Raw genomic sequence first — 72,089 nt, forward strand, 5'->3', positions numbered from 1 at the left:
GAGTAGGGATCCAAATCAGTCATGCAGAAAAGCCAAAGGATCTTGGCAATGACATACGACTGAGCCAAACCTATGGGTCTCATTGTAAATCCAGAGAAGACTGAAATCTGCCTGTTCAATTTGACGCACCACGTGTCCTTAATAGAGCAATTTCGATATCGGACAAGGTCAAATACTTAGGTGTGATCTTCGGCAGGAAACTGAATCGGTAGTGCCACAATCGGGAGCGTACCGAGAAGGCTCACAGATGTTGGGCACTATGTAGACGGGCCATAGGCTCGAAATGGGGCCTGAATTCGAGTATAGTCAACTGGCTCTTCGGATTGCGATTAGGCCAATACTTACTTACGCCTCAGTAGTTTGGTGGACTACGATGGCGAAAAGGTGCAAAATAATGATATTACAACAGGTTCAGAGAACATGCCTTGGCATAGACTGAACGATGAAGGCCGCCACCACTATGGTACTGGAGATTATTCAAGATATCCGAGCCATAGACAACAGATTAAGTGTGAGATAGCTACTGCGGCTATGAGACTTAAGGCGATTAGAGATTGGATACAGGAAAGAAACAGGTCCCACGGGCTTAAGTATACACATGTCCATAGTGTCATGGGACGTTTTAATATTCGCGACCTGTTTTCAACCAGACCTTATTAACCTAAACAAAGAGTTTGACATTCAAATAGCGTTTTTCAGAGCCCTTAAATGCACTTTGACACATCACATTTTGCCTTACTCTTTCAAAACGGAACTTTGGATACACACCACCTCGGTTATATATTAACCAAATTCCAGGGAAAACTAGTAAGGAAAGGCATAAGTCGGGCGGAGCCGACTTTATAATACCCTACAACACCGAGTATACATAATACTTTTAACAGGTAACACTTATATCCAAATTTAGTCAGACTTTAATTTTGCATACGCATAACGCATAAAAGATATATATGGGAGTTTTACCCAAAATCGATTTTGATGAAATTTTGCACACGTATTGGGATGTTAATTAAACCATCTCATGAACAATTTTGTAGAGATCGGACCAAAATTGTGGCTTCTACAGCCTTAAAAGGCCATATCGGATGAAAAATATATTTGGGAGGTATATCTAAATCTGGACCGATTTTTATGGAACTTTGCACACATATGAGGACGTTAAATAAAATGCTCCATGCCAAATTTTGTAAGGATGGGACCAAAATAGTGGCTACTACAGCTTTAAAAGGGCATATCGGATGAAAGATATACATGGGAGCTATAAATAAATCTGATCCGATTATGAAGAAATTTTGCACATATAGTGGGACGTCACAAAAACCACTTCGTGCCAAATTTTGGAAAGATTGGACCAAAATTTTGCCTTCTACAGCCTTAATAGGTCAAATATACATCCTTAATAGGTCAAATCGGACGAAAGTTATATACGGGAATTATATCTAAATCTGAACCGATTTAGATTAAATTTTGCACACATATTGGGACGTCACACGAAGCATTTCATACCAAATTTGGTAGAGATCGCACCAAATTGTGGCTTCTACAGCTTTAAAAGGGCATATCGAATGAAAGATATATATGGGAGCTATATCTAAATCTAGACCGATTTCAATAAAATTTTGCAAGCATTTTGGGTCGTAGAAAAGAACACTTCGTGCCCAATTTTGTTAGGATCGGACCAAAATTCAAATATCAAAATCAATAGCTTTCGTCCTTGGACCAAAAAAGACACTAACGCAAAATTTTGTGAAAATCGGGCAAAAAATGCGACCTGTACCTTGATTACAAGAATACATGGACAGACGGACAAAGCTAAATCGAATCAGGAAATGATTCTAAGCTGATCCGTATACTTACCGATGTGTCTAGCTCTTCTCCTTCTTAGCGTTGTAAACAAATGCACAAATCTATAATGCCTGTACCATAGTGGTGGTGTAGGATATAATGAACAACTCGGGTAAATATTATCTGACCGCGACCATATCACAGACAGATGTCAAGAAGTCTAGCATTACGGACTATTCCAAAGTTTTGCATAGCATATATCGCTTGACATAAATTTTTACTTAAAATAATTGTAAATTTCACGTTTGAATTTATTAGCATTGCTTATGACTTGTATATATTGATGAAAGATAGTCTAATGCAACTAACTGACATAAATTTCAATAAAGTGGGGTAAAAAGTTCGATTTTAATAGCTGATGGACCTTCAATCGGGAGAGCTATTATGACATTTAAAGCCAAATATATTCCAATCTGGACCAAGCTCGGCACGAATGGCAAGCTATGGCCTATTTCAAATTTCAGCTATGACCAAGTATGGGTACAGCTTGGGCTAGAGCCAAGTATGGCTCAAATACGGTTATGGTGCCAATGGAACATGAATTCAAAAATAATCCGTGGATCAAATTTGGCGTGCATGTCGAAAGATCGAATACAACTCTGTGTACATAAATTGGGCTCAAGACCTTGAATCATCAGATCGGTGTATGGGGCTATCTTAAGATATAGTCAGACATAGCCCCTCTTCCAACTAAACCAGCCTCTAGTAGAACACAATTTCAATGCAAAGTTTCACCTCAAAATGATAATTGTTAAAGACTCTTGATTGATTTCTACAGACGGACGGACTCAGCTATATTATTTTATGTTTATATATATATATATATATATATATATTTAATAGAGTATTTCATATCCTTCCTGCAATATTAGGGTTTTTTATCTCATTTATTCTACTTTTTCCGATTTTTGTGTATATTTTACATTTACATTTTACATATATATTTACAGTGTACATTTTAAGAAAAAGTGTCGCGTCATTCTTTAATTTCATCAACACTAGATGAAATATTAATTTTTTTTTGAAAAATGAAGGCAAACGATAAAATTTAGTTAGATTTTAATCGATTAGAATCTCTCAAATCAGACATAACTAGCTTCCAAATGACCCACTAAAATATCGCAAAATGTGGCTATTTTTGTTTTATTCTTTTAAAATTTCAATATTGCTTCATTTACACACTCATCTTGAAAGTATAATTTAGTGAACCGATGCTGTAGAATACATTCGCTCATAAATTCATTCATACCTAGCGTCCATGTAGACAAATGTAGCTATAGTTGGGCCGAATATCGTGTACTATGGTAATTAGGGATGACTTTAATGAATCGAATTTCTCCCTGTTCCTGCTTTAGCAGGCTCAGGCCCAAATCTAGCCCATAATGCAGTCGTGTGCAATGGCCACGTGCCCTGATCGAACTCTTAAAAGCTTTCTGTTCTCTTATTGGTAAATTATGAACCCAAGGATACATAGTTTACAGGATGAATGCAAGCTGAATAGACGTCACGGAAACAGCAAGCATCAGCACAGGAAGTGCCAATAAGATGTTGTCAATATTGACTGATTATCTAACAGGCGGCAGACCTTCGTCCTGGCAACAATTCCTTAGTGTTGCACAGGGTATCGTTGGCAGCGCCAGCGTTCTGACCAACCTTTTTATTAGCGAATGAGTGTGTAGCGGCTTAACGACGCTACGAACGCTGGCGCACACATAACAAAATAATCCTCAGCAGAATGATGGGCTTCATCATCATCATCACCATCGTTTTTGTTGTTGACCGCCCTAATGAAAGCGGAAGAATAAACATTGCCACCGCTGTGATTTTGAGAAATTGTATTGATGTCGACAGGATGAAGCTATAAATTTTCCAATTCGATTCATGAGGCAAAATATGTCAGTGAGATAGTAACACTGCTTGGTAGGAGTAGTGCGAATGGCTTGGAGTAAATATCCTTGTGCTGCGACGATATCGCTCATCCGTTACTCTTTAATGTGCGGCTAGTTTCCGGCAATTTTTATTTTGTCGAAATAGCATTTCATCTTGATGCAAACGGAAATTGCAACTTCTCTAAAAGTTTGCGCTCAGGAAACGCTGAATGCAAAAATAACAGTGCTCTGTGGAACTAAAAACCCTAAGCAACGATGAAGAGGGTATTGATAGTTAATGATTTAAACAAGAAAGAAGAAGGAGTTTAACAGAAAAGATTTATTTGTGTGCTAAAATGTTTTAATTCTATTTCGGGTCATATTTTGCTTAATTCGAAGGGCTTTGTTTTCAAAAATTAAAATCTCGCACATTAAATGTTCGGAATAAATTTCCTCAACTTAATGGCAATTAACCTATTCTCTCTATATCCGACAGACACAAGCATGCATTGTTTCGTTGGATAATATTTATTAGGGTGATAGCAAAACAAGATTTCTACTTGAGTGAAACATGAAATTTTTTTTGAATTTTTTACGCCGATATCGAATACTTCTATGTAGTACCAACGCTACTTACACATCGTTGCGCAACGACTTTGCTCAACAGGATTTTGAGATTCCAAATGCTATAACGTTTTCTTCCTCACTGTCATAAAATTTTATTGTATGAGGCCAAATTCAGGATTGAAACACGTATTTTTAGACGTATTGCAAGCATAAGGAGGGGAAACCACCGCTGAAAATTTTTTCTGATGGTCTCGCCAGGATTCGAACCCAGGCGTTCAGCGTCATATGCGGACATGCTAACCACTGCGTTACGGTGGCCTCCAATGGTTGTTTTCTATATGTCATCCTTGATTCTGTTGAAATCAAGATCCAGGAACTCCGCGACGAAGGTGGCGTGCCTTCAGATGTGTTTGGGTCTGAGTCGAGTGGGTGTGACTGGGCAGTTAAACTGGTGACGGGTGACATGTGGTCCCAGGTCACATTCGAGACATAGATTCTGTACTTTGGCATCAATCCTTGCTATGTAGGATTTGATGCGGCTACATCTGCCGGATTGTAATGGAGCCAGAGCTACCATGGTTAGCCGGTGGATGTCAATTTCTTCAAGTGCAATGGCAGCCGGTTGCCATTCACGGCTTCGACTAGCTTGTCTGCTTTAATGTTGTCAAGACCCGCTAGATATGCCACTTGATCTATAGGTTCTTTCTTGTAGCGCTGAACCTCACGATCTAGATCATGTAGATCCACCACCTAGTAAAAGATGACGATTTGGATGGTCCTTGCGATAACAGCCCAGACGGTGTAGTCATGTTTTCGCACTCGTAGGATCATTGGGGTGGTTCACGTGAGAGCTCGGGAGACAGGCCGTCAAAGTTTGAATGACAGATTTGAATATTATTCCACTGCTTGTCACATAGCTGACGGGACCAAATTTGCGCTGTATAACTTACCACAGACTGGCCAATTGCTTTGTATGTGGTCAACAAGGTTTCCCAAACGCTGCCGACAAGAGTCTTGAGGACCTTGTTTCTACTTTTGAGCTTATCGCAAATTGTGTAAAAGCTTTCAAATGTGACACTGAACACTTGATGGTCAGAAACGTTTCAACATCGACTGTCACATTCAGCTCTTTATTCACCACACGCATATTTGTAATGAACAATGTGGCTGAAGATTTGGTGGTAGATATCTTCAAGTCTCAAGTGAAGCGAAATAAGCGGCAAGCTCGTTGAGGTAGTTGTTTAACCTATCACAGATGTGATCAATGAGTGGGCGCCGAATTCATATGATATTATGTCTATGCTGTCTGTGCCGCATATACCATCCCATGTTGGGGAACTCAATGTGTCACTCTATGGTGTTTTGACTTTTTATCCCTTATTTCCACAAATAACTGGCTTCCACACAGATTATTCGCGAACCAGCGTTTGGCATGGCTAACAGTGTCGAATGCCTTTGATAGGTCCAGTTCTACGAGGACCTTCCTATCACATGGACTGATATCAAGTTATAGACCGAATCGGTCTATAACTTGATATAGCTCGCATGTGATCATCTTTGTTCGATGCTTACAGAACAGACAGAAGTTTGGTATGTAGAATAAAATTACGCCTTTCAACTAAATTTATTTTCTACACATTTTTAGCAGAATCCATGGTGGTGGGTTCCCAAGGTTCGGCCCGGCCGAACTTAGCACACTTTTACTTGTTATTTAATCAACACCTGGGCTAGTAAAACTTAATTGAATTTTATTAACAAATGATCATCATAATAAACCAAAAGCAAATAATGGTTCCTTATTATACCCACCACCGGATGATAGGGGGTATATTCATTTAGTCATTCCGTTTGCAACACATTGAAATATCAATTTCCGACCCTACAAAGTATATATATTTCGGTTCGTCGTAAAATTTTAAGACGATTTAACGATGTCCGTGTGCCTGATGTAATCACTCTATAGGCTTCAAAAATTGAGATATTGAGCTGAAATTTGGCACAGATACGTCTTTTTGATGTACGCTGGTATATAGACCGATTTTCCGATAAAGGGTCTAATGCCCATAAAAACTTAATTTTTCATCCGATTTTGTTGAAATTTCTAACAGTGAGTAGTGACCCAAATATGGTTCAGATCGGACTATATTTAGATATAGCAGCCATATAGACCGATCTGCCGAAAAAGGGTCTTAAGCCAATAAAAGCTTTATTTATTGCCCAATTTCGCTGCAATTTGAAACAGTGGGTTATTTTCCTCCCTACATCTGACCTAAGTATAGTTCAGATCGGACTATTTTTAGATATAATTGCCACCAAGACCGATCTCCCGATAAAGGGTCTGAAGCCCATAAAAGCTTTATGTTTTAACCGTTTTCGCTGAAATTTGAAACAGTGAGTAGATTTGGGTCTCCCGACATCCGCCCAAACATGGTTTGGATCGGACTATATTCAGATATAGCTGCCATATAGACCGGTCTCCCGATAAAGGGTCTGAAGCCCATAAAACATTATTTTTTATCCAATTTTACTGAAACTTTTTGTTTGTGTAGGTCTGTGTAGGGCTGCCACATAAACCGATCTCGGGTTTTGACTTCTTGAGCCTCTAGAGGGCGCGATTCTCATCCGATTTGACTGAAATTTTGCACGTGGTGTTTTGGCATCACTTCCAATAACTGTGCTGAGTATGGCTCAAATCGGTCTATAACGGGCGTCTTAACTTCTTGAGCCACTAGAGGGCGCAATTTTATCCGATTTGGCTAAAATTGTTTTATTATGACTTCCAACAACTGTGCGGAGTATGGTTGAAATCGGTCCATAACCTGATATAGCTGCCATATAAACCGATCGCGGGTCTTGACTTCTTGACCCACTAGAGGGCGCCGTTCTTTTCCGATTTGGCTGAAATTTAGCATGAGATGTTTTACTATGACTTCTAAGAATTCTGCGGGGTATGGTTGAAATCGGTCCATAACCTTATATAGCTGTCATATAAACCGATCTCGGGTCTTGACTTCTTGAGCCACTAGAGGGCGCAGTTCTTTTCCGAATTGGCTGAAATTTAGCATGAGGTGTTTTATTATGACTTCCAAAAACTCTGCGGGGTATAGTTAAAATCGGTCCATAACCTGATATAGCTGTCATGTAAACCGATCTGGGGTCTTGACTTCTTGAGCCTCCAGAGGGCGTAATTTTTATCCGATTTGGACGAAATTTAGTACAACGGCTTCTCCCATGACTTTCAACATATGTCATCAAATATGGTCCGAATCGGTCCATAGCCTGATATAGCTCCCATATAAACTGATCTCTCTATATTACTTCTTGAGACCCTAAAGGGCACAAGTGTTACTAGAATTGGCTGAAATTTTACACAATAACTTCTACAATGGTCTCCAACATTCAGCTCAGACCGGAACTTAACTTGACATAGCTCCAATAATATAGCAATTCTTTTCTTTTATCCTTTGTTTTCCTAAAAAGAGATATCGGGAAAAGAGCTCGACAAATGCGATCTATGGTGGAGGGTATATAAGATTCGGCCCGGCCGAACTTAGCACGCTTTTACTTGTTTCATATTCTTTTTGTTATTCTTAAAAACAAGTAAAAGCGTGCTAAGTTCGGCCGGGCCGAATTTTATATACCTCCCACCATGGATCGTATCGAAGGATGCGGGTGTATTCATTTTGTCATTCCGTTTGCAATACATCGAAATATCCATTTTCGATCCTATAAAGTATATATATTCTTGATGGTCGTAAAAATATAACACGATCTAGCCAGGCCCGTTTGTCTGTTGAAATCACGCTACATTCTTAAAATAAAAAAGATATTGAGTCGAAACTTTGCCCAGATTCGTTTTTGTCCATAGGCAGGATAAGTTGGATGATGGGCTTTATCGGACTACATCTTGATAAAGCCCCTTTATAGACCGATCTCTCGGTTTAAGGTTTTTGGCCCATAAAAGCCGAATTTATTATCCGATGTCGTCGAAATTTTGGACAATGAGTTGTGTTAGAGACCTCGACATTCTTCTTCAATTTGGCTCAGATCGGTTCAGATTTGGATATAGCTGCCGTATTTACTCTAGATTTAAAGACTTGGCCTCATAAAGGCGCATTTATAATCCGATTTTATAGAAATTTGACGTGGTGACTATGTTAGGCTTTACGAAATCCGCGTCGTATATGGTTCAGATCGGTCTATATTTGGATGTAACTACCAAAAAGACCAATATTTTGTTCTACTAAATTGAGCAATGAGTTGTACTTATTAGAACACTCAATGTCCGTTCCGAATTTGGTCCAAATCAGACCATATTTCTATATAGCTGATATGAGGTGTAAATTATGCATATTACACCGGATTATGACGAAAGGTGGTTTAAATATATACCCGAGGTTATGGGTACCCAAAGTTCGAACCTGCTGATCTTAACGCCATTTTACTTGTTTCAAATATACATGTCCTATATGAAGTTATTGACTGATATGGACAGTATTTGCCATGGCTGTTAGAAGTCATAAAAAACTCCACCTCCAAAGTTTCAGACAAATCGAGTAATAACTGCGCCCTCTATTGGCTCAGAAATTCAAATTAAGAGTTCGATTTATAAGGCAGCTATATCACATTATCAACCGATTTAGACCATACTTGGAAAGTCAAAGTAAAACGAAATGTGCAAAATTTCAGCCAAAGCTGATAAGAATTGCTTCCTCCAGACGCTCAAGAAGTCTAATCGAAATATTGGTTTGTATGGCAGCTATATGAGGTAATTTCTGATTTAGACCATACTTGGCACAGTTGTTGGATGTAATATTAATACGATGTGAGCAAAATTTCAAATCGGATTGGAATTCCGCCCTCTAGAAGCTCAAAAAGTCAAGACCCAGATCAGTTTATATGACAGCTATATCAAACCATGGATCGATTTGGCCCAATTACAATCCCAACCGACCTACACTAATATGAAGTATTTGTGCAAAATTTAAAGCGCCTTCACCCTTCATCCTCCAGACGCTCAAGAAGTCTAATCGAAATATTGGTTTGTATGGCAGCTATATGAGGTAATTACTGATTTAAACCATACTTTGCGCAGTTGTTGGATGTCATATTAATACGATGTGAGCAAAATTTCAAATCGGATTGGAATTCTGCCCTTTAGAAGCTCAAGAAGTCAAGCCCAAATCAGTTTATATGACACCTATATCAAACCATGGATCGATTTGCCCCAATTACAATCCCAACCGACCTACACTAATATGAAGTATTTGTGCAAAATTTCAAGCACCTTCACCCAGAGAAAAGCTGATACTGACCGTGTTCATTTCAGTAGCAGCCGGTATTGATAGTAAAGCAACACCGTATGGTACGAAAACAATGCCGGGTGGTATGGATGAACAAAAACCAAACCGTTATTGGTTTTAGTACCAAAACGGTTTTGATTATTCCACCACCTAACGAACCAAAAAAACCATTGAAAATATTTTTCATCTAATTTTATTTCGATTATTTATGTCGGTTATTTCAAGAAGTAATGTAGCACCGTGACCAACTTCAATTCTTTGAATTCAGCAATTGATTCCATATCCACCTATTCCCAGAAGTGGTTTTCATATGAATATACCAACACAGCATCGTTTTCCACACAATGGACTATCATATTTTTATGTAGAATGACCTTAGAATTTAGATTTCTAGGAGGTTAGGAAATTAAAATGTAGATCGATTTGGGAGCGTTATCCAAATCTAACGGACTTGCACCGATACGTGTATAATAATAATGTTTGATTAGTGTGACACGATACATCTGTCATGTCGTAAAGTTGCATATGCTACCCAAAACTACATTGATTGATGTTCAATCGTCGATTGTGGATAACCAAATTGACAAATTGGTAACATCCGGAAGACACATGGAAAAGTATGAAGGCATCGTGTCTTGTGTTTTGATGTCTTTGTGAATTTCATAAGTAGGAGAGCTTAGCAAGGAAACATTTCGGAATTATAGAAAAAATAAGTAAATAGTTGAAAATATACCATATCAAAGAGTTGTGATGACACCTCAATTACCAAAGTATTTCTTAACATAGTTGGCATTGCCTGTTGCATAATTTACTTTAAACTCCAATACATGAAATTGTACATTTTATTTTTAAGTAGGCTATGACTTTTACCTTTAATTGTTTTCTTTTTATTCTGTTCTGTTCATGTTAATTTTGTTATTTTCTTTTGCTTATTGTAACCAAGGAGGCCTTGATTTTTTGTCTTATATATGTGACATCACATTTGAAATTTTTTCAGTCATCTTTTAAACTTCGTAAAATAAACATTAAAATAGTTCTTTTTTATAAAAAATAATTGTGGTGCGTTCTATTTTTGAGGGTTTCTCTGCTAGCCGCCACAAATTTGGTGACCCCCGACAACTGTTTGAATACGTATATCAACTTTTTGTGCCCAAAAACGCATTAAGGAATATGTCGACGTCAGAAGGCAGTTCTTCAACATCAATGGAAATTTCTCGCGTAGCGATTAAAGCCCCACCATTTTGGCATGCGGATCCCTTGCTCTGGTTTAAACAAATGGAATCGCAATTTTTAATGGCAGGCGTAACGCAAGATTCCACGAAATTCCATACGATTGTCGCATCAATTGAGAGCAGCATCCTTGAAAAGATTCATGACATCGTAATCAATCCCCCAGCTGTGAATATGTATGGAACATTAAAGGACAAATTGGTGAGCTGTTTTTCCGATTCCGAAGAAAAACGTTTGAAAAAACTCCTGACAACAATCGAACTTGGAGACAAGAAGCCATCCGAATTATTGAGCGGGATGCGAAATTTGACTCAAGGTAAGGTATCGGACGAGATTTTAAAGCAACTTTGGATGCAGCGTCTTCCCAGTCAGATGAAAGCAATTCTTTCCGTCAGCGATGACAACTTGGATAAGCTTGCCACAATGGCCGACAAAATTTCCGATTGCGCCGATTCAGAAGTGTGTGCGGTTACTCCTTCCAACAGCCGTCTTGAGGATATAGAGAGAAAGCTAGAGAATCTCTGTGCAAAGATGGATTCATTTGGAAAATCAAGAAGCCGCAGCAAATCAAAGTCTGGAAAACGAAGTCGATCCAAATCATCGAAGAGAGACAAACCGCTTTGCTGGTACCATTTTAAGTTCGGAGACAAAGCGAAAAAGTGTGTGTCTCCGTGCAATTACAACGCTTCGGAAAACTAAATGGCGCACCGTCATTGGTGACAGACGGTTGCAGCCAAGAGATTTGTCGCCTGTTTGTTCGAGACATAAAATCGAAAATCAGGTTTTTGGTGGACACGGGAGCCGATTTGACTGTTTATCCTGTTTCAAAATCTCAACGCAAGCAACCTCCAGACAGTCTCGTATTATATGCGGCTAATAAAACACCTATTCAAACATTTGGAACAAAAACGCTAACCGTAGATTTGGGTTTAAATCGTTCATTCAAATGGAACTTCGTTATTGCTGACATTGAGAAGCCAATTATTGGATCAGATTTTCTTGGTAGATATGGATTACTGATTGACATTAAGAACAATAGCTTGATAGATCCGAACTCGAAACTATGCTGTAAAGGTTCTATTGCCTCTGTGAGTGACTTGTTTGTAGCGGATGTGTCGTTTCCGTCAGAGTTCTCACCAATTATCCAGGAATTTATGGATTTGACCAAAATCAACTTCAATTCAAAGGCTAAACATTCAATTCAGCATTACATTGAAACAACGAACGGACCACCGGTTTCATGCAGGCCAAGACGTCTTTCACCTGAAAAGCTTTTAATAGTGAAAAAAGAATTCGAGGAAATGGTGAAACTGGGAATTTGTAGACCGTCAAATAGCAGTTGGTCTAGTCCGCTTCATATGGTTAAGAAATCTAACGGTGAGTGGCGCCCATGTGGAGACTACCGAGGTCTGAATGCTCGAACTATTCCAGATCGGTACGCCGTACCGCACATCCACGATTTCGGCGCTCTCCTCGATGGAAAAAAAGTATTCAGCACAATCGATTTGGTGAAAGCATATCATCATATTCCTCTGGCAGAAGACGATATCAAGAAGACCACAATAACTACCCCAATAGGTAATTATGAATTTACCAGAATGACATTTGGTTTGTGCAACGCTGCACAAACTTTTCAACGTTTTATGCACGAAGTGACGAGAGACCTAGATTTTGTATATGTCTACATTGATGATATTCTGGTAGCTTCCACGAGCATCGACGAACACAAACAACATATCCGCAAATTATTTGAAAGGTTACGAGAGTTTGGACTCACCATCAATCTTAAAAAGTGTACTTTTGGAGTGCCCGAATTGCAATTTCTGGGATATTTGGTAACTTCAAATGGGATTAAACCATTACCCAGCAAAGTCGAAGTCATTCAAAACTACAAGCTTCCAGAAACCGTTAAAGATTTACGACGATTCTTGGGTATGGTGAATTTTTATCGCCGATTTTTGCCTGATGTTGCCAAAGCTCAAGCCATTCTTCATTCTATATACAAAGGGAATAAGAAGAATGACAAGTCAACAATCAAATGGACCGGAGAGAGGGAGCAAGCTTTCGAATTATGTAAGAAGCAACTAGCTGATGCAGTTCTTTTAAGTTACCCTAGTGAGAATGCCCCCACTTCAATATGTGTTGATGCTTCAGATTACGCTATGGGTGGCGTACTGCAGCAATTTATAAATGGTGAGTGGAAACCGCTTGGTTTTTATTCCAAGAAGCTTACATCGACTCAAACCAAATATAGTGCATACGACCGCGAGCTCCTAGCTGCTTATTCCACATTGAAGCATTTTCAATATTTTCTAGAAGGTCGTAAATTTTGCATTTTTTCGGACCACAAGCCGCTAATTTTTGCATTTAAGCAGAGGCCGGAAAAAGCATCTCCCAGGCAGCTACGACAATTGGACTATATTGGGCAATTCACTACCGATATTCGCCATATACACGGAAAAGACAACGTTGTAGCCGACACCATGTCCCGCATACAAGCCATTAATACTCCACAATGTTTGGACTATGCAGTTTTAGCCAAGGAGCAAATTTCCGATGAAGAATTGAAATCTTTATTAGACAACAAAACCTCCGGCGTAGACTTAAGGCTGATCAAGATGGATGGTCACAAGATTTACTGTGATACTTCTGGCACTACAACGAGACGCTATATTACGCAGTCCTTCAGAAGATTGGTGTTTGATACTCTTCATAACCTTTCGCATCCAGGTATTAGAGGCACGGTAGACTTAATTCGTTCGCGTTTCATATGGAAGTCTTTGAAAAAGGATGTGACAGAATGGTGCAGAAGTTGCATGGAATGTCAGCGCTCAGCGTCATACCAAAAGTCCATTTGGAGAATTCAAGCCACCATCGCAGCGATTCAAACACATACATATAGATATCGTTGGTCCATTGACTCCATGCCAAGGTTACAGGTATATTTTAACCTGTATTGACAGATTCACAAAGTGGACAGAAGCCATACCACTTCTAGATATCAAGGCAGAAACTGTTGCTTCAGCATTTGTGAGTGCATGGATTTCCCGATTTGGCGTACCAAAAGAAATAGTTACGGACCAAGGAAAGCAATTTGAAAGCAGACTTTTTCGTAAATTAGCTATATTACTTGGATCAAGGGTAAAGCACACAACTCCATATCACCCACAAGCGAATGGACTCGTTGAAAGATGGCATCGTACATTGAAATCAGCTTTAAGATGTCATGCAGGTGCAAATTGGGTAGAAGCTATACCTCTTATTATGCTTGGTTTAAGATCTAGAGTTGTAGCTGATAGTAATGTTTCTTCTGCTGAAATGGTGTATGGAAGTACATTGACTCTACCAGGTGAACTTGTTGTTGATGCGAAACCGACTCAAGATGACTCAGATTGGATTGTGAATTTCCGGAACAAAATCATTGGACTTAAGCCATTAGTCACTGGACATCATTCCAGCAATAGAGAATACGTGAGTGATCAACTGAAGACGTGTCAATACGTGTTTTTGCGGTGCGATGCGGTCAAGAAACCTTTGCAACCCCCATATGATGGACCATATAAAGTTATATCAAGAATCGACAAAATTTTCAAAATTCTTGTAAACGGCAAGGAAAAGGTAGTGTCCATTGATAGACTCAAGCCGTGCACTCTGCAAAAAGACATGCCCTGTTCTGAGAGGGTGTTAAGAAAAGCAACAAAAAAGGTTCGTTTCGCTGAGTAACAACGCTGGAGGGGGAGTACTGTGGTGACACCTCAATTACCAAAGTATTTCTTAACATAGTTGGCATTGCCTGTTGCATAATTTACTTTAAACTCCAATACATGAAATTGTACATTTTATTTTTAAGTAGGCTATGACTTTTACCTTTAATTGTTTTCTTTTTATTCTGTTCTGTTCATGTTAATTTTGTTATTTTCTTTTGCTTATTGTAACCAAGGAGGCCTTGATTTTTTGTCTTATATATGTGACATCACATTTGAAATTTTTTCAGTCATCTTTTAAACTTCGTAAAATAAACATTAAAATAGTTATTTTTTATAAAAAATAATTGTGGTGCGTTCTATTTTTGAGGGTTTCTCTGCTAGCCGCCACAGAGTGAACACTTTCTGCAAATAGTTTTTTTTTTCATTCAAATTGATTTAAGCATTAACCCTGGACAGTCATCCTTCGTCAAAAACGACGACGCCCGACGGCTATAATTATTATTGTAAACCAAATAGGGATAACTTTCAGGGTTAAACATTTTCTAAAAATGCCTAACTATTAAAATGATTTAAGGCTTAAATCACAAAACTTAATGAAGATTTGAAATAGGTTGATTTGACAGATGTCCTTTATAGAGCTGTCAAATAAACCTATTTAAAGCCTTCATTAAGTTTTGTAAATAAGGCCGTTAAAGTTTTATGATGCCTTTGCCATATTTTCAAATGTTTATTTGATGCCATAAAATAACAGGAAAATTACATTCTTTCGGGGTTCTTTTATTTTTCTCCAGTATGCATTTTACACAGAGGAATAGCAGGTAAAAACATCATTAGTTACAAGAACGAGGTAGCTTATCTTTGAGACAAAAAATTAAATCAGACAGCATTCATCGAAATAAGAGAAATCTTTTGTTCTCTAATGAGATGTTTATAAGAAAATGTGTAAATTTTGCTCTTAAACATTCCATTAAGAAACAGCGGGGACATTTCTCTCATATCAATGAGTTCTGTCGTATACAAGTTTAAGCTCAATAATAAGAGACCCCCTTTTATTTGCCCGAACGTCTTGCCGTAGACCGACAGCACTCTAGTAGAGAATTTTTCACGGTTGATTACATGAGGTAAATAACTCGCAAGTGCCGGCACCACCGCTCGCCGGGATTTGAACACAGGCATTTAACGCGAATGGCGAACATGCTTGTCGGCCCCAATATTTATAAAGTAATTTAAATAAATTAAATAAATGAAAAATAACTAAACAAATATAAGCATATTTATATATATATATATATATATATATATATATATATATATATATATATATATATATATATATATATATATATATATATATATATATATATATATATATATATATATATATATATATATATATATATATATATATATATATATATATATATATATATATATATATATATATATATATATATATATATATATATATATATATATATATATATATATATATATATATATATATATATATATATATATATATATATATATATATATATATATATATATATATATATATATATATATATATATATATATATATATATATATTTTATGGAGTCTCAGACGAATATGTTGTCTCAAAGTTATTTCACTTCTTATCATTTCTGTGTTTTCCTTAAGAGTGAAGAATAAAACCGTGTATATCGAGTAGAGTAGTAATTTTCAGGAAAAAGGGCATATGTTGCTGGCTTTTGTGCGTTCAATATCTTCAATCGGAAAACAGGGCTTTATGGCAGCTGCATACAAATATGGTCCATATGGATGTCCATATGGAGATGTTGAGGGTCCATGCAACTCACTGTAACGGCAAAAATGGGTATTTAAAGTGCATATCAGGGCTCAAACCCTTAAATCGGGAAATCGCTTTACCCGCCACAGTTGTTCATTGAAATCGGGGCAAAACTATGACTATTATGAACAAAAGCTTTCTGATTGGAAGATAGGTACAAAGGGTGCTATGTCAAGATATAGGCCATTTTTGAACTTTAGGCTGTAGAGTAATTTCAACAAACAGACGGACGGACATATCTACAACGTCTATGAACATAACGATGATCTACCATTTATACTTTGAAGTTTGAAAATTTATAATTTGTTGTGCTGCAAATGAAATGGCATAATGGTTCTCGACTCATAGAATTTTTGGTAGGAAATATTTTTCTTGAGTGGCAACATTGAATACGAGAATAAAATTATGCTGAAAATCCAAACAAACTTTATATCGTTTTTGGCAGCGGAAGTGAACGGACACAGTACATCTGGTGCAAATACAAGTGATAACAAAAAACGTTTTTGAAATCACATTTAAGTATTATTTACTTTCAATAGTAACATTTACTACATCAATTGTCTGTGCTTAGTTCAAAATATTAAAAAGTCGATAAAAAATTCTTTGGAGTGTAACAATTTCCGTTTGGGGTACAACAAATCAACAGTTCTTTCTTACAGTCTACTGTGACTTCCAGAAGGTAAATGAAATTTAGTTACTGAATCAATTACCTGTAACTAATATGGAAAATAAATTATTTGTATTTCACACCCGTTTACATCAACTATCCGCCATTACAAAAAAATATATATTTTTCAGGTAGGTGATAAAAAACACAAGGAATATTGCGATAATTATTTTCGTAGCGCAGAGGTTATCATGTCCGCCTATGATGCTGAACGCCTAGGTTCGAATCCTGGCGGGAAAATCAGAAAAATAATAATACACGACGTTCGGACTCGGCTATAAAAAGGAGGACCCTTACAATTGAGCCTAAAACTAGAATCGGAGAGCACTCATTGATATGTAAGAAGTTTGCCCTTGTTTCTTAATGGAGTGTTCAGGGCAAATTAGCAATTTCTTATAAAATGATTAAAACTGTATAGGTATAACATCTACTTTTACACCTTCCACTATAGGATAGGTGTATACTAATTTCGTCATTCTGTTTGTAATACCTAGAAATATGCGTCTAAGACCCAATAAAGTATATATATATATACATGATCGTAATGTCATTTTAAGTCGAACTAGCCATGGCCGTCCGCCTGTCTGTCGAAAGCACGCTAACTTTCGAGGGGGTAAAGATTCCCGCTTGAAATTTTGAACAAATACTTTTTAGTAGTGTAGGTCGGTTGGAATAATAAATGGTCCAAATCAGTCCATGTTTTGATATAGCTGCCATATAAACCGATCTTGGGTCTTGACTTCTTGAGCCAATAGAGCGCGCAATACTCATCCGATTTGGCTGAAATTTTGCATGATAAGTTTTGTTATGACTTCCAATAACTGTGCTAAGTATGGCGCAAATCGGTACATAATCTCAACATCTGCAGTTTGTTCTATAAATTAACCATGAATCGTCTTATTAACGAGCTACTCCTGCAAATTATTTATTTTTTATACCCTCCACCATAAGATGGGGGGTATACTAATTTCGTCATTCTGATTGTAACTACTCGAAATATTCGTCTGAGACCCCATAAAGTATATATATTCTTGATCGTCGTGAAATTTTATGTCGATCTAGCCATGTCCGTCCGTCTGTCCGTCCGTCCGTCCGTCCATCTGTCTGTCGAAAGCACGCTAACTTCCGAAGGAGTAAAGCTAGCCGCTTGAAATTTTGCACAAATACTTCTTATTAGTGTAGGTCGGTTGGTATTGTAAATGGGCCATATCGGTCCATGTTTTGATATAGCTGCCATATAAACCGATCTTGGGTCTTGACTTCTTGAGCCTCTAGAGTGCGCAATTCTTACCCGATTGGAATGAAATTTTGCACGACGTGTTTTGCTATGATATCCAACATCTGTGCCAAGTATAGTTCAAATCGGTCCATAACCTGATATAGCTGCCATATAAACCGATCTTGGGTCTTGATTTCTTGAGCCTCTAGAGTGCGCAATTCTTATCCGATCACAATGAAATTTTGCACGACGTGTTTTGTTATGATATCCAACAACTGTGTCAAGTATGGTTCAAATCGGTCCATAACCTGATATAGCTGCCATATAAACCGATCTTTGGTCTTGACTTCTTGAGCCTCTAGAGTGCGCAATTCTTATCCGATTAGAATGAAATTTTGCACGACGTGTTTTGCTATTATATCCAACAACTGTGTCAAGTATGGTTGCAATCGGTCTATAACCTGATATAGCTGCCATATAAACCGATCTTGGGTCTTGACTTCTTGAGCCTCTAGAGGGCACAATTCTTATCCGATTTGAATGAATTTTTGCACGAAGTATTTCGTTATTATATCCAACAACTGTGCCAGGTATGGTTCAAATCGGTTAATAACCTGCTGTAGCTGTCATATATACATATCTGGGGACTTGACTTCTTGAGCCTCTAGAGTGCGTAATTCTAATCCGATTGGAATGAAATTTTGCACGACGTGTTTTGTTATAATATCCAACAACTGTGTCAAGTATGGTTCAAATCGGTTCATAACCTGATATAGCTGCCATATAAACCGATCTTGGGTCTTGGCTTCTTCAGCCTCTAGAGGGCGCAATTCTTATCCGATTTGAATGAATTTTTTCACGTAGTATTTTGTTATGATATCCAACACTGTGTCAAATAAGGTTTAAATCGGTTCGTAACCTGATATAGCTGCCATATAAACCGATCTGGGATCTTGACTTCTTGAGCCTCTAGAGGTCGCAATTATTATCCAATTTGCCTGAAATTTTGTTCGACGGATTCTCTCATGACCATCAACATACGTGTTTATTATGGTCTGAATCGGTCTATAGCCCGATACAGCTCCCATATAAATCGATCTCTCTATTTTACTTCGTGAGCCCCAATGGGCGCAATTCTTATACGAATTGGCTGAAATTTTACACAGGTCTCCAACATATAATTTAATTGTGGTCCGAACCGGACCATATCTTGATATCGTTTTAATAGCAGAGCAACTCTTTTCTTATATCCTATTTTGCCTATGAAGAGATGCCGGGAAAAGAACTCGACAAATGCGATCCATGGTGGAGGGTATATAAGATTCGGCCCGGCCGAACTTTGCACGCTTTTACTTGTTTTTATCCAAATGCGTACTCTGTTAGGAAAATTCATCGCGCGCTTCTTCCATTTTATGGTTAGTTTAATCGACCCACTGAAGCGGCTGTCCGGCAATTTGACTAAATTTCGCACCAAATTTACATTGTTGGTCATTAAACCACCAATAGGCTTACGTAGAGCGCGAACTATCGGAAATATCGCTGCAGTATTATCCAGTGTTAATGATGACCACCAATTGTCGATTCGTTGCCGTTTGCAGCAATTGGGCCTTTGTTACTCATCAACGTAGAAAAATTTGCTGAAGGATTTATGTGTGAAGCCTTTCAAAAAACATTTGGTTCAAGAATTGAAGTCGAACGACTAACCGCAACGCACAATTTTTGTGTTTAGCATCAAAGCTCATGTTTGGCTCAATGGGTACGTAAGTAAGCAAAATTGTCGATTTTGGAGTGAAGATCAGCCAGAGGGATTGAAAGAGCTATCAATGCATCCAGAAAAGGTCACAGTTTGGTGCGGTTAAAGATGAAGCTAGTCGTAATGTAACTGTGAATGGTGAGCGCTATCGTGAGATGATATCCAATATTTGTTTGACCAAAATGCAAGAACTTAACTTGCATTACATATGGTTTTAATAAGACGGTGCCACTTGCCACACAGCACATGTAACAATGGACTGATTGAGAGGCGAGTACGGTGAACATTTCTTTTCACGTTCAAAACCGATCAATTGGACGCTTATATAGTACGATTTAACGCCTTTAGACTATTGTTTGTGGGGCTAGGTTAAAGCTCATGTCTGTACGGACATGGCCGCTTCAATTGACGCATTAGAAGACAACATTGAAGCATTTATTCGTGAGATACCGGCCGAAATGTTGTAGAGATTATGTAAAAATTGAACTAGGCGAATGGACCATTTGAGGCAGAGTCACGGTCAACATTTGCACGAAATATTCTTCAAACATTAAATTATCTGGACTATATTATCGTTTCAAATAAAGATTTCATGCTTTTTTCTGAATTTTATGTGTCTTTTTTTAACTTTCCTATAGCTCAAAATCACCCTTTAAAATCGGGCAGCACTCATTGATAAGCAAGAGGTTTTCTATCTGTTCCTTAATGGAAAGCTCGTGCGCAAGTTTGCAACCTTGTATTTATACCAATCATATAAGTTATCCAAAAATATTGTACTTGGCTCCATATTTGTGCAGCTTTTACTTCACAGGAATAGAAATAAATCCAAAAGTAGCTTTTCGGCAGCACTATGTCAAGTAGTCGTCTCAGCCACGAAGAAAAGCAGTCCGGAAATGTCGATTAGCATTCATGAACACGAAGTAGAAGCAAATCTCTGTACTATCCACTAAAGTAGTTCTGCCCGAGAACGACCCGATAGATTCAGCCAATTAAACTCATATTGGCAAGAGAAAACGCCAAAGTGCAGTATGTGTACCCTCCATGCAACCAGCGACAACATGACACAATTTATCTATTATTATACCCTCCACCATAGGATGAGGGTATACTAATTTCGTCATTCTGTTTGTAACACCTCGAAATATGCGTCTGGGACCCCAAAAAGTATATATATTCGTGAACCTCATGTCGAGGATCAAGTCGATCTAGCCATGTCCGTCCGTCTGTCAGTCGAAAGCACGCTAACTTCCGAAGGAGTAAAGCTAGCCGCTTGAAATTTTGTACAAATACTTCTTATTAGTGTAGGTCGGTTGGTATTGTAAATGGGCCATATCGGTCCATGTTTTGATATAGCTGTCATATAAACCGATCTTGGGTCTTGATTTCTTGAGCCTCTAGAGTGCGCAATTCTTATCCGATTTGAATGAAATTTTGCACTACGTGTTTTGTTAGGATATCCAACAAGTGTGCCAAGTATGGTTCAAATTGTTTCATAACGTGATATAGCTGTCATATAAACCGATCTTGGGTCTTGACTTCTTGAGCTTCCAGAAATTTTGTACAAATTCTTCTTATTAGTGTAGGTCGGTTGGTATTGTAAATGGGCCATATCGGTTCATATTTTGATATAGCTGCCATATAAACCGATCTTGGGTCTTGATTTCTTAAGCCTCTAGAGTGCGCAATTCTTATCCGATTTGAATGAAATTTTACACTACGTGTTTTGTTAGGATATCCAACAAGTGTGCCAAGTATGGTTCAAATCGTTTCATAACCTGACATAGCTGTCATATAAACCGAACTTGGGTCTTGACTTCTTGAGCTTCTAGAAATTTTGTACAAATACTTCTTATTAGTGTAGGTCGGTTGGTATTGTAAATGGGCCATATCGGTTCATATTTTGATATAGCTGCCATATAAACCGATCTTGGGTCTTGATTTCTTAAGCCTCTAGAGTGCGCAATTCTTATCCGATTTGAATGAAATTTTGCACTACGTGTTTTGTCCAACAAGTGTGCCAGGTATGCTTCAAATCGGTCCATAGCCTGACATAGCTGCCATATAAACCGATCTTGGGTCTTGACTTCTTGAGCCTCTAGAGTGCGCAATTCTCATCCGATTTGAATGAACGTAGTATTTTGTTATGATATCCAACAACTGTGCCAAGTATGGTTCAAATTGGTCTGTAACCTGATATAGCTGTCATATAAACCGATCTTGTGTCTCGACCTCTTGAGCTTCTAGAGGGCGCAATTCTCATCCGATTTGGCTGAAATTTTGCACAAAGTATTTTGTTATGATATCCAACATCTGTGCCAAATATGGTTTAAATGGTATTTTGTTCTGATATCCAACAATTGTGTCAAATAAGGTTCAAATCGGTTCATAACCTGATATAGCTGCCATATAAACCGATCTGGGATATTGACTTCTTGAGCCTCTAGAGGTCGCAATTATTATCCGATTTGCCTGAAATTTTGTACGACCGATCCTCTCATGACCATCAACATACGTGTTTATTATGGTCCTAATCGGTCTATTTTTTTGCTTAAGAAGAGATGCCGGGAAAAGAACTCGACAAATGCGATCCATGGTGGAGGGTATATAAGATTCGGCCCGGCCGAACATAGCACTCTTTTACTTGTTGTGCCTAAGAAGAGATGCCGGGAGAAGAACTCGGCAAATGAGATCCATGGTGGAGGGTATATAAGATTTAGCCCGGCCGAACTTAGCACGCTTTTACTTGTTTTTCATAAATTGATTTTTTTTTTGGATTTTGAAGGTATTAATAAAAGCATCAAATTTAAATTTAAATAGATTTTCACTTTCACATCAAATTAGGTGTTTTGACCAGCTAAAATAAGTGAAAAAAGATTTGCTCTTTTTTTAATTGTTATATTAAAAAAATGTTTTATTTTCCTTTAGTTATTCTAGGTGGCAAAATTCAACTCAGAAAAAACAATGGATTTTAAAATCATAAAAAGCATTAATGAGGGTAAGGATAAAGAAAGGTGTTTATTCAAATAAATACACAAATACGATTGGAAAGTAAATTGCATGTGTACAATTTTGTCTATTTGATTGACTAAAGAATATATATTGCTGTTCTTAAAATATTTTTTTTTACAAAGAAAAAATATATATTGCTATCCAATTTTCATTTAAAATACAATGTCCTTTTATTAAGATGCAGCAAACATAAATATTTTCAATTTTTGTGATGAATTCGGGGACTAATATCGTTAATTCAATTCTGCACATCCTTAGGCTTCAAATGTAATAAACTTTGATCAGAATATTAATTTGTTTGTGCATATCTTTGGCTCGAAATTATATGATGCTTAATAGCACAGCACAGGTAAATAGAGGAAATTATAAAAGGCGGATTTTCCTTTTTAATAAGTATTTGTGCCAGTAATAAATCTTTACAGGGTTTCTAACATGGATCTGTTTAACCTATACAAAATGAAGTCATGATTTTCTAAGTTTTTAACCATGTGATTATTGTATGCTTTAAAGCTATATTTGGCACTATTGAGATGTTAATGGATTTAATCATCTCTGTTACAAAATCGGCCAACCTAAGTTTATGTTAAACAAAATGTTAAGTAAAAACTTGTAATTGAATTGGGTTAGGATAGGTAAGGTTGAAAAGAGGGAGAGGATATTTATCCGCTCCATGCTAATAAAGACACACACCTAAACAATTAATCGACATCTTGTGCACTCGAAAAAGAAAATTTAAGTCAGGAATTCCATGCTGCTTACTAAATCCCAATTTGTTTTACACACCATGCCTCTTAATTGGTTTATGTCTGATATTGTGTCCCACCTAAGTGCTGGTCCAACACATGTACCTATGTGTCCTGTTATGATACCAAAAGCTTTACTGACCTCTTGCTTGCTTCCTTCTCAAAATTCGGATTTCTCCATAGGATTTTCGTAATCAATAATACTCACATTTGGGAAAGACGTAAACTATTTTGATCAAATATTTAGTCAAATTGAAGAATATAGGTTTTTAGTAAGCGTTAAACTCCACATGATATGCCTATATTGGATAAATAACAGCGTTGTTTTCTTTAGGAATATTTAACTTGTTGAGAAACTTGGCTAAGTAAAATGACTTCCTAAACTATTTACAACTAATAAAGAATGAGTAAAACTTACTAACTACAAAAAGGCAATATTTCCTTGTTTTAATAAAAATTTAATTTAAATAAGTGTTTCACTTATTTTTATGCGCAGCATTTTTTTTTGAGTTTAATGTCTGATTGCACCTGGCAATGTTGCATAGGCCAAAAAATTATATAGCAGCCCTCTTAATATGGTTCCAGCATGCAAAATAATAAAAATATTTTGGATTACACTTGCATCTTCCACTTGTTTAAGGTTGATAATTATTTCTTGTTCAAAATTTGTTGTTCCATGATCGTTTTATAAAATCCATAATGTGATTTGAAAGGAAATGCAGCTGTTGCCCATAAAAGACCCCAGCACCTGAAGTATACACAAATATGTAGTATATACTGCATACATAGGCCTCCATACAATTATTGCCCCATACGGAAGATCCAGATAGTGAGAAATGAGAGGAAGTAAGAAGGAGCTCAGTATAGCTTTCGGAATTATAACGGTTCACATGAACTACTAGCTCACTTATGTAAAGTCGGTGCGGCAAGTTGTAGCACGTGTAGGGAATGTGGGGAAGATGATGTGACGTTGGAACATTTCCAATGTCATTGCTCGGCTTTCGCGGCTAACAGATACCGGCTCTTAATTGGGGATACTATACCAGACCTGAACGAACTTAGGGGCTTGGCATCGAAAACAATTAAGGATTTTGTAAGTAGCACGGAATTCCTATTTTAGCTTTAGAAATTAGTATACCCTCCACCATAGGATGGGGTTATACTAATTTCGTCATTCTGTTTGTAATAACGCGAAATATGCATTTGAGACCCCATAAAGAATATTTATTCTTGATCGTCATGTCATTTCAAGTCGATCTAGCCATGTCCGTCCGTCTGTCTGTCTTGAGCACGCAAACTTTCGTAGGAGTAAAGCTAGGCGCTTGAAACTTTGCACAAACACTTTCTATTAGTGTAGGTCGGTTGGGAGTGTAAATCGACCCAATCTGTTTATGTTTTGATAATGCTGCCATATAAACCGAACTTAGGTGTTGACTTCTTCAACCTCTAGAGGGCGCAATTCTCGTTCTTCAGCTGTTAGAGGGCGCAATTTTTATCCAATTTGGCTGTAATTTTGCATGTGGTGTTTTTGTATCACTTCCAACAACTGTGTTAAGTGTGGTTCAAATCGGTTCATAACCTGGTATATTTAGCTTCTATATATACTTATCTTGGGTCTTGAGTTCTTGAGCCGCTAGAGGGCGCAGTTCTCATCCGATTTGGCTGAAATTTGAAATCATGTCATGAAAAAAGATTTTAGAGGACGTATTTTTAATAAAAATGGGTAATATTTTTAATCTTTTTCGATATAAGCCGAAGTATTTTTTCGTTAGCTAAATAAAAGCTAAAAAATATGTATTGAGAATACATTTACATATGAATTCCAATCTTTTTTTCTGCTTTTAATAAATAAAAATCGTACACATAGCCTAAGATCCAATTATATGTGAAATTAGATATAATCGGATCCAATTAGATATTATTATATATGTTATATATTATTATTATTATATATGTTATATATTATATATTATGCCATTACAGAGTCACAAGCTGTGAACAAATTTGTCAACACCGACTATATGAAAAATCCGCAATTACTTTTTGGGCAACCCAATAGATAATTGGATTAGTTTTTATCTGGAACAAATTTGAGATAAAAATGGATCTAATTGTGTCTGATTTTTCTGCGGGCAACTATATAATAACATACTCGCAACTTATTTTTGTGGTTTCAAAATATTTCAATTTTCTTCACGACGAGATTAGTTTCAGTTAGACTTTTATCAGTGGATACAAATTCATATGTGAAAGACGAGTAACCACAAAGCATTCTAATGATATAATAATACGGGTGATACCGACCGCCTTCATAAACAAATAAATGCTCTCTAAATGCTCTCGGACCGAGGAGTTGTTGAGCGTTGCTTTGACTGGCCTCCGTTTTATATGTGCAAATCTAAAGAAATTCCCCTACACATTCCTTCAACCATGGATATACACTAGTGTGTCCCAAAAAACGAAAAGTATATCTTTTTAAACGCATATACAAATTTTTTTCTTTTCGATCCCAATAAGCAAAATAGGAAATATTATGGCGATCGCTTTACGATGACCCGTGTCGACATGACGTCCATAGTGGGATGTAGCGCTTTCTTAGGAATCCAGTTGAGTATTTTAGGTTCTACTCTCAGAAAAATGAGTTGATTACATAATACACTCGTAGGGGGTTAGAAAATTAACTTTGTTCAAATAAAATTAACTTTTCATGAGTATAGATGAAATAGTTAAAATCCTAGCTGGTGTTAGTAATTTTACTTAAACTAATTTCTTTGGATTAGGCAAGCACTTTACAGAGAATGTTGACTGTATATTATCGTCGACGATACCTCCTCTGAAACTTAATTTTGAACTACTCGAAGAAGTTTGGAATTTTAGTTCAGTACATGTAGGTAAAATGTTTACAATTTTTATTCTCTGTTCGTTCTTTTTATTCCTTGAGCAAAGCGGCAGACCTCTTCAAGTCTAGATTAGGCTACATAGTTTTGGAATGCTCACAGCGCCCTCTTTGTGACCATCTATCAGTCCCTGTCCTTCGGCCCTGGTCCTGGAAACTTAGCTTACATGTCGCTAGAGGCATACCCACAGATTCGAGTTTTCCTGGAATGTGTAAGGTAGTTCCAAGTTTCGCAAGCTCGTCCGCTTTACAATTCCCTGGGATACATTTCTGGCACCCACAACAGGTGAATTTTGAACTGTTCAGCCATCTCGTTGATAGATCTGCGACAGTCGAGGGCTGTTTTTGTGTTCAGAAATACGTTCTCTAGGGATTTAATGGCTGCCTGGCTGTCTGAGAAGATATTTATGGCAATCGTCGTTATGATATTATATCTTATCCTTTCCACCACTTTCTTAATTGCAAGGGTCTTCGCTTGATATACACTGCAGTGGTCGGGTGACCTTTTGATATCACCAGTTTAGATCTTTAGAGTACACCCCTAAGCCCACCTGGTCATCTATTTTGGAACCATCAGTATAGAAGCCTATGTTACTTCTATTTCCAGGAATATCGTAGTTCCAATCGGTTCTATCAGGAATAGTACAGTGCAGTACTTTTTATCAAAAAGCGCCTCAGGTAGGGTGTAATGAACACTGCCTGGAGCGTCGGGTATTGTATCAAGTATAACACAGCTCCATAGCTGTCATGTGACCATTGAGAAAGCTCCCTTAACCGTACAACATTGGTCGCAGCAATTTGTCTAGCTGCAATATCCAGAGGTATAAGATGTAGCATTAAATTCAGTGCTCAAGATAGCTCTGATATCCTTTGAATCCGGTTAAGTATTGAGCAGTAGGTGGACTTTGAAAGCGCCGTCCACCCGACCACAACACCAAATAGGATTATAACTCTGACAACTGCAGTATAAACTCAATACATGACACGCGGTTCTAAACCCCCTAACTTTTGCCAATGGCTCTCTTGCATATGTATAGGGCTAGGGCCAAAATGTTGGATTTGAAGTTCAATTTCCTTCCCAGCAAAACACCCAGGTATTTTGCACTGCTGTTCCATTCTCTGCTCCCAAGGAGACAGGTTCCACTGTAGGCAACTTGTATCTCCTGCTGAAAAGAACTACTTCTGTCTTGCAATTTACGCCTAGACCACTTTCGGTAGCCCACATCGCTGGTGCACGTAGAGCTTCCTAAAGTATATCACTTAGAGTGCTGGGAAACTTTCCCCTAACCGCAATAGTCTTGTCATCAGCATACTCGACCACTTTTAAACCTTTTTCTTCCAGAGACAATAACATATTGTTAATGGCTATATTTCAAAGTAGAGGAAACAGTACACCTCCTTGAGTTGTTCCTCTGCTGACCCATCTTTTTTGATCCACAGATCAAAAATGCATCTCTTAGTATGTTATTAATAAACTTTATTAGGGTAGAGTTGATGCCAATAAACTCCAGCTTCTTTATAATTGACGTTGGATTTTTATTTTAATTTTTCACTAGGTCGTGAAGGGCTATTTCAATGGATTAGCCTTTACTATATGCATGCTGATGCTGCAGCAGGCGATATGCAGGGATCTTTGCTCTAAGATATGTTTCTATCAACCTCTCAACAGTCGTCAGCATAAAGGATGAAAGACTAATAGGTCGAAAATCTTTCGCCTTGTTATGGTAGGGTTTTCCTACTTTCGGAATGAAAATGACCTTTGTGTTCCTCCATCTCACAGGTATATACTACATGCTGATGCAAGCGAAGTAAATTTCCTTAGCCAAGGAGCTAGTCTGTCGAACATAGCTTGTAATTCAATCGCATGGCGATTTAAAGTAGTCGAAACTTTTTATCGCCTAAAGGATTTTCGACTCAGACACAATTTCCCCTATAACCTCCGACGAACGCATACCAGTGACAACCTCTTCTGGTGCAAGGGTTTCCGTTGGAGAATTTCCGGGGAAAATGTATCAACGAGTAGTTCTAGTGTTTTCTCTCAAGATATTGTCGATACATTCTCTGACTTCTGAATATACCCCGCCGTAATAGGTCTAGAGGACAGAATATTCCTTAGCCTAGAGGCCCCAGATGTATCCTCCACGGAGCTGCAGAATTCCATCCAAGATTTGTTTTGCGCCTTTCTCAGCTCGCCTTATATAATCTGAGCGCAGCCTTATAGATGTCCCAATCGTGTGGTGCTCTTGTGGCTTTCGCCATATTGTAGAGTTTTCTGCAGTCTTTCTTTAGTCCAACGCTGTTTGCCCCTAGGCTTGGCACTAGGATATGCTGCCACAAGCGAGTCATTCAGGGCCTTCGTGGTCCGCTTGACCATTATCTATATCAGAAAATGGAAAAGTGTATGGATATTTGGGTTCAATGAGAAAGGATGCTAAGTGTATTGTGCCTGCTCATACATATTCCATATGCTTCACAACACTGTAACAACCCTGTTCGACTGGGCAGAAGTAAATGAGTACTTATGATAAAGTTCAAACATGTTTAATACACTAATTTCAGGTTCGAAACCCAAACAAAATGTTCGATGCTCATAGTATCCGTGTACATTCACAGTACCCGTCACAGCTGTACTGAGGCATGAATCAAAAAATATTTTATCGCATTAATTTGTTTCTCAAGATGTGAATGCGTCCACAACTTTTGATCTGATCTAAACATTTGTAGAAGAGTACACAAGCTTTCAGAAACTAGTCGAAAATGTTCCATATCTTGAATACATGGTCAGATACAGGTTGTCAGAGTTGACCTCCTATCGTCTCTATAACCTTCTGAAGGCTAGGCATGTTAATTTACGATTTTTACGAAATATAGTGCATGACATGATATAAAATATGTGATTGTTATATATGTAAGTTCATGCCATCTGTTAACTACGGATGGGTAGAAAAATTCCCTAAAATAGAACTGTCTGCAAAATTCTTAAAAATGAGACTTCTAGAAACCGCTTTAAAATTTTGTTACGCTTGGTGGTTTCTATATTAAAACAATAAATTAATGGCGATAAGCCTACTACTTTTGATAGCGGGTGCGATTTCATGTAAAGTCATTAAAATTCACTTTTCTTTGCCATATGGTCAAAAAAATAGTACGTCAATAAAAACGCTGTTAGTAATAAAAACATGAAATTTGATTAAAATCAGGCAAGGGAATCGAGAGACAAAAGTAAATGGGAACTATACTTATGCAAATTTAGAGCAATTTCCACCATATTCGATGTGGACGTAGATAGGTGTAATAAAACTTTTGTTCCAAATTTCAGCAAAATGCGATGAAACAAGACAATGTAGACATGTCCGTCTCTCTATTTGTTGAAATTATGCTACATTCTTTTAAAATGAAGATATTGTGATGAAACTTTTATAATTTGTATACGCACCATCGAAGTACAGGGCTATAATAATTTTGTAATTCCGTTTCTAACATATCGAAATTTGCATTTCTGACCCTGTAAATATATATACTCTTGCTTTTCGTAAAGTTCTAAGACATTTTTGTCATATCCGTCCGTGTGTGTTTTGTAACCAGTAATTTTAACAAGTTAGGATAGACTTAAGTCGGGCAAAGTCGACTCTTTGGTACCCTACCACACATTGGGTATGTAGGCCAGGTTGTCGAAATTAAAATTTGTTTAATTTTGAAATGAAGAATGTGAATCGATATCCGTACATATTGTGAGCGTCTGTCATAGAGGAAATCGCTCGCTTAAAAAGGCGCCGAAATAACGAGCAACATTTACGTGAAGTCACTTTTAAAAAGTATATATGATGCGGATGTGTGAATCGGATATCAAGTACGCCGTATGACCTTTTCTTATTGTATTTGTTATCAAGGATAAATTTTTTCAGTTGTAATATTTCCAGTCAAGGAAAAGATACGTTCGTATGCAGCACTACTTGCTAGGTTAGATAATATTTTTATTACCAGTTAAGATAGTTTTGGATATATTGTAGTGTTGCTTCGCCACCATTGCATAACGTCGAAATCTTCTGTCAGTCTTACATATTCATTGCTATATCGTTCTACCTCATCTCCCTCACTTTGAATAGAAGATTCTTCTGTATTTACTAACTCGAGAAAAAGGAAGCACATATTTCGAGTGAGCAAACTGGTGACGATGGCATTGATAACGATGACGGGATAAGGTGTCATCCATTAATTTTCGAATACAAAGTTCTTTTATGTCGTTTAAATCATTTTGCTGTATTGATAAAGCTGGCGGATAAAAATACAGTACAACTTAATGCAATATGTCTAAGTTGGCCGTCCTTTTCTCCAAGCTTATTATAATATTTGACTTTAATGACGAAATGGATGGTTCTTCACTGTTTTGAATATGACAAATTAATTTAATTTTCTTTATGGATGGAATGACAAAACATATAGTGGGGGATTTTCCAAACTGAAGGGTTTTGAATATCTTTCAAACTCATTGCATATTTCGACCAAACTTTGGAGAATAGACATATTGAAATTTAACATATTTTGTCACCCTGAATTATCTGCCAGAAGTTCATTTATTGTAGTATAGTTGTCAAAAATAGACTTGAACATGACAAAGTTGGAATTCCACCTAGTTGGGCAATAGTTTTTCAAAGTTGTGTCCATTAAATGCTGTTTATTTGACTTTTTGAAATATTTGACAATCTGTTTGCAAACTTTGATAATTCCCTGTAGCTCTTTCATGGATTCAAACGCACATTTTAAGAGATTCAAAAATAAATCGCCCAAACAATTTAATCATTTAAAATCTTTCAATGCAATTATTAGGTTGCCCAAAAAGTAATTGCGGATGTTTTAAAAGAAAGTAAATGAATTTTTAATAAAACTTAGAATGAACTTTAATCTAATATATTTTTTTTTACACTTTTTTTCTAAAGAAAGCTAAAAGTAGCAGCTGATAACTGGCAGAAGAAAGAATGCAATTACAAAGTCACAAGCTGTGAAAAAATTTGTCAACGCCAACTATATGAAAAATCCGCAATTACTTTTGGGGCAACACAATATTACTACCGCGGTCAGTGACAAAACTATTGTTGACGTATCGATTACATCGAATTCTCTAAAGATTCCTTTAAATTTTTCCAAAATATTTCCTGCTGTATTAGACGTAAAATCCATAGACTTCATTTCCAAAATAATATCCACGAGGTCGAAATTTTTTTCAAAATAAAAATGTGGCACACAAGTAACTTCTATTGACAAAATCGTCCGTCCACATGGCTATAGCAGCTGCGTCTTTTTTTCAATGCCATTGAGATTGATTTTCTGGTCATAGTTCTTGCGCTAGGAGTTAGGTGGTCCACGTCCAAATGTTTACCATATTTTGCGCCAATTTCTATGGTCTTCGAAATCATTTTCCTAAATCCCGAACCTTCAACTATGCTTAAAAGACGGCAGTCTTCCAAAGCAAAATTCAAAAATAAATCAAAGCATATTGATCTTTCCGTGGTATTAATTTGAGTAAGAGTTTCATCACCGGGCGATTGTTGAACGCATTTATGTTAAAAAAGATAGAAGTATTCTGTTTGCCAAATTTTTAAATATTTAGACAAATCTTGCAGTCTCCTTCTCTGGCAAGACGGATCTGTCTTCAATATCGAACAAACATTTTCAAATTTCACTCCTTCTATTTGTCTCGTTTGGCTTATACACCCCCCCAAGTATATTTTGTTGAATATTTTCGAGGTTCTCCATTCTATTAAAGGGTATAAAAATTTTAATAAAAATGCTGAAAATAAACATCAAAATGTTCTGTATACCTGTTTTATTATTGTAGTTTGCTAAAAACAAATTTATATTATTTGTAGCAAATAGCGAAACCATCTAAGCTAAACACGCGCATGCGTTCAGTTCTTAAGCATTTTTTCAGCGATATAAACAAATCCAATTGTTTTTTTACAGAAAAAATACATGGGTAAGTCCATGTGTACACTTTCATTCCAACGAACTAAACAACTATCATTGACCGTCAAATATCAACCATACTGGAACATTAAACTTAAAGTGTGGATCTAACCTTTTTCGAACGTGTTTGAGTTGTTCATGTATGTTTCAAACAAAAATGTATTCAGAATCTACCCATGCCGTTCTAGTTGTGAGTTTTGGTAGAATGTTCCCAATTGGAATCGGGTATGACACTTTCACACACCCACAAAATTTTGTGAAATATCCGTGTAAATTTTTTGAATGAGTACACTTTGTCATTCTCTGGTTTATATCCTCCGCAGCTTCCACTTCTGTTTCTCGTCTAGAAGAGATAGACGAGCAGAATTTGTGCCTAAATTTATCCCAATCCGCCTTTTTTCTATTTAGCCGAGGGGCCACTTCTGCAGTATTTTCCCCAAGACTGAAACTAATACATCCAACATATTCCAGTCGCATATTCTTGCACTCTTATCTTCCGATACATGGGTAATATCTAGTACCTCCTGTCAGTTCCTGGTAATAAAGGTCGGTTTATCCCATTTATTACAAATCGTCCGATTGCAACTTAAAACAAGTAAAAGCGTGCTAAGTTCGGCCGGGCCGAATCTTATATACCCTCCACCATGGATCGCATTTGTCGAGTTCTTTTCCCGGCATCTCTTCTTAGGCAAAAAAGGATATAAGAAAAGAGTTGCTCTGCTATTAAAACGATATCAAGATATGGTCCGGTTCGGACCACAATTAAATTATATGTTGGAGACCTGTGTAAAATTTCAGCCAATTCGTATAAGAATTGCGCCCATTGGGGCTCACGAAATAAAATAGAGAGAACGATTTATATGGGATCTGTGTAGGGCTATAGACCGATTCAGACCATAATAAACACGTTTGTTGATGGTCATGAGAGGATCCGTCGTACAAAATTTCAGGCATATCGGATAACAATTGCGCCTTCTAGGGGTCAAGAAGTCAAGATCCCAGATCGGTTTATATGGCAGCTATATCTGGTTATGAACCGATTTCAACCTTATTTGACACAGTTGTTGAAAGTAAAAATAAAATACGTCATGCAAAATTTCAGCTAAATCGGATAGGAATTGCGCCCTCTAGAAGCTCAAGAATTCAAATCACCAGATCTGTTTATATGACAGCTATATCAGGTTATGGACCGATTTGAACCATACTTGGCACAGTTGTTGGATATCATAACGAAATACTTGGTGCAAAAATTCATTCAAATCGGATAAGAATTGTGCCCTCTAGAGGCTCAAGAAATCAAAACCCAAGTTCGGTTTATATGGTAGCTATATCAGGTTATGGACCGATTTGAACCATACTTGGCACAGTTGTTGGATATCATAACAAAACACGTCGTGCAAAATTTCATTCTGATCGGATAAGAATTGCGCACGCTAGAGGCTCAAGAAGTCAAGACCCAAGATCGGTTTAGATGGCAGCTATGTCAGGTTATGGACCAATTTGAACCATACTTGGCACAGTTGTTGGATATCATAACAAAACACGTCGTGCAAAATTTCATTCCATTCGGATAAGAATTGCGCCCTCTAGAGGCTCAAGAAGTCAAGACCCAAGATCGGTTTATATGGCAGCTATATCAGGTTATGGACCGATTTGAACCATACTTGGCACAGTTGTTGGATATCATAACAAAACACGTCGTGCAAAATTTCATTCTGATCGGATAAGAATTGCGCACGCTAGAGTCTCAAGAAGTCAAGACCCAAGATCGGTTTATATGGCAGCTATGTCAGGTTATGGACCGATTTGAACCATACTTGGCACAGCTGTTGGATATCATAACGAAACACGTCGTGCAAAATTTCATTTCAATCGGATAAGAATTGCGAACTCTAGAGGCTCAAGAAGTCAAGACCCAAGATCGGTTTATATGGCAGCTATATCAAAACATGGACCGATATGGCCCATTTACAATACCAACCGACCTACACTAATAAGAAGTATTTGTGCAAAATTTCAAGCGGCTAGCTTTACTCCTTCGGAAGTTAGCGTGCTTTCGACAGACAGACGGACGGACGGACGGACGGACGGACGGACGGACAGACGGACGGACATGGCTAGATCGACATAAAATGTCGCGACGATCAAGAATATATATACTTTATGGGGTCTCAGACGAATATTTCGAGTAGTTACAAACAGAATGACGAAATTAGTATACCCCCCATCTTATGGTGGAGGGTATAAAAATTCTATGAGCAGCTCACCCCTTTTGTTGATATCCGAACTTATAGGGAAGCCAGCCAGTAATGAGACTTATTTATTTCAAGGCTGTCTACTGCTGTATCTTCAGTGATTAGCGACGGAAGAAGAAACACATTAAGACTACTCTTTGCAGGAACACAGGCTCTGTGTCTTCCATTCCCCGTATCCTTGAGTAGTTTAAATTCCGGAAACTATGGTTCCTGGATAAAAACCACGCCAAATCCCCCTGCCTTCAGGAGGACCTTTAGCGCCGCCGGTCCACGAACGATTCCTCCACACACCTATGGTTTCTGGATAAAAACCACGCCAAACCCGCCTGCCTTCAGGAGGACCTTTAGCGCCGCCGAAGCAGCCTTAGAGTGGTGGAGATTTATCTGCAGAAATCGGACCATAGTCAGGATTCAGATCTTCCTACACTGTTGCATCAGCCTCGTTTTCTGATTCTGCCAGGAGATCATCCTCACAAGATTCGTTAGATCTTGTTATGATGAGATTCCGCACGCATCCAGAAGTAGGTGAGAAAGCTGTTGAACCATTCTTCCTCAAGACACTAGACACTTGCGGTGTGGACGATTTCTCCTTAGATGCTTCACTAACTACTGCTGTCAAAATACTTTTTGAGTTCCGTGGTTCCCCGCAGGCGTCCACCATGAGCCAAGTCTAACTTTGTGAATCACTCACATAAGGCTTGTCGGGTTCCGTTTCGATGCCATCCCCTACTGTCTTCATTGTGACAGGGGTATTTTCAGTTTCCTGCAGTCCGCCAGACTTTTACGATGTGTTCGATAGTTCCTCAGGCAAGTGTTCAGCAACAGTTGCTGAGTCGACCTTCAGTTTCAAATTATTGAATCCGTAAGATACAACTCCTTCAGACTTGTTAAGGTCTGCAGCTGTCTCCGGCTGTAGTTTAGTACTAATACTGCTTGTATCCGGTCACCATCAGCCTCATCCAATCTTCCAGTCGGTGGTTGAAAGATTGGGATTATATTCTCTTAGTCTTCCAAGCCTGTACAGCGAGTTCCCGAGCCCAATTTTGGGAGTCTTTCTCCCTATAAGTGAGAGTCCTAGGATCATTCGCACCAAATTCCTCATTAAACCTTAGAACGATGCTTCTTCTATTATTCCAACCTCTAAAAGACCGTATTGGTTTGCCGGGGAAGGCCGAGGGCCAGCCAAATTATAGGCATGCGAAGATAGGTAGGTTCGGTCTTATCCTTAAGGTTCGGTCTTGTCCTTATGATTCTCACCATTTCTCTTCGTCAAAAGCCCCTGCTGTCTGTCGGCTAGAGGAATCTGGAGCAGCCGCTCCACAAGTCGAGGTTTCAGTAGCAGACAATATGCTACGGCCTGATATCACCACCGTAGCTGTTGGGTCCTTGGAGTCCATTCTAAGCCTACTCCCGGGCCCTGGATCAGCCGCTCCACCGAAAACAGACGCCGATCTTCAACCGCCTAATGGATACGTAGATATCCTTGACTAACATAAAATTTTCTACCAAATATAATGACCTATTACGAGTTACAGAAAAATTATTGCGGAGCGAAATAACAAAACGTTTGTCCACTCAACGGTTCCAGATATCTATTTGAAATAGATTTGGCTGAAAATTTTCACGAGGTGTTTTGTTGTGATTTCTAATAATTGTGCTAAGTTTGGCGCAAATCGATACAAAACCTGATATAGCTGCCATATTAACCGATCTGGGATCTTGACTTCTTGGGCCTCTAGAGGGCGCAATTCTCATCCGAAATTTTGTACAACGGCTTCTCTCATGACCTTCAACATGCGTGTCCAATATGGTCTGAATCAATCAATAGTTTGATACAGCTCCCATATAAACATATATTTCGATTTTGCTTCTTGAGCCCCTACAAGGCGCAATTCTTATGCGAATGGACTGAAATATTACATACATATTATTAATAACTTGATATAGCTCCAATAGCATAACTGTTCTTATTCAATATCCTTTGTTTGCTTAAAACGAGATACCGCTCGACAAATGCGATCCATGGTGGAGGGTATATAAGATTCGGCCCGGACGAACTTAGCACGCTTTTAATTGTTATTTGTTGAAATTTTAGCCGGGATTGACTTCGTATTTTGCAATTTGGGAAGGCGTTTGTTGTTCGATTTTTATTTTTATACCCTCCGTCATAGGATGGGAGTATACCCTGGGGTGCACCATGGCAATCGCTGTTTGCCCCTTGGCTTGGCACTAGGACATGCCGACAAAAGCGTGTCATTGAGAGCCTTCGTGATCCGCTTGTCCACTATTTCTATATCATCCGCAGTTTCCACTTCATTTTCTGGTCTAGGAAGGATAGACGTACAGAATTTTGTGCCGAAATTTTTCCCAATCCGCATTTCTTCTGTTTAGCCGAGGGACCTCTTCTGCAGTATTTTCTCCAAGGCTGAGACTAATATAACGATGACCAGAGAAGCTGTGGTCATCCAACACACCCCAGTCGCATATTCTTCCACTTATATATTCCAATACAAAGGTAATATCTAGTACCTCCTGCCTGTTCTTGGTAATAAAGGTCGATTTATCCCATTTATTACAAATCGCCAGATTGCAACTTATAATTTTTCGATAAGCAGCTCACTCATTTCGTTGATATCCAAACTTCCCCATATCTGGTGATGTGCATTAGCATCACTTCCTATAATGAGGCCATTCTTCCCCACAGAAGGGACATCAACCAGCGACTTAAGGTTTGAAGGCGGCATGACTAAATCGTGTGCCATATACAGGGAAGCCAGCCAATAATGACACTTGTTTATTTCAAGGCTGGCCACTACTAAATCTTCAGTGCTTAGCGAGGGAAGAAGAAAAACGTTTAGACTTCTCTTGTTTATTTCAAGGCTGGCTACTACTAAATCTTCAGTGCTTAGCGATGGAAGATGAAAAACGTTTACACTTCTTTTTGAAAGAATACAGGCACTGTGTCTCCAATTGCCCGTACGTTTAACTAGTTTAAATCCGGGAATTCTTAGTCTACGAATTATTCCTCCACAATACCATGGTTCCAGAATAAGATCCTCGTCAAATCCCCTTACAATTGTGGAGATTTATCGGTTGAAACCGGACCATAGTCAGTATTCAAATCTTCCAGCACCGTTGTGTTAGCCTCGTCTTCTGATTAGATTTTTTTTCGATTTTTTCCCAGTGTGTGTCGTGTCGGCATGGGTTATTGTTAACCCTTCGCCGTTATATATCCCATTTTGCTTATTGGGACCAAAAGGAAACAAATGGAGGGTTTTTCTCTATATAAAATGCAATCTTCTTTATAGCAAGGGACAGTCTAATATACATAGTCACATACACATGCGGGATAGTGAAGGAATACATGAGTGGCTGATAAGAGTCTACCACAGATGAGGCATCAAATCTCAATTTAATTCGAACCAGAAGAGAGGGCTAGTAACTGAGTGACCAGCAGTTAGTGATAAGTAACGGACGCGTCAACAACCAGCTCGTAATAATTTGTTATTCGGATTGTTATCGCAAGTTCAAGGAATTCAGAGGCAATGTTGAACCCTTTGTCAGTCCTCCAAATATGCCGTAAAATTTTCGTGCTCCTTGCAATCGGTTGCTTGTGTTTGAAAGGATGCGAAGCTGCTGCAAATAATCGATTGCGTTGTGATAGGCCCAATTCGATCGCAAACGGAAGCATCCGTTTAAAACGAAATTTCATGAGAGTATTCTGTGACGCCGGCTATCTGCTGCAAGGACTCAAAACTATCGGTTGTGTTCACGGAAAATGGGATGGCGAAAAACCGGTGTGCGCAAGTATGTTTCGTATATCTATGATATTTTCAGTTCTAGGTAAAGAATAGCACTACAAAATATAGTATTGCGTTGAATTAAAACATGCAAAACCCCTAACGAAGTATTCGTATGCAACTGTAGCCTAAATGTTAAAGAATGACATAACTCTTCGGCGAAGAAGTGATGCCAGTTCGCTATTTAAGACATTATTGAAAATGTCGAATACTAGCGGAAGTCGCCACTGTTTCCGCAGTGTTTTTTCCTTCCAATTGTTGCGGCTCTTTTAATCGACTCCCGATATGACGGACATTATAGTGAACATTATACAAAAATATTGTTTGGCGATAAGCAATGTTAATGTTGCTGTTTTATGAAATTGTGCAAATCAGAATATAGAAAAAAGGGCGTGACAATGTTCAACTTTTCCGTTAAACCTTTGAATAAACAACAAGTGAAATTAGCGAATTATATCTTAGCGGTCGTACAAGCTGAAGAGGTAGGCCCATTGAACTGTATGTCGATCGACTAGTAGAAGTTTTATAAGTTATATTTTATGATACTCGTGCTTTTGATGCTTCCCAAAAGTGTATAGTGGGCAAAACGATCGAGGCAATTGGGGTAGTCGTCGACTTTCTCTGGGATAGGTAAAGGGTGATTTTTGAGGAGCTATAGGAAAGTAAAAAAAAAAACACATAAAATTCAGAAAAATTCATGTAATCTTTATTTGAATCGATAGTACGGTCCATATAATTTAATGTTTGAAGATTATTTCAGGCAAATGTTGACCGCGACATCTCCTCAAATGGCTTAGTTCAATTTTAACATACTCTTTTCAACAACTCGGCCGGTATCTCACGAATAAATGCTTCAATGTTATGTTCCGATGTGTCAATTGAAGTGGGCTTGTCTGTATCGACATGAGCTTTAACGTAGCCCTACATAAAAATAGTCTAAAGGCGTAAAATCGCGCGTTACGCGTGCTTTGTGGCATGTGGCACCGTCTTGTTGAGACCACATGTCATGCAAGTCAAGCTCTTGTACTTTGGACAAAAAAGTTCGATATCATCTCACGATAGCGCTCACCGATGAACTTTCTTAAAAGAGCATGCATTTTAATACTCAATTTCAATAATTTGCGAGCGTTGTTAGTTTGTAAGACGTTACACGTTACAGACCAAACTGAAAATGTTTGGCAGTGAAACAAAACACGAAACATGCGAAAGCTGTATAAGCCAGTTTTGACAAAAAGATAAAAGTTAAAAAATCAACATTTTTATACCCTCCACCATAGGATGGGGGTATACTTATTTCGTCATTCTGTTTGTAACACCTCGAAATATGCGTCTAAGGCCCCATAAAATATATATGTTCTTGAGCGTCATGTCATTTTAAGTTGATCTAGCCATGTCCGTCCGTCTGGCCGTCCTTCCGTCTGTCTGTCGAAAGCGCGCTAACTTTCGAGCGAGTAAAGCTAGGCGCTTGAAGTTTTACATAACTAGTTTTTATTAGTGTAGGTCGGTTGGAAATGTAAATCGACCAAATCGGTCCATGTTTTGATAAAGTGGTTTTCTGGTATCACTTCGAATAACTGTGCTAAGAATGGTTTAAATCGGTTCAAAACCTGGTATAGCTGCCATATAAACCGATCTTGGATTTTCACTTCTTGAGCCGCTGGAGGGCGCATTACTCATCCGATTTGGCTGTAATTTTGCATGTGGTGTTTTGGTATCACTTTCACTGGTTTCACTGTGCTAAGTATGAAACGAATCGCTTCATAACCTGGTTTGATCTTAACTTCTTATGCCTCTACAGGGCGTAATTCTCATCCGATTTGGCTGAACTTTTGTACAACGGCTTCTCTTATGACCTTCAACATATACGTGTCTAATATGGTCTGAATCGATCTATAGCTTGATACAGTTCCCATATAAACCTATCTCCCGATTTTGCTTCTTGAGTTCCTACAAGGCGCAATTCTTATACGAATGAACTCAAATATTACACAATGACATCTACAATGCATTCAGCATTCATTTATGGTCCGAAGCGGACTGCAACTTTATATAGCTCCAATAGCATAACAGTTCTTATTCAATATTCTTTGTTTGCCTATAAAGAGATACCGCGCATAGAACTCGACAAATGGGATGCATGGTGGAGGGTATATAAGATTCGGCCCGGCCGAACTTAGCACGCTCTTACTCGTCTACCGGGGTGGAATCTAAATCGCTTCAGATTTATATATTGTTATCATTATATATGCACCCTTCTGAACACCGCCTCCAAAGTCTATCCAAATTGGTGTATATTTAGATGCAGCCATCATATAATGATATGGCCTAATTGAAACTTATAGTGTCGGTGTAAGGTAATTTTCCCTTACTATTCCATGCGTTCCCATGTTTTGCAAATTTTGTCCATAAATATTCCACTATGGAACAGGGGCAAACTTCTCAAGTATCAATGAGTTCTGTCCGATTCAAGTTTAAGCTCATTGATAAGGGACCTCCTTTGTATAGCCGAGTCCGTGAGGCGTGCTGCAGTATGACACCTCTTTGGAGAGAAGTTTTTATATGGCATAGCACGTCACAAATGTGGCCAGCATTAGGAGAAAAAAACCAACGCAGAAAAAAAATTTTGATTGTCTCGCCATGGTTACCATGTTTTACATTTACAAATTTAAGCAGTGAAGGTATGACTTACGCTATAAATAATAATTTGTTACAAACAATCTTTGTTTGTTTCTCTTTCGAGACTAGCTCAATGATCGGAGATGCAAATGAAAAAGGAAAGGGATGCGTTTCGTCTTTGGTTAGAAGACTTTTCAACCATATTAGGTGTGATGGCTTCAAGGGCCGTGCGTTGGTATGTTGTATTTGAATCGTATTAATAGCGAAAACCCATCTATAATACAATTACCACATTAACCAAGCTCGACAACCCTGCTTATTAGCTGTACTTTTCCCAATGCATGTATTTTTGTGTAATGACAGACATTCTGTCTGTGGCAAATCACACTTCTTCCGTACTACACATGATTTTGTGCATCTCTTCGATGTTGTATTGATTTCAGCGTTGTGGAGCTTGGTTAATGTGGTAATTGTATCATAGATGCGTTGTCGCTATTAATACGATTCAAATACAATATACCAACGCACGGCCCTTGAAGCCATCACACCTAATATGGTTGAAAAGTATTCTAACCAAAGACGAAACACGTCCCATAGTGATTGGTGTGTGTTGCTATCTTTGGCTTTCCTTTTCCATTTGCATCTCCAATCATTGAACTCGCCTCGAAAGAGAAGCAAACAAAGATTATAAAATTTAATGATCTTCGCCCTAACAGGCAAAAAAAAATTGAATAATGATTTGTTACAAAATTCTTCGATAAAAACCAAATTCTTGTTAAAAAAAGATCAAATTATTTCATATTATATTAATGTGCAATTTTGATGTAAGCGATATTCGAATAAAATAAAGTAACTGATTTCGTTCTATTTTTGATTTGTATACCCTCCACCATAGGATGGGGGTATACTTATTTCGTCATTCTGTTTGTAACTATTCGAAATATTCCTCTGAGACCCCATGAATTATAAATATTCTTGATCGTCATGACATTCTAAGTCGATCTAGCCATATCAGTCCGTCTGTCTGTCGAAAGCACGCTAACTTTCGAAGGAGTAAAGCTAGCCGCTTGAAATTTTGCACAAATATTCCTTATTAGTGCAAATCGGTTGGGATTGTAAATGGGCCATATCGGTCCATTTTTTGATATAGCTGCCATATAAACCGATCTTGGATCTTTACTTCTTGAGTCATTAGAGGGCGAAATTCTCACCCGATTTGCATAACTTCCAATAATAACTGTGCTTAGTATGGTTCAAATTGGTCTTCAACCTGATATAGCTGCCATATTAATCGATCTTGAATCTTGACTTTTGGCCACTAGACAGCGCATTTTTTATCCGATTTGGCTGGAATTTTGCAAGAAGTGCTTTATTCTGACTTCCAACAGTTGTGATAATTATGGTTTTAATTGGTTCATAACCTGATATAGCTGCCATATAAACCGACCTGGCATCTTGACTTCTTGAGTCTCTAGAGGACGCAACTGCTATCCCATTGGGCTGAAATTTTGACTTCTCTCGTGACCTTCAGCATACGTGTCAATTATGGTCTGAATCGGTCTATAGCCTGATACAGCTTCCATATAAACCGATCTCCCTTTTTTACTTCTTGAGCCTCTAAAGGGCGCAATTTTAATTCGAATTGGCTGAAATTTTACACAACGACTTCTGCTATGGTCTTCAACATTCAGTTCAATTATGGTGCGAACCATCGGACCATAAGTTGATATAGCTCCAATATTATAGGAATTTTTTTCTTTTGTCATATGTTTGGAAAATAAATAGACAAATGCGATCCATGGTGGAGGGTATATAGGATTCGGCCCGGCCGAACTTAGCACGCTTTTACTTGTTTTTATTCAAAGGAAATGCAAAAAGAGAACCAGAATAATACATCGATGATTCACAAAGGAAATGAAGAAATTAGTATACATCCATCCTATGGTGAGGGGTATTTAACATATATTCTGAAATTAAACACCGTACGTTTAAAGCTACTTCATAAAGCGGCACATAATTTCATACTTTTGCTCGCCGAAATGCTTCCTAACGAATTGTGTTAAAAATTAACAAATCCAAAAAAATTAACTGATTAAAACATTTTCTATTTTCGCATAATAGAGTCATCCTTTATCACAGACAAAGTTTCTAAAGGTTTTACTTTTACATCAAAAACTCGCAAATTATCGAATAGCGTTCAACAATCAAGGAAAATGTTACATAGTTACTATTAAATTGAATGAAAGGGCAGACGATTTGGTGGTGATGGCCAAAGGATTGCCGTCAATAAACTTGGCTATCCCGAAGCTTTTCGGGTCGACGCAGTCCGAGTTAAGGGAGTGGGCGACGAATGCGCATGCAACGTTGTGGAACAGCGAAACGGTCGGTAGGACGGCGAAAATCTATGGAGGGATCCAGATCGTGAGAAGACGAGGCTATTACTCAAAGGAAGCAAGAAAGAGGTCAGTATAGCTATTGGTATCATAGCGGGACACATAGGACTACGAGCTCACTTATATAAAATCGGTGCGACAAGTGATAGCATGTGTAGGCCATGCGGGGAAGATGATGAGACGTTGCAGCATTTCCTTTGTCATTGCCCGGCTTTCGCGTCCAACAGAGAGCGGTACTTAGGTGGAGACACAATATCAGACATGAACTAACTTAGGGGAGTGGTATCGAAAACAATTAAGGACTTTGTAAGTAGCCCGGAATTCCTAGGAATTTTCTTTTTAGAGGTTACTTTATAGTTTTTAGAGCGCACAACACGCCGATTTCTGGCTTAGGTGTATGTCCATAGTGGCATGGGGCGGATTAATATCTGCACTCTCTTTGCAACCTAACCTAACCCAACATACTATTAAATTAGTACTTCCTCAAAAAAACAGATTTGTCTCATTTTGCCAAAAAAGAAATATATGGAGGATTTTGTTTCATTTACAATAAACATTGTCATGTGATTGGCAAGAAATATCGCGACTTGTATGTACTCAGCAGACATTTTCAACAAACAAAGATATTCTCAGCTTTAGCCTGTTATTCTGAAAATGAAAAAAATTTGCAATAGCAAAAGGATTACTACTTTTATAACAAAACAATTAAGTACGAAAAGTCAGCAAACTTTTTCCCTGAGCGTATACTTTTTATGTTGAGTTGGTTCCATGAGGTTGGAGAATATAAATGGAATATTTTGATGCTCTATTCGATTTTTTGAATCACCACTATAATCCAAATTTAAATGATTTGTTTCTTTCTTTCATAGAAAAAGGATGCCCAAAAAATCTTAATAGTCCCGAAAATGGACGAATACAAATCGAATCGGAGCTGAAGGCAATTCTTTACTGTACGGATAATTACATTCTGGCGGGAAATCGCAACGCCTATTGTAATGGAACGCACTGGGATCGACCCCTCGGCTCATGCAGAGGTATGAAAAAAGAAACAAAAATTATTTAAGCTCTTCTCGTTTAAAATTTGATCATTAACAGAACGAAAAGCCAAAGCGTCGCACGAATGTGACTTCGAAACGGAGGATGTATGTGGTTGGTCATATGAGCCAATGGCAAACCTCGAGTGGAAGCGAGTTATGGCCGCCAACGTGTTCTCCTCGTTCAAGACGGGACCACGACATGATCACACTACAAGGACACATAATGGGGGTCATTACATGCTTATGGAGAGCTTGATCCGCCAAGATATGCCTGTAACCTTAACCTCTCCTATATACGATCGAGAGTTGTCGCTGAAAACAGCATGTTGCTTCCAATTCCACTATTTTATGTATGGTGCAGGGGTAGGAGACCTACTGGTTGTGGTTAAACCTTTATCCAGTAGTGTAGATGATATACTTAATGATGACTAGTGAGTTAAACTTTTAGTTGAACACTCCGCCTTGGTTTTGCGGTCAAACTTAAGAGATATATTTTCAGTGATTCCAACTTGATAAAATTCGAACGAAATGGCAACCAGAACAATGCGTGGAACGAAGCTCACTTTACAATTGATGAGATGGAAGAAGACTTCCAAATAGTATTTGTGGCAAAATCAGGACGCAATCATCTTTCTGATATAGCTGTGGATGATGTGCGCTTAATGACTGGTGAAGATTGTAGAAATTTAGACAAAGGCTTCGACGATACCATATCGAATGAGGAGTTTGAAATGACCACTTGTAAGTCTTTGCATCATCGAATCTATAAAATTAAATAGAAATATATCCTTATAATTTTACTTTTAGATCAATCCCTCTTCGAAATGCAGTCCTGCGCCGGTCGCTGTTTTAATGCAGGTGGTATTGGCATAATACGTGAATCAGATCATTTGTCAGGCCTATGTAGTTGCTCTGCCGACTGTGAAGATGCCGATACGTGTTGTCCCGATTTTAAAGCTATTTGCCTCACAGGTATGTATTGGGTTGCCCAAAAAGTAATTGTCGGTAATATAGTCGGCGTTGACAAATTTTTAAACGGCTTGTGACTCTGTAATTGCATTCTTTCTTCTGTCAGTTATCAGCTGTTACTTTTAGCTTGCTTTAGAAAAAAAGTGTTTGTATTTGTTTGTTTGGCGTCAATTTTAATATGGGTACCACATGTATTGAAAGAAATTCATTTAACAAACCGAATCAACGCTTGTGATATGCACCTTAAACGCAATGAATTCTATCCGTTTTTAAAACGAATCATAACTTTTAAACGAACCATAAACGATCATGGTCCAAGCATGGTGAACCAGCTCAAACCACTTCAAAGGCTGATATCCACCAAAAGAAGGTTATGCTGTCTGTTTGGTGGGATTGGAAGGGTGAGGTATGTATATTTTGAGCTGCTTCCAAGGAATCAAACGATTAATTCGGATGTTTACTGTCAACAATTGGACAAATTGAATACAGCCATCAAGGAGAAGCGACCAGAATTGGTCAATCGTAAAGGTGTCATATTCTACCAGGACAACGCTAGACCGCACACATCTTTGGTCACTCGCCAAAAACTGAGTGAGCTTGGCTGGGAACTTTTGATGCATCCACCATATAGCCCTGACCTTGCACCATCAGACTACCATTTATTTCGATCTTTGTAGAACTCCTTAAATGGTAAAACGTTCGGCAATGATGAGGCTATAAAATCGCACTTGGTTCAGTTTTTTGCAGATAAAGGCCAGAAGTTCTATGAGCGTGGAATACTAAATTTGCCAGGAAGATGGCAAAAGGTTATCGAACAAAATGGCAATTATATATTTGATTAAAGTTCATTAAAAGTTTTATTAAAAATGCATTTACTTTCTTTTAAAAAATCCGCAATTACTTTTTAGGCAACCCAATAGTAAACGCTCACAGTATAACAATTGCAATTTCCGTTGTACTATTACTAAGTCTTACACCAATGTCAAACGATCTTACAACTAACCGAAAATAAATGAAAAATCAGCCTAGAATTTATTTTTCAACGTCGACAACGGATTTGTTGGAGGCTCAACACCATGTCTCCACTTTTCTCCGGATGCATTTAATAGGTCATTTAATTGAGCAAAATCCTAGAAAAAAAACCTTAATAATTTATAACTTCTACCAAAGGTGAAAGGTTAGCAACATTTTATGGTGGTTTTCATGATATTTAAGCTAAATAAAGCTAAATATATGTATGATAGACATATTTATATGTCTAAATAAAGCTAAATATATGTATGATAGACATATTTATATGTCTAAATAAAGCTAAATATATGTATGATAGACATATTTATATTACTTCTTCGATCTTTGGTATTGAATATGTTTTGGATGGTGCAGAGTAAACAAAGTTGATATGGTCAGATCTAAGTCTATCTAGTAGCAGATGCAATTGGATCTGTAATATCTAACTATATCTGGTGCTAGATATAATTATATAGAGTACTAAACATAATAATTTTTTCAAGATAGTTATATATCTACGGAAATTTGAATTATGAACATTTAGTTGGTATGGTCTACCAGGTGAACTGGGATGGCATATTTACACTTTAATGTGTCGATCAGCAGACGGCTTTCATGACGCATAACATTTTACGTCTCTGTGATGCAACAGTTCCTATAAGGATTAAAAGGGCCTCGGCCATCACAAAGCCATGGTTCAATTCAAGAATCAAGGCGCTTATTGGGGACAGGGACTTGGCTTACAGTAGATGGAAGCGTTTCAAATCTCTAGAGGTGAAAAAAGAATTCCGTGAAGCTAGGAGGAAAGTTAATAGTTTTATTAATGCGGCTAAAATCTAGTATTATTCTTCAAGATTTGCTTGGGCAGTGGGCTCGAAGAGTAAGTGGAAAGTGATACATGACATCGGAATGGGTAAACCCAAGTCAAACACTCGATACCATGGGGATCTAGATGAACTCAACAGGATCTTCGAAAGCATATACCATATATTGTACAAACGGATACGCAATGTTATATTGATGATGACGGGCCGGCTTTCTTTTTTGATGCCCGCAGTCCTTTTAAGTTTAGATGTGTTAGTCATGAGGAAGTTTATGAGAATTTTGACCATGTTAAGTCAAATGCAATTAATTTGCACGGAGTTGATCCGTGATTTGTACGAATGTTACTTCCGTATCTCCAACCGTACTTTACGTACCTGTTTAATACAATTTTGAGCTCCAGTGTGTATCCTATTATTTGTTGGCATGCAAAGATTATCCCCATTCCCAAATCCAACGTTGATTATCGGCCGATATCAATTCTATGCTATCTCGAGAAAATCCTTCATGGAGAGATGTCGGTATATCTTCACCAAGAATCCCTGTTGTCAGAAAGGCAGTCCGGCTTCCGTTCTGATCATAGTTGCATTACTGCATTGCTTGAAGTGGCTGAATCGATCAGAAATGACATTGCTGAGAACAAAATTGGCTTTCTGGTTCTTTTGGATCACTCCAAAGCTTTCACGGTTGAACACCTGAATTTGTGCATGAAACTACGAAATTTTTATACCTTCCACCATAGGATGGGGATATAATAATTACGTCATTCTGTTTGTAAATCCTCGAAATATTCGTCAAGACCCCATAACGTTTAAGTCAATCTAGCAATGTCCGTCCGTCCGTCTGTCTGTCGAAAGCACGCTAACTTTCGAAGGAGTAAAGCTAACCGCTTGAAATTTTGCACAAATACTTTTTGTTAGTGTAGGTCGGTTGGGATTGTTAATGGGCTATATCGGTCCACGTTTTGATATAGCTGCCATATAAACCGATTTGGGATCTTGATTTCTTGAGCCGCTAGAGGGCACAATTCTTGACTTCCACCAACTGTGTTGAGTATGGTTGAAATCGGTTTATAACCTGATATAGCTGTCATATCAACCTATCTGGTGTCTTGACTTCTTGAGCGTCTAGAGTGCGCAATTCCTATCCGATTTGGCTGAAATTTTGCACGACGTGGTTTATTATGACTTCCAACAACTGCGCTAAGAATAGTTCAAATCGGCCCATATCCTGATATAGCTGCCATATAAACCGATCTGGGGCCTTGACTTCTGGAGCCACTAGAGGGCACAGTTATTATCCGATTTAGATGAAATTTGGCATGAGGTGTTTTGTTATGTTTTTCAATAGATGTGCAAAGTATGGTTCGAATCGGTTCATATCCTGGTATAGCTGCCATTTAAACCGATCTGGGGTCTTGACATCTTGAGCCTCTACAGGGAAAAATTCTTATCCGATTTGGCTGAAATTTTGCATGAGGTGTTTTGTTATGACTTCCAACAACAATATTTAGATATAGCTGCCATATAAACCGATCTGGGGTCTTGACTTCTTGAGCCACTAGAGCGCGCAATAATTATCCGATTTAGTTGAAATTTTGCATGAGGTGTTTTGTTATGACTTTCAACAACTGTGTTGAGAAACGTTCAAATCGATCTATAACCTAATAAAGCTGCCATATAAACTGATATAGGATCTTGGCTTCTAGAGCCTCTAAAGGGCGGAAGTATTATCCGATTTGGCTAAAATTTTGTACAACAGCTTCTCCCATGACCTTTAACATACGTGTCGAATAGGATATGAATCGGTTTATAACCTAATACAGCTCTTATATAAACCGATCTCCCTATTTTACTTCTTCAGCCCCTAAAGTGCTAATTCTTACTAGATTTGGCTGAACTTTTACACAATGACTTCTACTATGGTCTCCAATATTCAATTCAATTATGGTCTGAAATGAAACATAACTTGATTTTTTCCAATAACCTAGCATTTCTTTTCCGTCAACAGCTGGTAGTGTTTGGCAATATAGAGTTCAGTTAGGTAAGGCTAGACTGTAAATAGGGTGCTGATATTAATCCGTCCAATGCCACTATAGACATACAGTTATCGGCATGTTGTGCGCTCTAAATATTAAAAATAACCTCGACATTGTTAATCTAAATCAGAATCTGCGTGCTTCTTACAAAACTCATCCTTGTGTTCCATACCATTTCCCTAAATTGGTTCATATCTGGTATTATGTCACCACCTAAGTACCAATGTCGGTTAGCCGCGAAATCCGGGCAATGACATAGGTAATGGTCCAATGTCTCATCATTTTCCCCACACTTCTTACACATGCTATCACTCGCCACACCCAAACTATTCAGCATAAGTGAGTTCATAGTCAAATGTGTCCCGTTATGATACCGAAAGCTATACTGACCTATTGCTTACATTCTTTAAGTAATAGCCCGTCTTCTCACGATCCGAATTTCTCCATATGATTTTCGTCGTCCTACTGGCAGTTTATATATTCCACAATGTTACATTCACGTGCGTCGCCTACGTCTTTAACACAGACTGCGTCAACCCGAAAGGCTTCGGGTTATCCATGTTTATTGATGCTAGTCCTCTGACCTTCACTGCCAAATCATCCGCTCTTTCATTCACTCTACTCCGCTATGGACCGGCACCCGAACAATACGGATCGTGCTAACCTCAGAAAAGGCGTTAATATCCTTCTTACACTCAAATATTGTCCGTGACGTTTTATGGGTTTTGCATTTACCGGCTTTTTGCGATCCTGGAAAAATGAGAATAAAATTGTTTCATTTCCCGGATTCCCGGAAATTTTTGTTCGCTTATGTCCATAAATATAAAAGCTGAATAGAAGATGAAAGTAATCTTGTTTACGTTTTCCAATTTTAGATTTTTTTCTTCCTTTTAAAACTGTAATATTTTAAAATTATCAACCAAAGCTTAAAAAAAAAATCAAATAATTGTTTAAATTTTCTGTAAATATTTCATAATTCGTAATATAGGGTTTTTCGGAAATTTTAAAAATTTGGTTTAGTTGGAAAGAACAATTTTTATCATTTTTTGTTATACGGAGAATTCGAAACCTGATTGTAATTGTGATAGGAACTTGGTAAAGAAGTATTCCCACAATTCAAAAAATGCCGACGATTACTTGACTGAAATGTTCAAAAAGGAAAAACAAAATGTTGTAAATTCAATATCTCATAAACCACAATAGATATTCCAGACATATAAGTATGTTTTTTGTAGGATTTCACCACCTCTATCATTTGCTAGGAAAATGACTATATAAATGCTTATTTGGCGGCACTTCAATATTTGGAACGCACTATGTCAGACCCTGCACCTACTAGTGTCCAAATTTTTTAATACTTATTGGAAACTATCTCCACATTCACTATGTCATGTTTCGTGTAGATATCTTTATCTGTTCAAATGTTATAGAATTATTTCAAAGATTTTTCGACTGTGGAACATGTCCTCCAAACTCTTCTGTTTTGCCTCTAAACGAAAATGGGACAAGTACGGGCACCTAAACTTTTTTGAATTATGTTAAGGGACATTCAAAGAGCGTATTTCGAAAATATGGTTAGGGTATAAAAGGGTATATTATTTTTATATTCCATCAAATAGTTAAGAAAATGGAGCTATATGTACCACTTTTGAAATCGTTGGAAAGTTTTACATAAGACAGGTTCTTTCGTAGGCGCACATGAATATATTGATTTTTACCACCTGCTTCCTTTGTCCGTGCCACTGTGCGACGCATCTTTCGAAAGAAAAAAATATCCGTTCCAAATATTTCTATTGATCGAATTAAAAACCTAACACATATAATCATTGGCTAAACCTAAAAGATTTTGTCAGCGTTATCCTATTTAGTGTGGTTTACTCTACACATTCACTATTTTGTTTGACTTCATTCGTTAACCCTCATTAACCCTTCGATGCACGAACATTTCGATTGTCCTCAGTTGTTATAATACTACAACTTTTGTTCTCCCTATCTGAGCGGTACAAAATATTTTAGACATTTGTAGGGGAGTACATAGGCTTCCTGCAAATGTGTGAAAATGGCTCGTATCACTAGCGCAGGGTGATCACGGGGTGTTACATTTAACCACCTTTCAGTTTTAACAATTCTGAAGGCTATAACTTTTTAACTAAAAGCCCGATTTCTTTGCAATAGGGTCGATCGTAAAGAGATCTACGACTACGTTGTTGTAGACCGTTTTTCTTTATTTTAAGTGTTTTCTTAATAACTCTGTTAATTTTTATGAAATGTGTAATCACGAATGTGATTCGTCCAGGCCGAACTTTCGATACTCAACACATGGATATAAAACTAATCCAGTAGTCGTCAAAATTGAACCCAAGATGTTTATTTGCCAGATCGCTTTACACAGCAGCTATAACCAAATATTGTCCTATCTAGAATATAACTCGCATGGTTGTAGAGAATTCCAATATATTTAAGCTACATCGGACTGTATAAACTCATAGTCATATCGGACTCATATAAAAGTCCTGATAAACCGTCTTGAGCAACAGTAACTTGTATTCGGTCACGTCAATATGGTTCAGATCGGACCATATTTGGATATAGCTGCCATATAGACCGATCTCTCGATTTATGGTCTTGCGCCCATAAAAGGCGCATTTATTGTCCGATTTTGCCAAAAATTGAGACAATGAGTTAAGTTGATCCCCTCGATAAACTTATGCAATATGGCACAGTACGGTCCAGATTTGGATATAGCTGCGATATAGGCCGATCTCTCGATTTAAGGTTTTGGGCCATTAAAAGTCGCATTTATTGTCCGATGACGCCGAAATTTGGGACAGTGATCTCTGTTAGGCCTTTTGACGTCCTTCTTCAATTTGGTCTAGATCGATCAAGATTTGGATATAGCTGCCATATAGACCGATCTCTCGATTTAAAGTCTTGGCCCCATAAAAGGCGCATTTATTGTCCGATTTCACTGAAATTTGACACAGTGATTTATGTTGGACTTTTCTGAAGCATGTACAGCCATGTCGTACATGGCTCAGACCGGTTTATTTTTATACCCTCCACCATAGGATGGGGGGTATACTAATTTCGTCATTCTGTTTGTAACTACTCGAAATATTCGTCTGAGACCCCATAAAGTATATATATTCTTGATCGTCGCGACATTTTATGTCGATCTAGCCATGTCCGTCCGTCCGTCCGTCCGTCTGTCTGTCGAAAGCACGCTAACTTCCGAAGCAGTAAAGCTAGCCGCTTGAAATTTTGCACAAATACTTCTTATTAGTGTAGGTCGGTTGGTATTGTAAATGGGCCATATCGGTCCATGTTTTGATATAGCTGCCATATAAACTGATCTTGGGTCTTGACTTCTTGAGCCTCTAGAGTGCGCAATTCTTATCCGATTGGAATGAAATTTTGCACGACATGTTTTGTTATGATATCCAATAACTGTGCCAAGTATGGTTCACATCGGTCTATAACCTGATATAGCTGCCATATAAACCGATCTTGGGTCTTGACTTCTTGAGCCTCTAGAGTGCGCAATTCTTATCCGATTGGGATGAAATTTTGCACGACGTGTTTTGTTATTATATCCAACATTTGTGCCAAGTGTGGTTCAAATCGGTCCATAACCTGATGTAGCTGCCATATAAACCGATCTTGGGTCTTGACTTCTTGGGCCTCTAGAGAGCGCAATTCTTATCCGATTTGCCTGAAATTTTGTACGACGGATCCTCTCATGACCATCAACATACGTGTTTATTAGGGTCAGAATCGGTCTATAGCCCGATACAGCTCCCATATATTTTACTTTTTGAGGCCCCAACATATAATTTAATTGTGGTCTAAACCGGATCATATCTTGATATCGCTCTAATAGCAGAGCAATTCTTTTCTTATATCATTTTTTGCCTAAGAAGAGATGCCGGGAAAAGAACTGACAAATGCGCTCCATGGTGGAGGGTATATAAGATTCGGCCCTGCCGAACTTAGCACGCTTTTACTTGTTAGATATAGCTACTAAAAAGACCAATATTTTTTATATACCAGTTTTCGGTATAGGTGCTATGGGGGCATAAATTATAAATTTTTCACTGGATTACTTTTTTCACTTTACCTTTTTACTTGTTTAAATTTCTTACGAGAAAATTCTTTTAATTTAATAAAATAAAATTTAAAATCTGCCAGAATGATCATATAATTCCCTCCCGTTTTTTCGGGAAAATTCAAAATCTATCCCGGGAATTCCCTTCTTCAAAAAGCGATAGGGTTTAAAAAATCCTAGACCCTACCATCCTGGTAGTTATTGCCTGATGGTCAGTTTAATGTCTGTAAAAATATTCATACTCGATGTCCTCTCGTTAACACCACACGTCGGATCTGCGCCTACAGGAATGTATTATTGTCAGGCAGTTTAAAACAGATCTCAGTCCCAATGTCGACCCCCAAATCTACTCTGTCCTCTGGCTTTGATCCATCTGTGTAGCATGAACTTTCAGATAGCAATACCTGAGTGACGCTAGCAACAGTGCCTCGCACTCGACCTCAAGTGTCGTCTCAGCTATCCTAACGATTCTTATCGTCGCCTTGATTATACCGCGATGGTATAATCTGATCTGATCTTATCCTCTATCCATTCTCCCATCACCTTAAAACTTTAAGTAACGTTTTGAATAAGGGAACACGCGCTACAATAATTTGATGACTTTATCCTGACTATACTAAGTTCGGAATTTACTCAAGCGATAGTAATCATCAGTAAAACATAAACACAAAACGTTTTTTTTTTTTTGAAAAGTCGTTATTTGCTACAGTTCCCTCTTGTTTTAGTTTTCCCCTTAAAATTTTGGTTCTATTAGCTACAGTTCCCTCTTGTTTATACTAGCTGACCCGGGCCCGCCCCGCTGCGCCTTCTTTTTCTTTATATGGAACACAAGTTTCCTTGGAATATTTATTTTCGACAATTAAAGATCTTTTAGTGAAATGCCATGCTAACGCGATTAACAGTTTAACGATATAAGTGCCTTTAACTGAATCCCATATGATATTTATTGGTCTACGAATTTAAGTTTGGATGTAAGGTGTACTCCATTCTTAAAATACTTCATTTCAGCTCGATATTCTCATGATATCTGATTTAGTGGTGTTTTCGGTGGAGAGGTGATCCCCCAGATACTTGGCCCTGAAAAATATCAGCATCGTGCTCTTCTCTCATATACCATTTACATAAACCCCATATTGCCATTGGTTTTGGGGGAGTTTACAGGATGAGGCGTCCCCCAAACACATGGCCCCAAAATAGGTTATCAAATTCGTTTTCTAATCTCAAATACCTTTCATTTGAGCCACATATTGGCATGGTCGAAAATTTTTTCCCTTTTGGGGGTGTTTTTGGAAGGGATGATGCCCTAAATGCATGGTCCTATATTTGGATATCAAATTCATATTCTACTTCCAAATACCTTTATTTGAGCCCCATATTGCGATGGTCAGTAAAAAATTGCTGTTTGTGAGGTATTTTGGGAAAGGGTCCCGAAAATGGGTATCAATTCTTGCTCTACCCCGCAAAACCTTTCATTTAAGCTCCACATTGACATGGTCGGTAAATATGCCAGATTTAGGGGTGTTTTGGGGATTGGGGTGATCACCCAAACACTAAGCCTGGAAATTATATCAGCAACGTGCTCTATTCTCATATATCCATGTATCATTTATTTGAACTCCATGTTGCCATTGGCCTCAAAATTGGATATCACATTCGTTTTCTAATCTCATTTAAACTCCTCATTGCAAAAGTCAGCAAATATGTCCGGTTTGGGGTATGGGCCCTAAAAACTATGAATATTTAGTTCCACTCTCTTTAGGACCCAAATTGTCTTGGTGAGCAAATACTTCCTAATTGGGGGTTGTTATGGTGGTGGTACGTCCGCTAGACAGTTGGCTGCTAATGTTGGCCTTGAGAATATATAGCGGATTCGTCTTCTACTCTAAAAACCCTCTTATTTGAGCCTCATATTGCACAACCACAAAAAAGTTTGAAATTGAATTGACTGGTTGCAGCTGAAGTGTTATCGATATCATGTGCAAAATTTCATGGCCCTAGGTGACCCGGGCGCCTCTTGACAGGGCCTGACAGGGTCACTTCGGCATTTCGAAATATTGTTCGGACTACCAAGTTTCATTTGTCGAGCGATTAACAAAGATTGTGCTCACAAATTTCTACAAAAATGTTCGCTTGAGTTCTATTATATCTTTCCTGGTTTCGGTGATTTTTGTTGACTTTTAACTTTGAATTTTTGCAATTTTGGCCAAGTTTGAACATATATTTGCTCGCCGAGGACCATCGAAAGTGGTTCAGAATTGGATATAGCTCCCACATTGTACTTATAGGGTAGGTGTAGGGTATTATACAGTCAGCACCGCCCGACTTTTGCCCTTCCTAACTTGTTTTAGTATATTCAAAAGTCTACAGAATATAGTAGAAATTAAAAAAAATTTATGCATCTTTTCAATTTTATTTAGCGTAAAAATCTAAGACGATGTAACCGTGTCCGTCAGTCTGTCTGTTGACATTGAGCTGAAACTTTGCACAGATTCTTTTTTGACCATAAACAGGTTAAGTTCAAAGATGGACTATATCTTGATATAGCACCCATATTGACCGATCCACAGATTTAGGGTCTTAGACCCATAAAAGCCACATTTGTTATCCGATTTTGCTGAAATTTGGGACAGTGAGTTGTGTTAGGCCACTCGACATTTTTCCTCAATTTGGCCCAGATCGGTGCAGATTTGGATATAGCTGTCATATAGACCGACCGGTTAGCATGTCCGCCTAGGACGACGAACGGACTCGGCTTAAGAAACGAGGTCCCTTATCATTAAGCTTAAACTTTAATCGGACTGCAGTCATTGATATGAGAGAAGTATTCCCTATTCTTTAGTGGAATGTTCATTGGAAATTGAATAGTGGTAGAAATATGTAGTAAATGCTATAGTTATTGTTTCAAAGTTTACTTTGAAATTTTCTCCTTCAAAAGTTAAAAGTTTGTATCAAGAGTGTTTGCTTAAAATATTTGAGAATGATATAAAAGATTTTATATAGCTACACCGTTCGCCGTAGGGCATTATCAGCGGCTTCGTACAATTTTGCATTAACTTCTATAAATATTTTTGTTTTGTTGCAGAATTATTTGATTCGACCAGTGAGCAAACAAATTTTATTGGAAGTGAGACATATACCGACCAAAAGATCGTCATTTCTACACCAACCCAAATAATATCAACAGCAACAGCGCCAAGTACATCAACAAAATCTACATCTACTACACCAAGGACTACCAGAAGTACTACAACTAGAACCAGTAGTACAACGACAACGTCTACTACACAAACAATGGGAACAACGCCAACTACAACCATAAGAACAATCCCGACTACAACGGTAAGAACTACGCCAACTACCACAACGGTAAAAACCACACCGACAACAACGGCAAGAACTAAGCCGACAACAACAACAACAGTAAAGGCAACCCCTACAACAACGATTAAAACTACACCGAAAAAAACACCAAAGCCTACAACACCAACCACCACATCGACCACAACAGCAAGAACAACGCCCAGAAAATCAATAGTACCGATAAGGACCACAATAAAAACAACACCAACGACCACACAATCCACTACAACATCAGCAAAAATCACATCAACACCGAAACCAGATATTCCCAGTACTCCTTTCATAGATATTCCCAGAAAAATTAAAGGTAAGTCCAAGTACGAGCTATTATTGCTGCAACTTACATTTGTACACTCCCTTCCAGGTCAAAACTCAACAACTTTAAGGAGGTCAAATACATCTTCCTACGTTATTGACAGCGATCCAAAAGCAGAAGCAGCCCATAGAGGCTCCGCCTTATTGATATGGACCCTTATTATAATTCTATTTGTAGTTTTAATCGGTGTGGCATATCGGCGGTTTGGCGACCGAGCTGTTGCCTGGTATATGATCCACTTTAGCAAAGACAATGGCGGAGACGAGGATACGTCATCCATTGCAACTAGTTTTAGTCGTTCATCAAGTGCCAAAGACAAGAATAAACCAACCAACCAACCAACAAAAACCCGCAAAAAATCTGTCTTTTCGAATGAGATCACACGGCCTTTGGTTGAAGACGACGACTACGAGGACGATGAAAATGGCCACTTAAATGGAAATATAGTCTTAAGGAACAGTATTTATTCAGAGCTATAATTAAAAATAAAAATAACTTAGCACAGGTAAATTTACAATCAGAAGTTTATTGCCATCATTGGGTTTTCACTTTGTAACAAACCTCATTCCAATGTGGAGAAGGATAAAGAAGTTTAGGAGTTGAATCGACATTTTAGCAGGCAGATATAAAAGAGTAATAATATACACATAATTGAAGTGCACATTTCTTTTTTAAATTCTCGGATCTGAATTTCGCTTTTTACATAAACCGAAAATCGGTTTATAAAGGATTACATAATTTTTTGACCGAATCGGATCTTCTTCTTAAACCCTTATGAAACGGCTCTACACGGCAGTTAGGTTAGGTTTAAGTGGCGGTCAGCCATCAGACTCATTTAGACGTTTTGCCCTCTGTGATACGACAGAAACAGGAGATGCCTTCTAGTACTTATCGTTGAACCATCCAGATCGCTTTAAGAAGACCAAAAACCGTCGAATGTTCACATCCGCTAAATCAGACAAGTTCTTAAAGAAATTAGAACCTAAAGTGCAACTCCATCTGACTGCCAGTATGGGAGACGCACACAGCTGATGTTCTATAGTCTCTTCTTCCTCGATGTCCTCACAGCTTCAGCAAAAGTCGTTACTGGCAACCTTCAGTCTGACAGTATGTTTTCCGATCAAACAGAGACCTGTCATGATGATCACAATGACTTAGATGTCCGTTCTAGCCAGTGACAGTAAAGCGGAAGACCTCTTCAAGTCTAGACCAAGCCACATCATTTTTGAATGCCCACAACCCCGCTTTTGTAACCATCTATCATCAGTTGACCTTCGGACCTGATTGTGAGAACTTAGCTAACATGTCGCTAGAGGCATACCCACAGATTCCAGATCCCCTGGAATGTGTAATGTAGATTCTAGTGACCCAAGTTCGTCTGCTCTTCAATTCCCTCGGATATCTCTGTGGACCGGCACCCAAAACAGGTAAATTTTGAATTGTACAGCCATCTCATTGAGAGATCTGCTGCAGTCGAGTGCGGTTTTTGAATTCAGAAATACATTCCCCAAGGATTAAATAACTGCACGCCTGTCTGAGAAGATATTTATGCCAATCGTCATTGTAACATTTCATCTTAGCCATTCACCACTTCTTTGTTTGCAAAGATCTCCGCTTGACACGCATTGCAGTGGTTGGGTAACCTTCTCGTTGTGACTAGTTCTTCTGAGTACACCCCAAAACCCACCTGGTCGTCTAGTTTGGAAACATCCGGATAGAAGTCTATACTACTTCTATTACCAGCAATATTGTAGTTCCAATGGGTTCTATCATGAATAGAGGTACAGTACTTTTTATCCAAAAGCGGCTCAGGAAATGTGAAATCCACACTGCTTGGGATATCGGTCATTGTATCAAAGATAATAGTGTCCGTAAGCGCCACATGACCAAAGGGAAAGCCCCTTTAGCATCACAACAGTGGTTGCAATTTGTCTAGTCACGATGGCCAGAGGCATAAGATGTAACATTAAATTCAGTGCACCAGATGATTTCGTCCTCAGTGCGGCTGTGATGCACAAATAAGCCATCCTTTGGATCCCGTTAAGTATTGAACAGTAGGTGCACTTTTTAAACGCTACCCACCAGACCACAACACCATATAGCATAATAGGTCTGACAACTGCAGTATATACCCAATGCATGACACGCGGTTTAAGCCCCAATTTTTTCCAATAGCTTTCTTGCATGTATGGGGCAGGAGTTGCCTTTCTTTCCCTTTCCAAAATGTTGGATTCGAATTTCAATTTCCTGTCCAGCAAAACAGCCAGGTATTTTGCGTTTTCAGTAAATGGAACATTCTCTCCTCCCAAGGAAACAGGTGCCCCTGTAGGGAACTTGTATCTCCTGCTGAAAAAACTACTTCTGTCTTATACGAATTTACGCCTATCTGTCACACGTAGAGCATGCTGAATTATATCTTTAAGAGTGCTGGGAAACTTTCCCCTAACCGCAATCACCACGTCATAAGCATACTCGACCACTTTTACACCTTTTTCTTCCAAAGACCACTTTTACACCTTTTTCTTCCAGAGACAATAATATATTGTTATTGGCTATATTCTAAAGTAGAGGAGACAATACACCTCCTTGAGGTGTTCCACTGCTGACCTATCTTTTAAGATCTACAGATCCCAAGGGTGCCGTAAGGAATCTTTTGGTAAATAAGTTATTAATAAACTTTCTTACGGTAGGATGCCTAGAAACTCCAGCTCCTCCATGACTGACGTCGGTTTTACAATGACAGCGAGAGAACTCTCTATGAAGGCAACTAGGTCGTGACGGGCTGTTTCCGTGAGCTTGCCTGACTATATGCATGTTGTTGCCAAGACAGGCGATCTCCAGGTATATTTACCCTAAGATATGTTTCTGTCAATCGATCTAGAGATTTTCGCCTAAGGGATGACAGACTAATTGGATGAAAATCTTTCGCCTTCGTCTGATAAGACCTTCCTGCTTTTGGAATGAAAATTACCTTTGCGTCCCTCCATCTCACAGGTATATACGTTATTTTGATACAAACCGAGTGTATGTTCCTAAGGATATATTAAGGAGCAGTCTATCGGTCGCAGCTTGTAATTCAACCGGTGATACATCATCAGAGCATGGCGACTTAAAGTAGTTGAAACTTCTTATTGCCCAAAAGATTGTCGATTGAGCCACACAATTTCCCTGAAAACCTCCGACGAGTACATACCAGGGGCAACCTCTCCTGTCGCCACGTTGTCCGTAGGAGTGTTTCCTGGGAAATGTGTACAAGCAATTAGGTCCAGTGTTTCCTCACTAGACATTGTCCATACATTCTCCGACTTCTGAATATATACCACGGTAATAGGTCTCGAGGATAGTATCTTTCTTAGCCTAGACGCTTCAGATATGTCCTCCACAGAGTTGCAGAATTCCATCCAGGATTTGTTCTGAGCCTCACTCAGCGCGTCCTTTTATTTTCTTAGCTCAGCCTTAAAGACGTCCCAATCGTGTGGTGCCCTTGTGGCGTTTGCCCTGTTGAAGAGTTTTCTGAAGTCCTTCCTTAGACCAACCAGTTCTGGGGTTCACCATGCCGGTCACTGTTTGCCTCTTGGCTCGGCACTAGGACATACTGACACAAGCGAGTCATTTAATGCCTTCGTGATCCGCTCGTCCATTATGCCTATGCCATTCGCAGTTTCCGCTTCCTTTTTCTTTTCAAGATGGGCTAGTCGTGCAGAAATCATCATCATCTGGATCGTACACGGCCACTCTAAAGCCCGAAAGACATTAGATCGAAATGCGCACTGTGAATGATGAACGCAGTGTACCTCTTCGACCGTTCATTTACTCCAATCTGTTAATAATCGGACATTAAATCGAGAGTTGTAAAATATTTTTTGCCTGAAAGTGTCGACAGCACACCATCCAGAGTTGGCAGTGGCAGTTTCTCAGTTACCTCATTTAAAGCCCGGTAATCCACACATAATCGGCCCTCATGCATAGGCGATGTAGTAAATCTCGTTGTTGATCGAACATATTTGTTAGCATCATACGTACACTATATTCGATTGTCTTTGGATACACACACTGGTGGTTGCTCAATAAGCGATTTCCGTCGATGTATATGTCGTTTTCGGCACACAAATTGTATTCATCTTCGTAACAAGCAGAGATGGCCTGTCAGAAACAATGACGTATATGACATACGTTTCCGACGTATATTACATACGTCGAAAACGTCGTAAACCTAGCCAAAAAACTAGGTTTCTGACAGAAAAAAAAATTTGAACGAAAATATGTCGAATTTTTGATCTGATTAACTAAAAATTTTGGCATAAGTATTAACACTCCATGTACCACTTGACACTTCCTCAGATGTCATGCATTTTTAACATATGTCGTTTACAACAGCTTTCAAAAAGCAAATTAAAACGGGAGAAGCAAATAATTTTGCAAAAGGATACAAAATAATTGTAATTTCTAAATATAATTGATGAAAACTAATAATTTATTGATTTTTTGCTTCACAAAAAAATCCTTAAACGTTACTTTATAAATTGACTTGAAATTTGCGTATATTTCCAATTTATTGTGTGAAAAATGTAAATGCAAAAATTAAAAAAAAAAAATTAATATTTCTTTTATTGCGAAATTTTTTTACATATAAACTCTTCTATATACAACAAATAAGTGACAATAATATTTGTTAAAAATCAAACTTTTACACTGAGTTATTAAGGTTTATGACGTTTGCGACTTTTTCTACGTTTTATACAAGTATACGACGTTTTCGACTTTTACAACTTTTTGACAGTCGGAAACCTAAAAAATCGTCTTACGGACCATCTCTGGTAACAAGAGAATACGCAAGCGCCTCGGCGTCAAAACATGCTGAGTTGAGGTCGCCGTCCATATTCCCGTCATTGCTATATTCGACTAGCAAAAATGGTTGTTCGTGTCTGCTTTGCTGCTCCGTCGTTTTGTCTACATGCTAAATCTTGGAACATTCTATGTCTCCTCCTTCCGGAATGGCAGTAAAATTTTCAAATTTCTCGCCAACAGAATAGAGCTCAGTTAAAATGCTTCTCTGTTAAAGACCAAAACATGACCCCCTGGTGCACTCATCTTCATCGGATTTGACAGCTGTCCAGAGTGTAATACCTAAGGATAGTCATCATAAAAAACGGATAACAATATATTCAATAAGCTCACTCATATCGTTGATATCAGAACTTGCCTCCAAAATCTTGAAAATTCCATCATCATACTTTCTATAAAGAAACTTTTTGTCGCACTTTTGTCTCAAAAGAAAATTTTATTTAAATCTGTTTTTTCAAAATTTTTATCGAAATGTTGTCTTAAAAAAGTTATCGAAATTTTTTCAATTAATAAGAATTCAAAAAGGTTTTGTCTATTAAAAAATGTTTAAGAAATATATAATCAAAATCTTCATTGAAAATTTGAAAAAAAAATATAAGTAAAGAAAGTAAGCAAAAATTATTGAAATTTTGTTTTAAGAGAATAAAATTTTAGATAAATAAAATTTTAAAAAATTTTATTGTTATTTTGCTTTCAAAAAATTTCATTGAAATTTTGTCTTCAAAGAATATTTCATTCAAAATTTTGTCTTCTCCAAAAATTTCATAAAATTTTTTTTTAAACTTTCCACTTTATCTAAGATGGAGATTTATCTTTAGAAACCGGACTATAGTCAGGACTCAGAACTTCCACCACTGTTGTGTTATCGACGTCTTCTGATTCCACCAGGAGTACATCCTCACGTTCGATCTTCTCATGTTGAGTTTCCTTATGCGTCCAGAGGCAGTGATGAAAACAGTGGAATCACTCTTCCTCAGGATACTGGACACTTTCGGTGTGGAAGATTCCTCCATAGATGCTTCTCTGACTGCTGCTGTCAAAGTATCTTTTGAAATCAGTCCTTCCCCGCTGGTGCACACCTTGAGCCAACAGGATGACCCGCCAACACAGGGTCCATCGGGTCCCATCTCGACGTCTCCACCTCCTGCATGACCAGGCAAATTCGTAACACTGGGAAAGATATCCGTAGACTTTATAACAGAGCAACTTCTAAAATATCAGTAATTTGTTGGGATGTGTAATACACGCGGGGCAAGGAATAAAATATGATGATCAGAGCGGCGAAACGTGCATCGTGGAAGTTTTTCGGTGAACTGGTCAATAGCGTTAATGACACTGCAAAGATGAAAATGTTTCGGCCACAAACCAAACATAAACGTTAGAGGACGGAATGGACATGGATGTGTTGAGGCTTTTAATGAAAACGCATTTTCCACAGGGTACGACGGGACCCACGGAGCCATTGGCACCTTGGAATATTGAGGATGATCGACGGCTTATCATTACAGAATTCATGGTAAAGGAAGCCTTGGGGAGCTTCCAACCATTTAAGTCACCCACACTTGATGGAATATTTCCAGTGCTGATACAGAAGTAGGCGGACTATCTGGCACTCCATCTGGCCACTATTTTACCATGATAAATGGTAGAACATCCAGCGAAGTACTTAAATACAAACAGTATGCCTATGTCAGGAGATGGTCGACGAAGACTGCCCTGCACAAGGTTATTCATAAAATAGAAGAATCCTTCGATAACAAGACGTATCGCAGGAGATGGTCGACGAAGACTGCCCTGCACGAGGTTATTCATAAAATAGAAGAATCCTTCGATACCAAGACGTACACATTGCCGTTTTGCATTAACATCAAAGGGGGCTTTTTACTATGTGCGGACCAACACACTGATCCCCAAATTCTTAGAAACCGGATAAACCATATGCTAAGGAACAGCATATTGTCTCAGATGTAAAGATAAGGGAGAAAATGGCACAAGCCAAGGGGGCATTTTATCGCCACTCCTATGAGTGTGGGTCTCAGATATAAAGATAAGGGAGAAAATGGCAAAAGCCAAGGGGGCATTTTATCGCCACTCCTATGAGTGACCATCATAAAAAATCTATAACTGATGCTGACTGAGGAGGGACTTAAACTAGTCTGCTGAACCAGACGATGTTGTAATAAAGGGTGATTTATTAAGAGCTATAGGAAAGTTTTACAAAAAAAGTGATAACATTCAGAAAAATGCATGAAATCTTGAATTGAATCGATTTTACGGTCCATATAATTTAATCTTTGATGATTATTTCATGCAAATGTTGATCGTGACTGCGCCTTAAATGGTCCATTCGGTTAGTCCAATTTTGGCATACTCTTTCCAACATTTCGGCCGGTATCTCATAGATAAATGATTCAATATTGTCTTCCAATGCGTCAATTGAAGCGGGCTTGTCTGTATATACATGAGCTTTAACATAGGCCCACAGAAAATAGTCCTAAGACGTTAAATCGCACGATATAAGCGGCAATTTGACCGGTCCCGAACGTGAAGTAAAATGTTCACCAAACTCGCCTCTCAATTAGTCCATTGTTACGCGTGCCTCTCAATAAGCCCATTGTTACGACATGCTATGCAAGTCAAGCTCTTCCAATTTGGACAAAAAAAGTTGATATCATCTCACGGTAGCGTTCACCATTCACAGTTACGTTAGTTTTCGCATCATCTTTGAAGAACTACGGTCCAATGATGCCACCAACCCATAAAATTATAGACCAAACTGAAGATGTTTTGAATATGAAATAAAACGTACGTGATCTGTTTAAACCAGTGTCGCTAAAAAGATAATAGCTAAAATGTATATAATATATTTTATTTTTTGCATTCAAAATTCATAAATATTTACATCAATATCATGTGACAGAATACATTTTTTTAACAAACTTTTAAAAATATCATGAACATTTGATGCCAACCAGTCAATAAATTAAGCACATTTACAATGCCTAAATCCACTGAATGTATAAAGGAAAATAGCATTTCCCTAATTTACAATGTTTCTCTTCGACGCTTAACTTCTGTCCATTATGCATAAGTGGAATAGCTTAACCACCAAAATATACATTTAGTGGCTACATGCATGCATCCTTATATGCGGCAATGACATCGTTAATGGGATAAACAAAAAGCAATAACGGCGATATTTTTACTGCGCCCAAGTCATGCCATATTAAGTGTCAGAGTCTAAGCCGAGGGTTGCGACAATGTCCCACCATCAATGGGCAGCGACTCACTTGTAAAGACCGCTGTGATTACGTACTTCCATAGCCCAGCAACCCCTCACGGGTTCTTCATGCCATTTGCACAACGAGGACATTCTCACATGGGATGAGAAATTACTGTGGCAAACAAGTACAGGATATCAATGGTGTCACGTGTCGATATGCGTTTTGCCATCAACAATTGCCTAGGGCAGATACACAAAGCTAAAAAACATTTTGAGAGAAGGCAGCATCGCCGCGTGGTTTGCTGCTTCAGTTTGGTAATTGTAGTCAAGTCAAGAGCTGATAGTCACCCATCCTATCCCCACTCTTCTGCAGGAATACTCACACGTAGTATTCAGCCATGGCCACAATGTCTTTGTCTCGGAAATGGTAGTGAAAACAAAAACGCTTTTCAAATTTTACAATGCCGTCATTGCCCATAGTATTTAAGATTCCTTACTTTCACAGACATTATAAACTGAATCTGGTTGGTGGTCGCATACTTTACATGTTTCTTTAATCCTTCCATTTGAATTTATCCCAACGTCGATATGTTTGCAAGAGAAGTGGACATAACGTCGTTGGTAATTTAGCTTGGTTTATAAAAAAACAAGTAAAAGCGTGCTAAGTTCGGCCGGGCCGAATCTTATATACCCTCCACCATGGAGCGCATTTGTCAGTTCCTTTCTCGGCATCTCTTCTTAGGCAAAAAATTATATAAGAAAAGATTTGCTCTGCTATTAGAGCGATATCAAGATATGATCCGGTTTAGACCACAATTAAATTATATGTTGGGGCCTCAAAAAGTAAAATATATGGGAGCTGTATCGGGCTATAGACCGATTCTGACCCTAATAAGCACGTATGTTGATGGTCATGAGAGGATCCGTCGTACAAAATTTCAGGCAAATCGGATAAGAATTGCGCTCTCTAGAGGCCCTAGAAGTCAAGACCCAAGATCGGTTTTTATGGCAGCTACATCAGGTTATGGACCGATTTGAACCATACTTGGCACAAATGTTGGATACAATAACAAAACACGTCGTGCAAAATTTCATCCCAATCGGATAAGAATTGCGCACTCTAGAGGCTCAAGAAGCCAAGACCCAAGATCGGTTTATATGGCAGCTATATCAGGTTATAGACCGATGTGAACCATACTTGGCACAGTTATTGGATATCATAGCAAAACACGCCGTGCAAAATTTCATCCCAATCGGATAAGAATTGCACACTCTAGAGGCTCAAGAAGTCAAGACCCAAGATCGGTTTATATGGCAGCTATATCAAAACATGGACCGATATGGCCCATTTACAATAACCAACCGACCTACACTAATAAGAAGTATTTGTGTGAAATTTCAAGCGGCTAGCTTTACTCCTTCGGAAGTTAGCGTGCTTTCGACAGACAGACGGACGGACGGACAGACGGACGGACATTGTTAGATCGACATAAAATGTCGCGACGATCAAGAATATATATACTTTATGGGGTCTCAGACGAATATTTCGAGTAGTTACAAACAGAATGACGCAATTAGTATACCCCCTATCCTATGGTGGAGGGTATAAAAAAAGATTTCACACACATACATATAAAGTTTAATGATTTCTTAGTTATCAGCAATATTTTAAGTGAAAACGGAAAAGTATCTTGAAATGGTTCGAATTGTTTAATGTTTTAGAAGAAGACAACGGGTAGCTGACATCAAGTGTTACCAATTAAATTTACCAATTTTTTTTATACCCTCCACCATAAGATGGGGGGTATACTAATTTCGTCATTCTGTTTGTAACTACTCGAAATATTCGTCTGAGATCCCATAAAGTATATATATTCTTGATCGTCTCGAAATTTTATGTCGATCTAGCCATGTCCGTCCGTCTGTCCGTCCGTCCGTCCGCCCGTCTGTCTGTCGAAAGCACGCTAACTTCCGAAGGAGTAGAGCTAGCCGCTTGAAATTTTGCACAAATACTTCTTATTAGTGTAGGTCGGTTGGTATTGTAAATGGGCCATATCGGTCCATGTTTTGATATAGCTGCCATATAAAGCGATCTTGGGTCTTGACTTCTTGAACCTCTTGAAAAATTTTGCACGACGTGTTTTGTTACGATATCCAACAACTGTGCCAAGTATGGTTCAAATCGGTCCATAACCTGATATTGCTGCCATATAAACCGATCTTCGGTCTTGATTTCTTGAGCCTCTAGAGTGCGCAATTCTTATCCGATTGGAATGAAATTTCGCACGACGTGTTTTGTCATGATATAGAACATCTGTGCCAAGAATGGTTCAAATCGTTCTATAACCTGATATAGCTGACATATAAACCGATCTTGGGTCTTGACTTCTTGAGCCTCTAGTGGCGCAATTCTTGTCCGATTTGAATAAATTTTGGCACGACGTGTTTTGTTATGATATCCAACAACTGTGTCAAGTATGGTTCAAATCGGTTCATAACCTGATATAGCTGTCATATAAACCGATCTGGGATCTTGACTTCTTGAGCCTGTAGAGGTCACAATTATTATCCGATTTGCCTGAAATTTTGTACGACGGATTCTCTCATGACCGTCAACATACGTGTTTATTATGGTCTGAATCGGTCTATAGCCCGATACAGCTCCCATATAAATCGATCTCTCTATTTTAATTCTTGAGCCCCCAAAGGGCGCAATTCTTATTCAAATTGGATGACATTTTACACAGGTCTCCAACATATAATTTAATTGTGGTCCAAACCGGACCATATCTTGATATCGCTCTAATAGCAGAGCAAATCTTTTCTTATATCCTGTTTTGCCTAAGAAGAGATGCCGGGAAAAGAACTCGACAAATGCGATCCATGGTGGAGGGTATATAAGATTCGGCCCGGCCGAACTTAGCACGCTTTTACTTGTTTGTGAATATATATTTTGCGAATTCAAATGAAACAAGTAAAAAGGCGTTAAGTTCGGCCGGGCCGAACTTTGGATACCCACCACCTCTGATATATATGCAAACCACCTTTTGTCAAAATCCGGTGAAACTGCATACCTTATGCCCCATAGCAGGTATATCGAAATATATTTCGATTCGGACCAAATACTAATAAATATAAGTCAATGTTCAATAGTGTATAACAAAATATTGATCTTTTTAGTAGCAATATCTAAAAATAAACAAATCTGAATATATACGATACGGATGTCGAAAAACCTAACATAAGTCACTGTGTCAAATTTCAGTGAAGTCGGATTATAAATGCGCCTTTTATGGCCCCAACAACCTTAAATCGAGAGATCGGTCTATATGGCAGCTATATGCAAATCTTGATGGATCTACGCCAAATTGCAGAAATATGTCGAGGGGCTAACATAACTCATTGTCTCAAATTTCAGCGACATCGGGCAATAAATACGACTTTTATTGGCCCAAAACCTTAAATCGAGAGATCGGTCTATATGGCAGCTATATTCAAATCTGAACCGATCTGGGTCAAATTGAAGAAGGATGTTGAAGGTCCTTACACAGCTCACTGTCCCAAATTTCGGTGATATCGGACAATAAATGCGCATCTTATGATCTCAAAACCTTGAATCTAAAGATCGGTCTATATGGCAGCTATATCCAAATCTAGACCGATCTGTGCCATATTGCAGAAGTATGTCGAGCGGCGTAATTTAACTCACTGTCCCAATTTTCGCCGACATCGGACAATAAATCGTCGTTTATGGGACCAAAGCCTTAAATCGAGAATTCTGTCAATGTGGCAGATATATCCAGATCTGGATCGATTTGGGCCAAATTGCAGAAGGATGTCGAAAGGCCTAACGCAACTCACTATCCCAAATTTTGGCAAAATAGGACAATAAATGCACATTTTATGGTCGCAAGACCTTAAATCGAGATATCTGTCTATATGGCAGCTATATCCAAATCGGGACCGATCTATGCCATATTGCAGGAGGATGTCGAAGGGCCTAACTTAACTCACTGTTCCAAATTTTGGCGACATCGCACAATAAATAGGCCTTTTATTGGCCCAAAACCTTAAATCGAGAGATCGATCTATATGGCAGCTATATACAAATCTGAGCCGATCTGGGCCAAATTTTGGCCAAATCGGACAATCGCACATTTTATGGGCGCAAGACCTTAAATCGAGAGATCGGTCTATACGGCAGCTATATCCAAGTCTGGACCGATCTGGGCCAAATTAAAGAAGGATGTCAAAGGACCTAACACAACTCACTGTCCCAAGTTTCAGCCTAAAACCCTAAATGGGCGGATCGGTCTATATGGGGGCTATATCAAGATATAGTCCGATATAGGCCATCTTCAAACTTAACCTGCTTATGGACAAAACTGTGCAAAGTTTTAGCTCAATATCTCTTTTTAAAGATTGTAGCCTGATTTCAACAGACAGACGGACGGACAAGGCCAGACTGTCTTAGATTTTTACGCCGATCAAGAATATTGAGAAGAATTTGTTGAGTCGGAAATGGATATTTGATGTGTTGCAAACGGAATGACAAAATAAATATACTATCATTCGTCGGTGGTGGGTATAAAAATGTGTGGAAGTAATCTAAATTGGAATCCATTAACTTTTTCTCGACATGACCTGCATTTGCCTTGACTACCGCTCTGAGTTGGTAAAAAATTAGTTGAAATCTACATGGATGTAATCTGCCGGTATTTCGGCCAATTCCCATACAATGACTTTCTTCACCTCATCCATAGTGGCAATTTTTAGCCTCGCCTTCCTCTCTAAAATGGCCCAAATAGAGACTTCCATCCGATTGTAATCTGGTGAATTGGGCAGCTATTGTATGGACGAAATGAAGTACGGAATATTATGAGTAAGCCATTTTAGGTTTGCGTGTGCTTTTTGTGAGGGTGTCGAGTCTTGTTCGTACGTTCAAAATCTACGACCGAATGTTTGCGAATTGCAAATTGCAACGCAAATTGCAAAATTGCAAATTTTTCCCTGTCCGAACGGCGTGGACACCTCTTTGGAGAGAAGTTTTACATGGCATAGTACCTCACAAATGTTGCCAGCATTAGGAGGGGAAACCCACCGCTGAAATTTTTTTCCGATGGTCTCGCCAGTGTTCGAACCCAAGTGTTCAGCACCATAGGCGGACATGCCAACCTCTGCGCTACGGTGGCCTCCAGGGGACAGAATTTAAAATATACAAACTGGTGTTGATTCTCTTCTATAACCCGCTAATTTTTGTCCGATTTTCGTTGATGTGAAAACAAAACCCACAGTTTTGCTCATACTATACTGTTGTCATATTCTTCAAATGTGCTTGACTTGGAACAAATCGGATGGGATTTAGATTTAGCATCCATGTATAGTTTTGTCCGAAATGAGAACAGAATCCACACTGAAAAAAATGTTGTTCTAATTATAAAGACCCGAGCCAAAGATTGTCAAAATTAATTTAAAGATGATTCACTTTGGCGACAAAAAGTTTGGTTCATATTAAGGATTTCTTATTTTAAATAGGAGGTTAATATCGTAAAAAGTACAGAAATTGACCTTGGAAAAAGACAACAATGAACCGGTGCGAAATACGCAGGAAAGGTGCGTCTTTAAATTTTTAATTTTTATACCCTCCACCAAAGGATGGGGGTATACTAATTTCGTCATTCTGTTTGTAACTACTCGAAATATTCGTCTGAGACCCCATAAAGTATATATATTCTTGATCGTCGTGATGTCCGTCCGTCCGTCTGTCTGTCGAAAGCATGCTAACTTCCAAAGGAGTAAAACTAGCCGCTTGAAATTTTGCACAAATACTTCTTATTAGTTTAGGTCGGTTGGTATTGTAAATGGGCCATTTCGGTCCATGTTTTGATATAGCTGCCATATAAACCGATCTTGGGTCTTGACTTCTTGAGCCTCTAGAGTGCGCAATTCTTATCCGATTTGAACCAAGTATGGTTCAATTCGGTCCATAACCTGATATAGCTGCCATATAAACCGACCTTGGGTCTTGACTTCTTGAGCCTCTAGAGTGCACAATTCTTATCCGATTTGCCTGAAATTTTGTACGACGGATCCTATCATGACCATCAACATACGTGTTTATTATGGCTTGAATCGTCTATAGCCCGATACAGCTCTCATATATATCGATCTCTCTATTTTACTTCTTGTTTTGCCTAAGAAGAAATGCCGGGAAAAGAACTCGACAAATGCGATCCATGATGGAGGGTATATAAGATTCGGCCCGGCCGAACTTGTTTAGGTTAAGATACTTAGTTAAAAAAAAGGATTTTTCTAAAAATAATATTTGGACAGTCATCTATGAATCAATCAGCGATCAAACAACTAAATTTAAAAATTGCTAAAATCCTACGTATAAGGAAAAATCTTAAATGTTAATCCAATTATTTTTTTAGTGCGCAATTTTATTTATTCTTCTTTAAGTATGCTTACTTTGGAATAAATCAGTTCAGATTTAGATATAGCTCCCATTAATATTTTTGTCTAATATAAACCCAGAATCCACAAAAGGTAAATGCTTACAGTTCTATATTTAGTTTATAATTTAAAGTACTAACTATAAATGATGCCACACTTTTATCTTTATCTGCAAGCTTTTGCAGTTGAAATCTATTAAGTTGCGTTTTTCAAATAGTTTTCGATATTTGGAAGAATAGTT

At 38.2% G+C, this 72,089-nt stretch overlaps 1 protein-coding gene across 1 annotated transcript; it reads left to right on the forward strand.

Moving 5' to 3' along the window:
• Positions 1-38,312: 38,312 nt before the first annotated feature.
• On the forward strand, positions 38,313-57,834 carry LOC106094578 (uncharacterized). Its single transcript, XM_013261801.2, has 7 exons — positions 38,313-38,664; positions 44,536-44,700; positions 44,762-45,134; positions 45,203-45,444; positions 45,511-45,675; positions 56,731-57,315; positions 57,373-57,834. The coding sequence occupies exons 1-7, from the start codon at positions 38,403-38,405 to the stop codon at positions 57,801-57,803; spliced, it is 2,223 nt and encodes a 740-aa protein (XP_013117255.1). The 5' UTR covers positions 38,313-38,402; the 3' UTR covers positions 57,804-57,834.
• Positions 57,835-72,089: the final 14,255 nt, after the last annotated feature.

This window comes from Stomoxys calcitrans, chromosome 3 (assembly GCF_963082655.1).
Source record: "Stomoxys calcitrans chromosome 3, idStoCalc2.1, whole genome shotgun sequence".
Lineage (NCBI taxonomy): Eukaryota > Metazoa > Arthropoda > Insecta > Diptera > Muscidae > Stomoxys > Stomoxys calcitrans.

Bases quoted from the DNA above. Each gene is read 5' to 3' on its own strand.
- LOC106094578 (XM_013261801.2), top strand. From the start codon at position 38,403: ATGTTGAACCCTTTGTCAGTCCTCCAAATATGCCGTAAAATTTTCGTG. The intron at 38,665-44,535 runs GTATGTTTCGTA...TTTCTTTCATAG, and splicing joins CGAAAAACCGGTGTGCGCAA to AAAAAGGATGCCCAAAAAAT. The intron at 45,676-56,730 runs GTATGTATTGGG...GTTTTGTTGCAG, and splicing joins TAAAGCTATTTGCCTCACAG to AATTATTTGATTCGACCAGT.